The sequence below is a fragment of the Phaseolus vulgaris genome, chromosome 2, assembly GCF_051622355.1.
Source record: "Phaseolus vulgaris cultivar YP4 chromosome 2, ASM5162235v1, whole genome shotgun sequence".
NCBI classification, from domain to species: Eukaryota; Viridiplantae; Streptophyta; class Magnoliopsida; order Fabales; family Fabaceae; genus Phaseolus; species Phaseolus vulgaris.
In genome coordinates this window covers 45,855,076-45,916,023 of record NC_143499.1, presented here as the reverse complement: position 1 = coordinate 45,916,023, position 60,948 = coordinate 45,855,076, and the positions used below count along the sequence as shown (strand labels likewise).

Genomic DNA, 60,948 nt, shown 5'->3' with positions numbered 1-60,948 from the left:
ATTAACAATGATTTATTTAACCAAATCTATTTTGTTATATCTAAAAAACATATATCTAATTATCATTTTGAGATTATATATATTTTGTCATATCTAATAATTATGTGTCTAGTATTTAATTGGACTAAATTTATTTTATAATGTCTAACTAATACGTGTTCAATAATTTATGATATTATATTTATTTTTTTACATTTAACTAACATGTATTCACGTTCACATAATCATGTATATCGTGCTACCTCTAATTAATATGTATTCAATATCATTTGACTATATTTATATTTTGTCGTATCTAAGTAATATGTATGTAGCTTCATGAGATTATATCAATTATGATACATCTAACTAATGTTTATATATCGTTCTCAAATCATATCTATCTTGTCAGGTCCAACTAACACACACTCACGAGACTATACTTGCTTTGACAAGTCTAAGTATTATGCGTGAATGAGATCATACCTATTTTGTCATGTCTAACTACCACGTGTTCATGAGATCATACATATTTTGACACATCTAATTATCACATGTTCACGAGACCATACATCTTTTGACACATTTAACTAACACTATTTAGTGTGATAAAATCATACTTAATTGTCATGTCTAACTAATGCGTATACATCATTTATGAGACCATTTTGTATTTTTTCAAATCTAACTAACATGTGTGCATGAGACCATACTTATTTTGTCACGTGTAACTATCACGCGTTCATGAGATCATATCTATTTTTTGACACATCTAACTACCACGTGTTTGTGAGACCATACATGTTTTAACACATTTAACTAACATGTATTTAGTGTGATAAAATCATACTTAATTGTCATGTCTAACTGGCGTGTATACATCATTTATGAGATCATATGTATTTTTCCAATTCGAACTAACACGTGTGCATGAGACCATACATATTTTGTCACATCTAACTATCATCACATGTTCATGAGATCATACCTATTTTGACAAATCTAACTACCACGTGGAATACAATACTTGTTTTTACACATCTAACTAACACGTATTTAGTGTGATAAAATCATACTTAATTGTCATATCTAAGTAACATGTATACATCATTTATGAGACCATATGTATTTTTTCAAATCAAACTAACACGTGTGCATGAGATCAAACATATTTTATCACATCTAGCTATTCCCAGAAATTCATGATATCGTACCTATTTTAACAATCTAACTACCATATACTCGTGATACCATATATATTTTAACATATTTAACTAACACGTATTTAGTATGATAAGATCATAACTGACCTGTTTAATTAACGCGTATACATATTTTTGAAATCGAACTAACAAGTGTGTAAGGAACCATATTAGTTTGTCACATCTGGTATCTAGTTCGTCACATCTGACTTTTACGCGTTCACCGAGAGTATACCTATTTTGATACGTCTAACGAACACATATCCCCGTAATGAAAGGGCAAAAGTGCTACGTGTTGCTTATCCTCCATCAAAAATTAAATGCCAACGTTAAAGAGCTCAAAATAAAGACTGAGTTTCAGTCACACTTTCATCTGTCTTGTCTCGTCTCTTCTTTTCTTCGACCGAAGCAATGGCTTTCATTCATGCAATGTTGAACATTCTGGTTCCCCCTCTAAGCCTTGCTATTTTGCTGCTCATTTTACCACCATATCTGCTATTCAAGATTCTCCGCTTCATCGTAAGATCAATTTTTAGAGAGAACGTAGCAGGAAAAGTGATACTTATCACTGGAGCATCGTCGGGCATAGGCGAGGTACCTTGCATGTTTCAAACCATTTACTTTCCAACTACCGATTACTTTTTTTTGTAATTTTCTGAGTGGAATTGGTTTTTGTTTCTGCGTTTTTCTGATTTGTTTCTGAAAGCACCTAGCATATGAGTATGCTAAAAGAGGGGCGCGTCTAGCACTTGTTGCCAGAAGAGAAAATCGAATCAAGGAGGTTGCTGGCAATGCCAAATTGCTTGGATCCCCTGATGTCATCACCATCCCTGCTGATGTTTCAAGACCCCAAGATTGCCAACGATTCGTTGAATCAACAATCAACCACTTTGGACGATGTAAGTTTTCTACACTCTCAACTTCCTCTTCAAGTGGAGCATTCACCAGTGCTCACTTCACATCCATTTCAAACAATGGCTGCAATCACCAACCGGATTGTTTGCCTTCTTGATAATCAACCTTAAACCCAAAACCTTAAACCTTAATATAATCACCAATTTTTTTTATGGAAGACAATACACTCTTGTTTAGAAATCTAACTTTCTTTTTCACAGTTGAATCAAAGTCAATTAACCAATCTTTGTGGCCAGCCATGTGCTATGAGCATCCGTAACAATTTACCAAGATTCTGCGTGATTTGTATCAAAACTGTTTGTCACCATCAGCTCTACTTTATCAGAATCTGTCCCATCGTCTTGAGCAATGTAGGCTTCATCGTGATATCTTGCTCCACCGTCTCTGTTGTTCCTGCACTCGTCAGCAAAATGTTCCCACTTTTTACCTTTGCACCACTGAATCTTGCTTCTTTCCTTCTTTACGGTCAATTTGATCCACCCGATTCTTTATGTCAGACACTTCCACCCACACTCTTGCATATGATTAACACTCTTCTAAAATATTTTGATACCTTTTCAAAGTTTTTACATGCAACAGCTCAAATTGTCTTGTCAAAGTCTGAAGTCTCACTTCTTGAGCTTGCCATAAAAATTCTACAATTTTCACATGCCTTTCACAGATGCAGCAGAGGAAATCCTTTCAAAATTGTTCGGGTCCACACGCTGGTGCACGAAGAACAAGGCTTTCTAATCCCTTTGTCTGCGCTCACTGTAAGCAGATCTCTGGACCACAGTGGGATTGTCACCAAGTTCTTGAATCCCGACTCTTGACTATTTCCATAATTTCTTGAAAGACCACCATTACTCTCCTCTGAATACACCATTTTGTCTTAATTATCGTCATCAAGAATTTGAAAGCTTCCGAGAAATTGATCATTCGAAATTTTTTAACGTTGATAACAACCCACAACAGAATTAACTAGAGTGATGAGAAGAGTTAGTATTTTTGTATACAAGTATGTCTTAAGCTTTGTTTTGGATGTATGACATGGTTAATCAATCGTTAAATATGACCCTCTTTGCAGTGGATCATTTGGTGAACAATGCCGGAATAGTTGCTCTCAGCTTGTTTGAGGACACCACTGATATCACTAAATTTGCACCCGCAATGGTAATGAATTTATCTATATTATTATTAACTCTTCTCTGCAGCTGGTTAAGAGGAATAGATCGTGAACATTTCGAATTCATGACTTTTAGATGATAAATGTTTTATTTAACAGGACATTAACTTCTGGGGTTCTGCATATGGCACTTACTTTTCAATCCCCCACTTAAGACAAAGCAAAGGCAAGATCGTAGCAGTAGCTTCTTGTAATGGATGGTTGCCTGTTCCGAGGATGAGTATCTACAATGTAACAGACGAGACCCTATCAACAAGCCAATTAACTAAGCTTCCGTTATGATATTTTAAGCCAGAATTGACAATTTATAGCTTTCTAAATTCTTTAGGCCAGCAAAGCAGCAGTGATCAGCTTATATGAGACTCTGAGAACTGAATTGGGAAGAGACATAGGAATAACTATAGTCACTCCAGGGCTGATCGACTCAGAAATGTCGCAAGGGAAGATCCTATCCAAGGATGGCAGGATGGTTTTTGATCAACAAATAAGAGATGTAAGCTATATTTACTTTTATGACAAATCCTAGATGCAATTTTTAACATGCTTTTCGTGTTATTTCCTAATGTCCTAATCAGAATTTCAACTTTGCATAATTGAAAATGGATTCAAGATTTGTCCTTGCTTTTCATTGTATATATTTGGTTCTCTTAACGCATTGCTTTTCTTAATTTATTCATTTGGTTTCTTGGCAACAGATGGAAGGTAGTGGGATGCCCATAAAATCAGTGACAGAAGCTGCCAAAGCAATTGTGAATAGCGTTTGCCGGGGGGACTCGTACTTGACCGAACCAGCTTGGTTTACGACAACGTTCTATTGGCAGATATTTTGCCCTGAAGTGTTAGAGTTTCTTAACCGCTGGTCACTAACTTCGGAGTCTTCCGAGGAAGAACCAGCTAGCAAGAAGGTCCTTGATCTTGCATTCTTAAAGAAATATATGCATCCCAAGTCAGTGAGAAGTCCCAATATCAAACCCAACTAAACATCATTTTTATATTACAATCTGGCCATGCCATATTAATGTGGAAATGATATCTATTGTTATAAGCTACTTCACCTTATGAAAAAATAAAAATCATTTGTGGCGTGGCATCAACTGTTTCTGCTGATTCAAATGCATAAATTGGTAAAGAAATAGTAGGCAACATTCCCTCCGGTTCTGACTGTTCTCGAAGGAAATCAACTGTCACTCTTATCGCTAAGTTCTTATCGCTAAGTTCATCAGTGACACAAGAAAATATTTTTTCTATTTTTATTTTAATTATAAAAAACTATTTTCAAACTGAATGAGTATTTCACACAATACAGGAGAGGCGAAACAATTTTCATTAATCTTCAGAACATTACTCCCCAAAAAATACTTCAGAGTTGTTTCCAGATATGTACATTTGTGACTATTTTAATCATTATAATATCTGAGGTATATTGATAATGGAAATGACAGAGCAAACTTTACAAAACTCGTGTAGCAAAGCTAAAATCTATTACAGAAGTTATATTTCAAATTACAAGAATCAATCATATATCCACTCAGGAATTGCAATACATCCTTAGGTGTAGAAGTAGACAATCTCATCCAACAAATAAACCTCCAATGGGAACTCCTTTACACCAAGAACAATGAAAATATACAAACCCAATTCATGCTTCACCAGTGGTGTATATATCAGGCACTTTCATAACACGTTGTAATCCTGATCCTTTCCTCCTTCCGCAAAGAGGTAATTCGTCATTTTTTCAATTGAGGAAACTAATGTCATGTTAGATCCACCTACCTCGATTTTTCTTCTTCTGTTGTACTCGGATCAAAGGGAGGACTATTCGTTTGTTTTGACGAAAATGAACACCAACATTTTATCGACTTTCCCCTGGCAAGTACCACATAATTCATTTCTTACACCTAAAATGTATGGATCAAAATTGAAACATCCACTCACATAATAGCAGAATACATGTTGGTTCAGCACCATATGCTCTCTCATATCGCCATTCTTCTATGTCCATCTTAGTTATGCCTTGGAACTTGAGTAATCATTTCGAGCACAACTTTGTCCAGGCCAAATTACGAAATGCTAGTCATTCAGATAATTACGGGGATAATTCAATTGGATCCATAGGGTTTTGAACTTGTGGAGAGTGAAGAGACTTCAGCCTTCTCAGAAGTAACCATGCATCAGACTGAGGACAGCCTTGACTCATTTCTAGGGCAAGTGGAAGGGGAGATTTTTTATTGAATTCCACAAGAATTATTCCCTAGACAAAAAACATAAAGATGTTAATTAACAGAATAAAAAACGATTATTAATTTGTAGTCAATCCAGCTAACTGCGTAAAACTTGCAGGAATCTGTCAGATTCCCTTGTGTCTACAGCTAGAGAATTTATATTTACCTCAAAGTTTGCTAAAAAAGCTTGAAATTTACGCATTGTATCCTTCATTTGGTGGACAATTTTCGTGTCAGGAGAAGAAAGAGCCGCAGTTACTTCTTTAGGAGAATAACCAATTCCTTTCTCTACAACCTAAATTATTTCTATCAATGATCAACTTCTTACAGTTAAAAATACAGACCATGTGATAAAAACTTGAATTCTAGAGCAAACTCACATTATGATCGACGAGGATTTCAGAAATAAGGCTACCATCGTCTACATATGCCTGAAGCTCGTATGTTGTCCTTTTCTTATACTGGAATCCTTTTACACCTGTCAAAAAGCACTACAAAAAAAACGCATTTATACTTAGAAAAAATTAAGATTGCAAAAACTCTGACCTAAGCATCAGTTAGTAGAATTAAGACATGCTCCGAAGAAAATTCCACCCAAGAGCCCATGTCACTACAGAACAGCAACAAATGGCTCGTATTCAAATCTCAAACTAAACGATATGACACATAATATGAAGAGGATAGAATACAAACACAAGGATTCGGACCACAGAAATTATTATTGTAGTAAAACATGTTGGTAACTAGTCATTCCAAGTTTCCAGCTACTCATACTCAAAAACCAAATGCACAAGGTAAAAATCACAGAAAAAGCAGGAAACAGTAGATATAGTTTATCATCTTACCTTGATTTTACCCTGAACAGAAGGAGCTTCCTCCTTCATTTTAGCCCACTTGGCTGACAAACTAGCTATATATGTGAAAGGAACCTCTTGGTCTCCAGACAGTATGAGTGGATGGTCACTGGCATCAACCATCCGGACATCGCTAGTGTTTAAAGCAGTGGATGAGGTTCTTTGCAGATGAGTAGTATCTGTAACAACAGGAGTTCTATCCGTATCTGTCTCAACATTTTCAACCACAGGAGAGTACTCAATAGTTATAGAACTTTCTCGTGTTATATTAACCGTGTCAATATGTGACGCTGCAACATCTGAATCCATGTTAGAAGACTGATGGTCAATAGAATATTCCCTGGTATTAGCGGCATCTATGTGCATCTCCTTGGCCTTTGAGATTACAGAAGAGAGCTGGTTAGCCATAGGACTAACACGGGAAACAGGATTGGTATCCCTAGGAGTATCCACATTCATGGCATCGGAATTTGAAGACGTGTAGGGTATTGAATTAGAAGCAGCACTTTGTGCACCCATGGACAAAGTATCTTCAGTTGTTAAGCTGTTAACAGTGCCAGGTATGCTCGGGCCAGCACCTGTAATTAAATGCACTCATGAAGAACAGCCAAGGACAAAATTGGGAAATTGTCTACATCATAGACGTGCATTACCATCCACACATATAAATACTTTTATCCGCAACACAAAGTGTACCTTGGTTGTTTTCTTGGGAAGAAACAGTACTGTGCAGCGTGGATCCATTGCATGCACGATTATCAACTCCACCTGAAGGCCATGCAGCAAGTGTTGCTCTAGTTGCTAAAGGAGGGAGCTCTCCATTTTTGTTTCTGCATAAGAACAATGAAGACCACCAAATCAATGTTTACCTATATGCAGTAAAATTACATATAGTAATAGTATAAGCCAGCAAGAAAGTTTGCACCAATGTAGCTTCCACATCAACATATGAAGATATCATACAACTTTCAATTGCACAGTTTGGTCCAAATAATCAAATTGCAATAATTGGTACCTTTTCCCCCTAGGTGGCTTGTTTATTTCTTCTACCAGTCGTTTTCGAGCAGCATCCAGCTCCTCAACCAATCCCCCCAAAATTTCAATGGTTTCAGGGACCAGCATTAGAAGTCCACGACGCACATGTACATTAGAAATAGCAACCTACAAGTATCAAATAAACCCCTCTACATCACCATCAGTGAGAAGAAACTTAACCAAATCACTTATGCTAGTCAGACATATGGAAATGATAAACCAATAGATTGCATAGGGAAGTGATAAACCCAGAGAAAACCACACAAAACAAGAAAATTAAGAATGGACCGAATAGGAGTTTCACTTCGATAATCCGCTAAATAAAACCATGCATTAATAGATCACATAGATTACCAAAGTTAAACTCCAATTCTAATCGAAAGTAGCACCAGTCAACTTAAAGTACTATATTTAAGGTTTATCCCATCCAAATTAAAGGAAGGGATGGCACAGCAGAGAAAGAAACCTTTAAACCAGAAGAGGCACAGACTTCAAGAGCTTTGATAGGCCTATACTCCATTCCAAAGACTCTCTGAACACCATCAGTCATTGACAACTTGAGGCACCTCTTAGGTCCAGGAGGTGCTTGTTCATATCTTCCTCGCAGAGGACAAGTGATATTAACTATTTCATCAACCTACAACCATGAATTGAACATCGCGGTGAAAATTCACAAGTCTACAAATTCTACAAATAAAAATTGACAGCACTTACGTATCAATCAGCGGAAAATACATATCAACAAACCATCTAAATTCATTATCATAAGTTAGAGCCTAACAAAGCAACCTATGATGCCATGGATACTCAGACAATTGTAGCAACAAGAAGCGAGGCCGTACCTGCAAAACGTAGGGACCAGGGAGAACGCGAAGGTGCATGGAATCGACGTTGGGAGGGAGAATTCCGGCGCCGCATGAATTCATGTCGGCGAAGAGGCACTGCTCGAAACAACTTTTGGCTTTGGTGGCAACGTCGAGGTGTTCGAAGGACGTAACGGAGGCTTGGAGTTGGCGGAGACAGGAGGCGAGCCAGTCTCTCTTGAGGGAAAGTCCTAGGCGTTGGAGGAAGTCGGTGACTGGACATGAAGGGGAGGGCGGAGAGAAGCTTTCGGCGACGTCGATGAAGTCGTCGTCGTCGGAGATTTCCACAGGAACCGCCGGAAAATGTGGCTGTGGCTGTGGCTGTGGTCGTGGTAGGGATTGGGGTTGGAGTTGGTCTTGTTCTTCTTCGTCGGTGTCGGAATCGAGTCTGAGACGGCGTACGGGCATTTCTGCAGGAGAGGACAATGGGAATTTTTGAAAATGTGGAGTGCCTCTCTCTCCTCTTTTCAGAATGACGAGGGAATTGGGTCTCTACTCCACTCTCCAGCGCGCGGAATAGCGAGGGATTGAAAACTCTGGTTTTTCGTTTTTGCTCCTCAAGTTGGGCCTAACTCCTTCTTATTCCACCCTCATAATTTTTCTATGCACCTCCTAATTTTTTAAGAAGACCTTTTTTACTATTGTTACTCTATTAGATTATAACTCTAAGGATAAAATTAGATAAGTAGTAAGATTGTCCAAGAATTTATAAGTTAATCTAAATCAATATAAGTTTAAAGGTTGAAATTTTTTCTTCTCTCATATAATGTCAAATTCAATTTGTAAACTTCATTACGAAAAAAAAAACGCGTGTCTTTGTTTTGTTGCATAATCAATCAAAATAAAAAGGAATTTTTTGTTTGATACTAAAGTGTCAAATTTCACTACACAATATATTTTGAGTTTTTTTTTAGTTTCATTAATTTAATGGGGTCAGAAAACTCGAACAACAAAGTGTTTAGAAACTAATCTATAAAAACTGATTTAAAAAACTAGTAAGTGATTAAAATTGTTTTTCATCGATTTTATTTTATTTTTTCAAAATTTAGCGGTTCATTTCAATTTGCGATTTGATAATCTGAAACCAATCTAAGTCGAATCGAAATTAATTATGTAAATATTATTATTTTATCTGTATAGGAGATATGGGTGTGGGAGAAAAATCGTAAATTTCATGTATATAAAATAAGTTTAACCCTATGAATGATATGAAAGAAAGGTTTTTCTAATAGTTTTAACACTATATTATCATCCTCGAGAAAAAAAAAATTGAATCACGATATACTTACAGAGTCTCTACATTAACACACATTTGATGCTTGGTAGACATGTGATATGGCAAGTTCAAAATATGACACTAATGCGAATTAGTAGTGAGGTGCGAACTTCAAAATAGGATAAAAAAAAATACATTATGTCGGTTCTTAGTAACAACTGGTGTAATATATTATTTTTTTACTCAAACTGACCCATATTACACTGGTTAAACCATTTAATCAGTGTAATATATGACTCATATTAAAAAAAATGAATTTTTTTATAAAGAGTGGGTGGTCATAAACGTCACAAAAATGTCCATTTAGATACACACAGATAACCATTTTTGCATATGCCAATATATGTTGAGGAACTTGTGACTAGATAACCAGTTTTGGTAGGGTGTAATATATGACCCATATACTTACAGACACACGGGTAACAAGTTTTGCGTGTGCCAGTAATGTGGATGAACTTGCGGCTGGGTAATCAGTTTTGATAGGGTGGGTGTCCAATTCTGCTATGACCCATATTACACTGGTTAAGTCATCTCACCGGTGTAATATGTGGTCCAATGACATTGAACACTTAAACAACAAACAAAAAAGCAATGGCGTTTCTTTTTATGACCGCACAAGAAAGATGTTTATGGTTTATACTCCGCTTGTTCTACTGCTTGGTCCATGCTTCTTGTTGCTTCTTTCTCCCTCCCTCCAACAAGGTTGCTACTTTTTTTTCCCTTTCATTCAACTTTCTATTTCATTCGAAACTCTTCCGCTTCCACGCCCGCACTCAAACACTAAACCCTTACACTCTTACAAAACCGTCCTCAGTGCCACATCGCTCCCATAAGAATTACAAAAAACTCCACTGTCACATCCTTACTCAATGTCACGCCTCTGACATATAGTATGTGTTAAAGGACAAAGAGTGTTAACAAAACATTTTTGAAAAAAAGATATGACAAGTGTTTACGATAGATCTATTTAGGATAAACTCTAAATGACTTTGATATCATACTAATAAGGAGACTTTAAAAGATGAGTTTGTGCCACTTATATACTATGAAATGTTTTTATCTTTTTAGTCGATGTGTGATATCCAACATAAATTACAATATTATGTAAATTTGTTGGAGTTAATTGAATGACACGTAAATATGGTAAATGAGAACATAAGAAAACAAAATATATTTTTGCATTATAAAAAAGTTTTTTTTTACAAATGATTACATGTTATTTTCGAGAACGAAACACATATTTTCATGTTTAATTGGAATGTATTTTTAACTAAAAAAATCAAAGCAAATACTACTAGGAAACACCTTTACAATGTATCTTTTTAGTTTCATTCTTTCACATCTCACCAACTTAAAGAAAGCTATATTTATATATATATATATATATATATTTACATTAAACATGAAAAAATAATAATTTTTATTTTATATACAAAAATAAAAAAAAACTTGTTTATACTGTATTAAATATTTTCAACAATTTAAATACAGAAGTGGAAATGTGGAAGAAAAGGTTAATGGAGATTCTTAAAAGTGGGAAAGAATGGTGTGAAGAGACAAAGGGAGTTGAACAGTATTATCCTCTGATCCTCGTCCCATCGTTTCCTATTTAGTTTTGTTTTATTTGAATTAATTGTGAAATAGGGAAAGTGGAAAAGATAAAATACAAATAAGAAATTAAATAAAAGCAAGCAAGGTGAGTTATTATTTTTTTTTTTCTTCTGAAATATTTTTTTTAGGGTTATTTTATTGAAGGGTTTTGTTTTGGCGGGGAATGAGGAAAAGAAGGTGAAAAAGCTTTTCACCGCTCAGAAAATTGGCATAAAATTTGAAAAAGGAGTGAAGAGCGCGCTTCATCTTGTTTCGTTTCCCTCCAATTTTATTTCACCATTTCCCTCTCTATCCGTCTATCTTCCATTCACAATCACTCTCATTCTTCCGATCTAATCATAATTCTCTCTCCTCTCTTCACTGCTCAGGGATTCACTCTCTTTGCAAATTTCATCTTCTCTCAGCTATGTCTTCTGAAACCCTAGAAAACGAGAAGCTTCAAGGGGAAGAAGAAGTCCAAGCCGAAGAGAATCACACGAAACAAGAGGATAATTCGGTGGAGAACGATGTGAGCGAGAAAGGCGAAGAAAAAGAGAAGGATCGGGTTGAAGAAGAGAAGAATGAAGAGGAAGAAGAAGAGACTGAGGAGCGTGGCGAAGCGAAGTCGAGCAAGTCAACGAAAGAAAGCGGTTACGCTACGCCAGCTAGCGAGAGACCGACCAGGGAGAGGAAAACGGTGGATAGGTACACTGTCTCTTCGCCCGATAAGTTTCACAAATATTCCTCTTTCAAAGCTTTGTCAATTGAGAAGGTACATATAGTGACATATGGTTTGTTAATTTTGTATGTTTTACTTCAAGAGTTTTTTTTAAGGTTTCATGTTGTGTTTCTCCGTTGTGTCGAATTAATACAAGAAGTGTTGGATTTGATCGTGTGAATCTTTGGGTTTCAGGGCAACGGTACGCAACTCAAGGACATTCCAAATGGTAAGGCCTTTTGTTGTTACATGGATTTGTGAATTGATGGTGTCCGTAATGTGAGACATCGCGTGGTCTTTTGATCTATTGTTCTTTCTCCGTATTTGTTTTTGCCATTGTATACCGTTCTGAGTTAGTGGATAGAGAAGTGTGTGAATGTTGTCGACTGCGTCTGCGGGATTGGGTTTGGGGTTTTAGCTCCTGCGTGTTTAATTGGTCACGTGGAGATTTTATGGTTGAAGAGAAAGATGTCCACGAGGGATGCGAAGTATTGAAGTCTTAAGGGACGGGGGACAAGAAATGGGTTAATATCATGGATAATAGACTATTTAAAAGGCTAAAATCCTGATTTTTTCCCACCAATTTTCAACTTAATGACCCACTTAAGCATGATATTCACTTTAATCCTTACCTGTCACTTGTGCGTTCTCCTCCATTAGATTAATATCTGCAAAGTAGTTAGGTGTCTCATCTAATAAAAAACAACATATATTTCTTCAGGATCAAGATTCAAGAAACGACATTATGCTTTCTTATGCTAACTTTGCTTGCATTAGTCTTTTGGCTTACAGCAATGGCTTCCCTTGTGACCAACACCATGTCGATAATTAATAATGGTTACCATAGAGTAGTTTATTTTCACTGTGTTAAGGATTCATCAACAATTGTTCAACTCTCATCCTCTGTGGATCTCTATGATCTCCACAAAACTACTTCCTTTCTTAAACTAGTTTGTTTGCGATTCCCCTAGGGCCTAAGCTAAGCTACTGCTACGAGTCCAAAATGCCTCCCATGCACGGGTTCCTTTTTATGTTTGGTCTGGGCATTTGGCTCTAGGGGAAGGATACATTTTCAGCTATATATTGTAATGGATATTCAGTTTTGGGAGTTAAATTCATGCTTTTCTGAACTCTGGTGAAGTTTGTAAGGTGTAAATGTATTCCATTACAACAGGGACATTTCCTTGTTTGTTGAAGCTGGTTTAGATGAAAAACTAAACCCAAGGTAGCAAAATTATAATGGCCATTTTAACACAATTTGCTTAATGGATATCACCTCAAATTACTAGATGGTAATGAAAATACTCCTATGGAAAAGTATGTGTTTTCAAGTTTTCTTAAGGCTGCATTCCTAGTAGTTAATGAAATGTGGTTCAGCTGTTTGATGCAATGCAACATTGGATTTCTGTGCTGTCTGTTTTTTCTTTAAATTATGCATTTTAACATTTGAATAATGGACTGAGGAATTGCAAATGGCTATCCTGCTATGCATTCACTCTCTCGGTGGTTGAGATTAAGTTTTGCAGATTTCCAAATTGGTAGTTTGCTTTCTATTTTAACGTTATGCTTCTCTAAGCAGCGTTTTTATTTATGTTATTTACATCTATACTCTTTCAGTGGCTTTCAAGTTATCAAAGAGAAAAGCTGATGACAACCTGCATGCGCTTCATAGAATACTCTTTGGGATAAAAGGAAAGGTGACAGACTAACTCAGCTCTTCAGATGTTTTGTCAATGTTTATTTGACATGTTTTTTCATGCCTTTGTTTTTTAAATGAAGAGTGGATGGGCAGTATAAGACTGGCTATTGGCTGTTCCTTGAATGATACTTACATATTTTTTTTTGTGTAGGCAAAAACAGTAAAGAGAAATATAGGACTGTTTTCTGGCTATGTGTGGACTGACAATGAGGTACGGTTGCATCATATACTGTAATGCTTTTTGTATTTCATTTCCAACTATGCAGATAAATCTTAATAGGTTGTGCTATTTTGTATTGAAAATTTTGTTAGTTTATTTATTTTGGTTTAGTGTGCATGTCGTTTTAAAATTGTGAATGCCTGAGTCTGTTATTAACCGGCTTACCCTATGGTTATATAATTCTTTTTTGGCAGGAAAAACACAGAGCAAAGACAAGGGAGAAGATTGATAGATGTGTGAAAGAAAAATTGGTGGACTTCTGTAATGTGCTTAATATTCCAATAAATAAGGCCACTATGAAGAAGGTAAAAGTCAATCTATAACGTTTTCCCATTTTTTGTATTGTTACAAATGCTCTATATGAAAAAAGTTATTATCAATGTGGTATTTCAGGAGGAACTTTCTTCAAAGTTGTTTGAATTTTTGGTGTCCCCGTATGCTACAACTGATGCACTTCTTGCTGATAATAAAATGGTAATTTTTTTTCCACATTATTGAATAAGGATAAGAATTAATTAATGTTATTGTAAGTCGTGATACAATTTATTCAGTTCACTTATAGATTCACGTCATTTTAAATTTTTATTCCAGTTAACTATTCTAAAATTAACAAATTGAAGACCCAAGTGCGAGACTTAAGAAATTCAACCATGTGATTAGAGGCTTGTTTTGTCTGAATTTTGTCATACTCAACTTGTTATATCTTTAACCATAATTTAAATTCAACAGTTAAATCAATCAAAATTAACTAGGTAATTACGTGTACCTTGTATTAGTGTAATTGAGTCTTAATTTGTTTTTTAAAACTTGATTTTATGTTACAGAAAGGTAAAAAGAGAGGAAGAAAGCAAACCCAAAACAAGTCTGAAAAACCTACCAAGGTGCGTTGTCATACTATTACTTGAAATTCATTCTTGCTTGCTGCATTAGTTATAGCATGCTTAAATGTTTGTTCTTCTGTTTTGATTTCCTAATATTTCTTCTGGCTTTAGAAGCAAAAGAAAACCGCCCTGGTTGAGAAAAAGCAAATAGAGTCTTCTGACACCGAGGACAGTGATGTGTCTGAACCTTCGGACGCAAAAGTTGATTCTAAGGAAGATGATGTGCAAAAAAGTGAAAGTGATCATGATGACGAAAGCATGTCAGAGAAAGAGGAAGAAGATAAAGAAAAGGCTCACGATCGGTCTTCAAAAAATACTCTGAACGAAGACCAAGCCACACCTGTAAAGAAGACCACTATGGTAAAGACTACCGAGAGCAATGAAAAACCTCCAAAAAAATCTACTTCAAAAACAGCTCTTAATGACAATACTTCGAAGTCCAAGCAGTCTGCTTCCAAGAAACAGAAAACAATAAGGGAAAATCAGAATTCGAAAGGGAAGGTTGCAAACAAAAAACGAACTGCAAATGAAGGTTGGGTCTTTGTCATTGCAGTTGATAATATCATCCGTTCTACTTAATCTAATGCCAGTTGCATAATTAGTTAGTTTGCCTGAAAGTTATTTTTGGAACCTATGGTCACGTTTGCTCGAGTTGTCCCTGGAAAACTTATCCTCTTGTATAACCGTGTTATGTCTGGACAAGTTTTATAAAATGTTATAATTTTATAATATATGCCTGTGTTGCCTTATTTTTTCTTCTTACCCGTTCCATTCTTATGTCATTGGCAGGCAAAGGTAAAAGCAGTGAGAAGGTTAAATCCGGACCTAGTAAGAAGGAAATGCATCGAGTGGTTGTTGATATTTTAAAGAAAGTAGATTTCAATACGGTAAGTACTTTTTTTTTTGTTTGCCATTTAATGTAGTTTTTTAATATTCTAATTTTTTAATTTTTTTTTTTTTATGCAGGCAACTTTATCTGATATCCTCAAACAACTTGGTATGATCTGTTTCCACCAAACTCTCTCCCACCCCCAATTAAAGGATGGGAAATGATTTTGTGAACTAAGCTCTTCTGTGATGAAATGTTGGCAGGTACTCACTTTGACGTGGATTTAATGAATAGAAAATCAGAGGTGAAGGATATAATTACTGATGTAATTAATAACATGTCTGATAACGATGAGAATGAAGCATCAAATGTTGGAGATGAAGATGATGCATGATTTAGAATTATAGTTAAATAAATAATCTGAAAATAGAGGTATGTGGTTCATTCCTCAGCTAAATTTCTTGCCGTGGTTCTCGTGGCATCCGTTTCTTTCCATAATAGGTTTTAGTGGATGTTTGGTTTGAGTTGGGACCTTTTTCCATGGTAGGTATTCTCAACTTGGTTGTATTTGCTAGATTTAACCCTTTCTGTGTATTATTAATGTGATCTTAATTTTACTTTTTATACTAAATAGTTTTTATTCACATGGCTGTAAACAATATTGCCTTTTAATTCACAACAGCATGCAAATTTTTAATAGCTCGAAACCAGATTACGAGTCTTTGAAACCTGAGACTCTTGTGAACTGTGACGACTTTCCTACCTCATTGCTGATAAATTATGCATTTGCGCCTTATATTTGTGGAAACTTATATTGATGAATGGTCATTTAGTGCTACGGATTATTTTAGTGTAGAAATTAAAGATTAATATCTTTAAGGACTTTAAAATTTGTTTAAAAGTTTATTTTATTAAAAAATGAATGTCTATTCAACTTAATGCTTTATTATATATTTATTAGTAACTAGTTTTTAATATTATTTATATGTATATTTATATATATATATATTAATTATGTGTATATAATATAATAAATTACTGATTCTAATTATAAAGGAATACATACAAATAAGGAAAAAACTGGCACTTTAGTCATTGATAAGATTGTTGGTGTCATCGTGTTTGCTTCTATTGAAGATTGAGGGTGAGTGAAGGGAAAGTAGAAAGTGTTTTGTCATTCTCAAGAGTGAAGAGAAAGTGGTGAAGATTAAGAAGAAAACCAGGTAGGGTAGTGTCATTTACATAGTTATCCTTACTTTTTGCTACTTTTCATGTGAGCCTACATGCCATGTACAACACCAAAGTAGTAGGGAAGTGAGTTTTGTAATGGTTGTTTGGTCTTAGGTTAGCATTGTTTTGGTTTTGTATAACACATAATTGATTATTACTGAAAAAAAAAGAGTACATAATTAATTATGTTATTAAAAAACAGTGGATAATCAATTATGTTATTGAGATAATCGATTATTTGTTTTTATTTTTACTATAATCGATTATGAACTTTTTTTAAAAGTGAGGGTAATTGGTTATGTATTTGAATAATTGATTATGTTAGTTTTTTAACTATAGAAATAATTGATTATGTTAGTTATTTTCATATTTGTGAATTTTTGTGTTGTTTGATTTTTTTTTTTTATAATAATTTGTATAGTTTTGAAAATATTATTAGTAATAAAAATAATATAATTATTTTCATGAAAATTAATTATATTAATTAATTTAAAATAGAAATATTAAGATAATAATGAAATTTATATTATATTATTTAAAATTAAATAAATAAATTACATATTTTTGCTATTGAGAATCCATTTGAATGAATTTGTCTTAATTAAAATTCATTTTAAATCTAGACTAAATTAATATAATTATATTATTGTTTTTTATTGATTAAAAGGAGTTTTTTTTTCATATTAGTCATAAAACATTGAATTTTCTTTTCTGTATTTAGAATATTAAGGTTTTCATGTTAGTTTTAATGGTATTTATTAGAAAATGATATTGTTTTAAATGTAACTTTTTTTAACATTTAGTTTATATTATGAATAAATCAAATTTAGACTTCATTATTAGAGAATTACTTTATATATATATATATAATTTAGAGAATCATAAATAATATTATTTATAATTGAATAAAATGTGAACAAAATTAATTATTATTTTTTTCTTTTTCATACACAAGGATAAATTTGTAATCTTATCATTTACATAATTAAAAATAATTTAAAATATAATTATAATCATCGTATCATTAATATATTTTAATAAACTTTTTTCGTACATCCATTTTAACATATCTTAATCTAAACACTTTCAATTTTTTTTATACTTTCTTCTTAAATCTTCACATTTCTACTTCTTACACCCTCAACTTTCTACTTCTAACACCTTTGATCCAAACAAAGCCTTACTTTATGGTTCAGAATAATAGTTGTTTAAACTCTAACCGTTCCTTGTGTCCACTAAAGTATTGAAGGTGATTTTATTTGTGAAAGAAGAAATTGCTGTAGTCTTGTTTTTCGTAATTTGAATTTTTATATTTTCAAAAACATAAAATTTTGATTTAATTATTGAAGGTTACATAGTTTAAAGAAACTAAAATGTCATTTTAGGGCATGGTGTGTTGTGAAATTTGAAACTAGTGCAGTAAACCTGATTCTCGACAGACACATTGTTGTTGACACGATCTAGAAATAATGTCCCCCAAGATTCCAGTTATAAGGATTGCGCGGCACGTGCCTCAAATGTACCTCCGTCGCAGCTTTCGACAATCAACCGCATTATTCAGACAAATAAAAGATAGGCAAAATATATACTAAAAATATGTCGTTTCTTGGGAAAGTTCTTCAACCTAATGACTCCATATATTTTTGATAGCTGAAACTCTTAGATACACATCACGTGCATATGCACACCTAAAAAACACCTTTTTTTTATTTACATAACATATCGGCAGAAAGGCACCTTAATCTTATTTTCTATCAATTTAATCTTCTCTATAGTCTTGTAATAAGCATGTTTTTTTCTTCCTGCACCCTTTCACTACTAACTACACCCCATACTAACAAAAACAAAAATACCCTCTCTCACTGCACCATGCCACCCTGTCCGCCGCAACACTCTTTGAGAGAAAGAAGAGAGAATGTTCATTCTAGAAGAGAACTTGTTGTTCTGGAAAGCTCATTTCATAAGTTATCATATATATTATGAAAATTTTGTTATCGAAAACTTTGTTTTGAAATGTACTTTATGGGTTTCAAAAAGTATGTTCTCGAAATTGTGTTATGAAAATCTTATTTAAAAGATTCTGTTACAAATATCATAATCTAAAAATTCTACAAAACTTCAAAAAGATTTTTAAAACAAATAATTTGAAAGTCATTTTTATTAAGAGTAAAAAAATAGTTGTTTTAAAAGTCACCGAACAACTATAAATTATGGGGTTCTAGAAAGAAAAGGCCGATAACAATAATCAATTAATAAAAAAAGTGTTTATATTTTATGGCTATTTCTTTTTTCACCTTCTTCTTGCATTTTTGTAATATTTTCAATTCTAAAATTACCGAGCAAAAGGTGTAGAATTATTATTTTTTCTTTTATTTATAAATTGTATGATCTTTAGACATTTTGAACTCTAAATTTCAAAATATAACATTATTTTATATTTTAGGGTTTGAAATATATTTTTTAGTTTGAAAATATATTTTGAATTTTAAATTTTGGAATACAATTTGTATTTCAAATTTTAAAATTTAGAAGATAATTTTTATGTTCGAAAATGCAGATTTATGGATACATTGGTCAAAATATTGTGCTTGATATACTAATTTTTGGAATTTTAAATTCCCGACTTTTTTTACCAAAAGAAACTATTAACATTTGAGAATACGGATTTACCGAATTTGAATTGTGTTTATTTTTTAAAATATTTTGTTTGTATAAAACAATTTAATTTTTTTTATCTGAATATATAGAATAATTCAATTATCACTAAGTATAAAAAGTTATCTTATTGTTTTTTTAACATAATTGATCAAGGTTTTTTTGTCCAATTTTAAAGAACGAGGACTAAAAAATCTTTTTAGTTGAAATTGCAAAACCAATTCTAAATAAGATTGAGTGAAGTTTGGCAAATTCTTCCTCCACATATGTATCTTTTTTCTCCACCTTCATATTAATTATTAATACTTAGTTTTAATCTTTTAAAAAAAAAATCCCAAATAATAACTTTAGTTCATCTATGCTTCCCTTCTAGACTTATACATCATTTTCAGTAGCAACACTTCAATTCTTCGTAACATTTGTGAAAGTAATTTCATCATTTGATTGTGTGATATGATTAACAAGAAGATTCGTTGTATTCAACATTCTCCATTGTGAAAATATTTTCCTTTTGGAGTTTTGTACTATATTTTTGGCTAGTTTATTTATAGGTTTTGTGGCTTCCAAACAAATAAAAAAATCAAGCGAACGAAAACACACCACCACTAAGAAAAATATCAAAAAACTTATTTCAAATACCAATACTCACCACTTAAAAATTAAGTAGATACCACACTCTTCAACATACTTGTAAGAGTATTGTTGAAATTAAAAAACAATATAAAAGTGCAAAGAGAAAACATGAGAGTGCAGGAAAAAAATTCTAACTAACTCTAGAAAAAAAAACCATATTAGTAAAGTTAGATAAAAAATTTCACATGTATAGGCTAAAAAATAACCATGAAAGACATAAAAAAAATGGTCAACATTTAAAAAAAAATAATCTTATTGATATTAATTGAGAAAACCCTAACAAATATTGATATGAAAAAAAAGCTTGGCCAACTTCAAAGAAAAAATTATTCAAAAAATGTCAACTAAACCAAAACATACATTAATCAAAGTCGTTGAAAAAAAACATAATCAATGTCGACCACAAAATAATATCAATTGTCATAATCGAAAAATAACTTTAATTTTAAAAAAATTATCACTAACATCAATTGAAAAATTGATATAAAGACGAAAATGTTTCAACTTAAACTGAGTCAATAACATCTCAGATTCAACAAGTCAACCATATCTTAATCAAAATCAAGCTCACAATACATAGTTGAATTAAAGAAAAATATGAAAATAAATAGATGTGAGAAAGAAGTAAATATAAAGAGAGAGTATAAAGAAATAAAAAATAGATGTATGAAAGAAGAAATTACCAAAAATTCAAATTCCTACTTTATAAATATAACTTAAAATTATGTAATTTTAACTAATCAAATTACTTTATAATTGCAATTTACTTTGAAATTTCCCATCCTAACATATTTGATCGAAAAACATTTTAAACTTTTATGAAGAAAATATTTTCTAAAAATCATTCCTCAAAACATACTAAGAATTAAGAATGATGTAGCCCTGTTCTTATAATAAAAAAGATATTATTATACAACAAATTATTATAAAAGAAAAAGATGGTAGAAGAAGTCAACTAAGAGAAACGGTGGTAATTAACCAAACCCAAACAAGTCAGAGTGGTGTATATCGTCCCTGTTGACCATCTCTTTCCCGTGTATTTGGTCTAATGTAATTTAAAACAGTTTATTTAATTCTAAATATATATAATTATAATACATTCTTGGAATCTTCTCAAGCAAACTTAAAACGTCACTTCGTTCAATAATTTAAGATTTGGAAATCATTTTTATACGGCTTTGGAACAATCCAACCCTAGATCCTTGTCTATAATTGATAACAAAAGCTATTGGAGATCTATATATAAAGAAATTTCACATTATAATTTTATAATTAGATTAAGTGATGACTATTTTATGATAAGTGCATAATAATTTATTTTTAAAAATAAATATCAAACTTACAAATAAGAATTTGTTATGATTGTAATAATTAAAAAGAAAGTAAGTTAAAAGAAATTTTTGGTTCAATTGGAAAAATTGTCGGAATTTATCTTTCTTATTTTTTATTTTATTTTATTTTGAATAACATGATAATATATTCTATCATTTGATTAATGTGGATGTCTTTATAAAAATTATTTATATTTATATGAAATTCTCACTATATATAAAATTATTTAGAGAATCTCTTAAATATGTTGATAACAATTAACATTTTAAATATATTATCAGAATTCAATTATGTTAGGCATTATCAAATTTAAAAAAATGAACAAATATCCTTTTTATTCATACTAGTGGGAACACACGAGCTCTATCCGCATTTCTTATTTTTTCATTTATATATATATTTATGTTTAATATTAAAATTTGAATAAATAATATTATTATTTGCATATTTATCTTAACAATATAAATTTATAGTATTATAAAAAAAAATGACATTATCATTATTATGTAAAATTATTATACTTTGTGTGAATTGGCTTAACCAATGCGAGTAATTGATCATCATTCTAAGTGTTTTATTCTTTAAAAAATTTATTTCCTAAGAATGTCACACACATTAACCATTTTTGCAATTCAAAACCGTTCATCTTCTCTAGTATTTCCACTAATATTTTTTTTTCTCAAATTTGAAGAGACATTCTTCTTTCTATGCAATTGTTTGAAAAGTAACCACTTTTTCAATTCAAAACCGTCTCCAACCTCTATTTCAATTTAAAATTGTTCCTCCACATATATTACATATTTTAGAGAAAATAAGAAATGACAACAATGTCCATAATATAATCAAATATTTATATAAGGATAAAATAGGGAAAAAATTAAGAGCGGTTAAAGAGGAGAATCCCCTTTATATATAGGTATAAATATATATATTTTTAATTAAATATGTTTAAAATAATTATATTTTTTTATCACAAAAAATCAAATGTAATATTATTTTAATAATGTGATTCTTAATGAGTAAAGAAATTGAAGTTATTAATTTATAAAATAAACTAAACATCTCTATTGGAAAAAATAAAATAAAATGTATAAAAATAGGAAAAGCAAAATAAGATAAATAAAAGAGATGAAATATGAAGAAAATTAGCAATACACTTTCAGAATCTAAAAATTAGAGTTTTTGAAGAATTGAGGAGATAGAATACATGGTGAAGTGGCTGTGATGAAATGTGAAGAGGAACAGTAATACACTGTTTCAGAATCTCAAAATTATAATTTTGAAGAGGCGGGAGGCATAGTGGCAGCCAAGGAAGACTGTGTGCGCTTGCATTTAGATGTTGGAAGGGTCAACAATGAAGGCGTTTGCTCACGCTAAGCATCACAACTTGGAACTTCTCAATTTTTTCTTCTCTATCTCCTTCTTCCTCTTGTGCTTGAGAAATATGAAAGAAAACGCACCAAAAATGAATTTGTTGAAAGAATACTAAAATTGAATTTGCGCGCACTTGGGACTCTGTAGAAAAAATATCAAATAGCATCAGACAATAGTTTTTAAGATGTTTCTATATTCTTCCTCTCTCATAGTTTTCTTATATATAATTTTTTTTGCCTAAAAAAAGTAACCGTGCATAAACCCACAATTCACCCCTCTCTCTCCACTCTTCTCTAATAAAAGGTTTTTTGACCATGATGGGGTTATATTTTTTGGTTTTTACCAAAATGGAGTCCGTTTAAAAAAAATACAAATTTAGGCAAGTCGAGCCAATTCGGTATGACTTCATATGCAGAAGTCGTCTCAATTAGGCACGACTTCTGCCATGTCATACTAAAGTCGTGTCAACTTGGCACGACTTCTGCCTTGTCATACTGAAGTCGTGTCAACTTGACACGACTTCTGTCCCGTCATACAGAAGTCGTGCCAACTTGGCACGACTTCTGCCACGTCATAATTGTTCGCACAGACAAGCGTAATAATAAAATTCAATTCAAGTTTGATTATTAATTTCCTCATTTTCTTTATCTATGTATTTATTCATTCATAGCACTCTCAGAACATTCATTTTCTTTATCTATGTATTTATTCATTCAATTCAAACATGATCCATACACAATTATCCAATTTTTTGTTCCTTAAAACTAACACTCTTAGAAAATTATGTATCAAATTAATTTTTAACATTACATAACTTACTACCCAATATATAAACAATAAAATAATAAAAAAAAAAATTATGACGTGACAAAAGTCGTGTCAAGTTGACACAACTTCAGTATGATAGGGCAGAAGTCGTGCCAAGTTGGTACGACTTCAATATGACAGGGCAGAAATCGTGCCAAGTTGGCACAACTTCAGTATGACAGGGCAGAAGTCGTGCCAAGTTGACACGACATGGCAGAAGTCGTGCCTAATCGGGACGACTTCTGCATATGAAGTCGTGCCGAATTGACATGACTTACCTAAATTTGTAATTTTTTTTAAATGGACCCCATTTTGGTAAAAAAAATATAAAAAATAACCCGTCTAAAAACCCTCAATCTCTCCACTCTCCTGCCATTAAGTGAGAACAAATAAAATAAAATTTTAAAATTAAAAAATGCTTATTTAATAAAAAAGAATATTAGTTTTAAAACAGAAAAGTAACCAATTTCTCCACTCACCTGCCCATGAGAACAAATAAAATAAAATATTAAAATGAAAAAACGCTTATTTAATAAAGAAGAATATTAGTTTAAAACAGAAAAGTAACCTATTTCTCTCCACTTTCCTGTCAGTTAAGTAGTGAGAACAAATAAATAAAATTAAAAAATTAAAAAACTGTTTTATTAACTTCTAAAATTATAAAATGTCCAAATAACCAAAATAAATTGATAAAACAAAATATTAAGTAAGGATAAAATATGAAAACAATTTAGAGCAGTTAAACTGGAGAATCTAAAATGTCTAAATAACCAAAATAAATTGATAAAACAAAATATTAAACAAAGATAAAGTAAGAAAACAATTTAGAGCAGTTAAAGTGGAGAATCCCTTTATATAGATATAGATTATAAACACACAATTTTAAAAAAATATAAATTCATAAAGTTAAAAGTTATATTTATAATTATTTTATCAATTAATATTTATAAATATTTTTATTTTAATATAAAATATTACTAAAATATAACACTTATAATTATATTAGATTTAAAGTTGCTTAATATAGTATCGAGTTACTAATTATTAGAACATCCATTATATCCTCTTATTAATAAAAAGATAAACACTGATGAACTCACCAAAAAAAATTAAACAAGGGTTTCATATCCTTCTAATCTATTATATCCTTGTATCTATTCCAATAATCTCAATTCACATGGGTTTCATAATAACGATAAGAGGAAGACCCTGTCGCATATCTACAACTGAGATCACAAACTGAAGAAGACGAGTTGTGGCTGTAACTATGGCCCACGCAACCTACAGAACACCCACCCATTACATCTTCTTCGGTGGTGCTGATCTCCATCTCCGTCAGTGCCTCACAGAAGAAGTCAACGTGACAAGGGAGCCACAAGGGACCATCGTTTCTATACCCATATTCTCTCTCAGCACCGTCCAAAAGCTCTTTGAACAAAGGGTGATTCGCTATCTTTATCTTTACAATGAATCTCTCTCTCTCTGCTCCAACGTACACGCAGAGACAACCATGTGGAGCCACACAAGGCTTCTTCCTCTGTTGCCGTTCTTTCTTTTTCAACCTTCCATACCTTCCACTTGAACTGTTCTCCGCATGCAATCTCTTCCCACTTTCCAACACCCTCTTACACTTCTTCACAAACTCCATTTTCTTACTCTTAAACTCTTTCTATACAGAAACACAGTAAATTTACTGTGGAGGTACGAGAAAAGTGGTGAACTTGTGTTTTATAGAAAGAGTAAGAAGAACATGGTAGATATGGAATATTGGGGTGGGAAGAGATTGATTGATGAATTTGTGGAAGTTAAGGTTGGTGTTGTTATATATAGAAAGATGTTGGTTCATTGAATGGTTCTTTAACACGGTGGTGGATATATCACTTGGGTCTTACTCCTTGTAATTCTTGTCAGTTTTCGCATGCTGTGGATTTTGTTTTCTGTTTTTAAGACTATGTGGCGGAAAGCGATGGATAGCCTCTTTAGTGGACTAATCAAAACATGTGTGAGACCTATTTGCGTGGAAAGAGTCAAATGTTTGATAAGCAAACAACTTCATTTCAGACTCAATTCTTTTACACTCTATTTTATTACTATATTTCAATAAAATATTTATTCCGCACTATCGCTAATAGTTCCACATCGTTACAGAGTAGTTTATATATTTATTCATCTTTTAATTTTTTATTAAAATGTATTTTAATGACAAAATATACATTGAAAGGAAGATAAAGCAATCCCTACAAGTTCTCTTTGTTGGATTTTATTTTATTTACTTTCTTATGTAAATTAATTTTTATAAAGTGACTCACATGATTTAGAGTTTGGACTTTGAACCCAAATATGATTTAATAATAATAATAAAATAAATGGCCTATTGGTTAACATGAGAAATATATATCTGATGATATACCTAATGAAAACCTACATCTGATGGAGATTGGGAACTAAAAGCTATAGGATTCTGTCTCTGCAAATAATAGTTGTCCCACTGATAACCATCACGAAAGTGTGTGACAAGAACGGAATTGCTAAGAGATAGATTGGGACAAAGGAGACAAAAGGAGACAAAGTAACTGTTCAATTAGGATCATTCTTGGATCAAGGTAAGTGTCTATTCCTTCTTGATTATATGATTGTGTGAGAATCAATAAATGATAAGATCTACATTATTGTATGTGTTCAATTTACGTTTATTCATGTTTTAATTTACATCTTATACCGTCAAATTTACTTTGATTTAAATTAACTAATAATGTTAAAATAATATACACTGTGTATAATTGGATAGATGTATATGTTTTTATATTATTTAAGTTTAAAATTTTATTATCGAGTATCTTTATCTGATGATCTATTTAATCTATAGTCTGAGTAGTCTGAACACGATGAGAATTAGCTCTTAAAAAATATATTTTACAGGTTACTTTATTTAGTTTGATAGTTAAACAAGTTTGACTAACAAATTTACATAACTCAAGTAAACAAAACAACTTAATTGTTTATTTTAGTTCAAATTTAATACAGTTTGGTGCTGTAATTGTTATTATTTTAATTCTTTTATGATTTTTTAGATTTTTTTATTTTTTTTATTTTTATATTTTACATATTAACTTGCATGCTAGTGCGAACCAACCGTTTTGTTCCATTCTTTGTAGATAAGCTCGATCATTCTTTTTTTAAAAACTTGTATAAATGAAGTTGATTTATATATACAACTATAAAATTTCTTTAAAAAGTCTTTATTTTAGTAAAAAAATTAAGAAATAATATTTTTATTATTATTTTTAATATCATGTATAATAATATTAAACATGAGTAGTTATTAAATGTAATTGTGGATTGGATTTTTAAAAATTTAATATAAATTTAATTCAAATCCGAAATTGTTTAACTTGAATGTGTCTTTGATCTAATCTATCTTGACATGTGCTAGTCTTGACCCAAGTTATAATATGAGTTTGAATTGATCCAATCCAAACTATTTTGAGTTTGATCTTATTCAATACTAGCTTGACCTGAATCAAATCCAACCTGACCTACATGCAACCCAACCTAGTTGAATATGGGCAAGGCTCAACTCTACTTGCCTCGACTAGACTCAACTTGACCTTTTTTGACGTCGATCCAACCTGACCTAGGTTTAACCCAAAAGTTTGGCGCGAGTTTAATTAGACTTGACTTAACATATGTCCGACCTAGCTTGAATTAGGTTCAACTTGATCATACTTCATTTAACTTGGATCTGATCTTTGTTGGTTGGTCGTTGGCTTAACTCATCTTAAGTCTTCATGGGTATGATTTGACTTGTCCTAATATGGGTCTAGCCACATATGAACTTAACTCAACCCAACAAGTTTAATACGATCATGAATTGACCTAACTTAACTTGAACCTAACCCGATCTTGTCCAAATTTAATTTTAATTTAGCTCATCTCACCTAGATTTGTCACATCTCGACTTGACTTATCATCGACTTAACTTATCATCACTCCACCTTACCTAACCTATATTGAGTTTGCACTAGTCTAACTTAATTTGGTTGTAATCCAAAATTTGATTGTCCTAGGTCCAACCATTCAACATTGTACTACCTGTACGGACTTGAACCTCTATCAATTTAGCATAACCTAATTTTATTTTGTATTATGTATATCAACCTAACATAATTTTATATAACTTAAATCGACAAATCTCGTTTTAATTTTAAATTTTTAAAATGGAAAAAGTTATCTAAGTTATATCTAATTTAAATCTAATTAGTTAGATTAAATTTAAAAAAAATAGATTTAAAATAAATTTATTAAACTATAGATTTAGAAAAATATAAATTAATAAAGATTTGAATTTTTTAACGCTAATAGTTATGAAAGTAACAGGGAATAAGAACATGGTATATTTTATATTGTTGAATGGGTCTACATGTCTCCTGTGTGGAAAGCTAAAACTAACAAAATTCTTGTTTGCGGCGGCTATCTTTTTTCTATAATCTTTTCATCCTCTTTATGTTATACAATCATGTTAAAAAAACGTGTCTCTAAATCATTACACGTCCCCATTTACTTCGAATACGTGGGAGAATAGTTGTATGCAAAAATTAGCAAATAATATTTTAATAAATAAAATAATATATAAATAAATTAATTTGAATAAAGTTCTATATAAAATTAATCCCAAATAATTTTTACTCTAAATATATGAAATTTCTTTTTAAAAGTGGTCAACTCATTCTATCCGCGGTACACTACTTGGAGAAATTTGAAAAAAAATTACACTACTTTAAGTAAAAAAAACAACCATCTCAATATATCATTACTCTTCCATGTAATTTAACTTTACTATTTTCTACATATAAAGTCTTTAATTATAATTTATTTATTTTTCAAAGGAATTTATCGTCTTTTATATTTATTTATGACCTTATTACCATTTCCAATTTTAAAAATGGAGAGCTGGTCCCACTTTTAATCCAGATTTTCAATTCATTAGTGATTACTGAATAGTCCTAGCTGCTAACTCTGACCCCAAAAAGGAAAAAAAAGACATCTAGAAGCTTTTCATAATAAATTATTTAAAAGGAAAATAAGTGGTTCTTTCATGGCATGGTAAAATCCCACAAATGGTTATTTTTTTCTTTAGTGGGAAAAATTAATGGTACAAGAGGCTGAATTTGAAGGGGTTAGGTGGATTAGTTAAAAGTTTGCGTTACTAATTTTCATACATAATATAGGGTGTTTGAAGGGATTAGGTATGATGTTATTAAAAATTGTGAAATATGTTTTTTTTTTCACGTAATTTTGCACACATTGATTTTGTTTTTAATCTAAACTTTAAATATTTTAGATGAATGTAAGAAAAAACTATTAAAATAAGTTTAATTATTAGCTTTTTTTTTATAATATAAATTAAGATTTCATACTAAATTATTATTAAAATATATTTTATAATATTATAATACAATTTAGAATCAAAATTTGTTTGTTATATAAAAAATATTAATAATAATTTATTTTAATAATTTTTTTACTATAATGATGTCAAAATTTGAACTAAAAATAATAATAATTTCATGTTATATTAACATAGTTATGCTGCCTGCTACGTGACAGGTAGTACCGACTACCTGGTAGGTAGTCCGTTTACCTGACAGGTAGTACCGGCTACTTGACAGGTAGTACCTGCTATCTGTTGGTATCTAGTACCTGGTACCTGTGGTACTACCTGCTACTATATGTTACCTGCTAGTACTTGCTACTACTTGTTACTATATGTTACCTGCTACCTGCTACATGCTACATGCTACCTGCTACATGCTACATGCTACATGCTACCTGCTACATGCTACATGCTACATGCTACCTGCTACCTGCTACCTGCTACCTGCTACCTGCTACCTGCTACCTGCTACCTGCTACCTGCTACCTGCTACATGCTACCTGCTACCTGCTACATGCTACCTGCTACCTGATAGGAAGTACCTGCTACCTGACAGACAATACCTGCTACCTGACAGACCTGTTACTATATGTTACCTGCTAGTATCTGCTACCTGGCAGGTAGTACCTGCTATCTGTTACCTCTTACCTACTACTTGCTACATGCTACCTGTTACTTGCTATATGCTATCTGCTACCTACTACTTGATATCTGACAGGTAGTACCTGCTACTATATGTTACTTGCTAGTACCTGCTACCTGGCAGATAGTACCTGTTACCTGCTGTCTGCTACCTGCTACATGCTACATGCTACCTGTTACCTGTTACCTGCTACATGCTACCTGCTACCTAACAGATAGTACCTGCTATATGTTACCTGTTACCTGCTACCTGCTATCTGTTACATGTTACCTGCTACATGCTACCTGTTACCTGCTACCTGTTACCTGTTACCTGCTACCTGTTACCTGCTACCTGCTACCTGACAGGTAGTACCTGCTACTACCTGCTACTATATGTTACCTACTAGTACCTGCTACCTAGCAGGTAGTGCCTGTTATCTGTTACCTTTTACCTGCTACCTACTACTTGCTACCTGACAGGTAGTACATGCTACTACCTGCTATCTGCTACCTGCTACCTGCTACCTGTTACTTGTTACCTGTTACCTATTACCTGCTACCTGCTACCTGACAGGTAGTACCTGCTACTACCTGTTATTATATGTTACATGTTATCTGTTACCTGACAGGATGTACCTGCTACTACCTCCTACTATATGTTACCTGTTAGTACCTGCTACCTGACAGGTAGTACCTTCTATATGTTACCTGTTACCGGCTATCTGTTACATGTTACCTGCTACATGCTACCTGCTACCTGCTACCTGTTATCTGCTACCTGCTACCTGACAGGTAGTACCTGCAACTACTTGCTATTATATGTTACCTGCTAGTACCTGCTACCTGGCAGGTAGTACCTGCTATCTTTTACCTGTTACCTGCTATCTTTTACTTGTTACCTGCTACCTGCTACCTACTACCTGCTACCTACTACATGCTACATGCTACCTGCTACTTGCTACCTGACAGGTAGTACATGCTACTACCTGCTACCTGTTACCTGTTACCTGGTACCTGGTACCTGCTACCTGACAGGTAGTATCTGCTATTTGTTACCTGTTACCTGCTACATGTTACCTGCTACATGTTATTTGCTATTTGCTATCTGCTATCTGCTACCTGACAGGTAGTACCTGTTACTACCTGCTACTATATGTTACCTGCTAGTACCTGCTACCTGGCAGGTAGTACCTGCTACCTGCTACCTACTACCTAACAGGTAGTACCTGCTACCTGACAAGTAGTACCTGCTACTATATGTTACTTGCTAGTACCTGCTACCTGACAGGTAGTACCTGCTACTTGACAGGTAGTACCTGCTATATGTTACCTTTTATCTACTACCTGCTATTTGTTACATGTTACCTGCTACATGCTACATGCTACCTATTCCCTGCTACTTACTACCTGGTACCTGGTACCTGGTACGTGGTACCTAGTACCTGGTACCTGCTATCTGCTACTTGCTACCTGCTACTTGCTACTACCTGCTAGTACCTGCTACCTGACAGGTAGTACCTGCTATCTGTTACCTGTTACCTGCTACCTACTACTTGCTACCTGCTACCTGCTACCTGCTACCTACTACCTGACAGGTAGTATATGCTACTACCTGCTACTTGCTACCTACTACCTTTTACTTGCTACCTGACAGGTAGTACCTTTTACTACCTGCTACTATATGTTACATGTTACTACCTGCTAGTACCTGCTATCTATTACCTGCTACCTGCTATCTACTATCTGCTCTCTGATACCTGCTACCTGCTACCTGTTATCTGCTATCTGCTACCTGCTACCTGTTACCTGACAGGTAGTACCTGCTACCTACTACCTGTTACCTGATAGGTAGTACCTGCTACCTGACAGGTAGTACTTGCTACTATATGTTACCTGTTACCTGTTACTACCTGCTATCTGCTATCTGCTATCTGATATATGATATATGATATATGATATATGATATATGCTACCATATGTTACATTCTACTACTTGCCACTATCTGTTACCTGCTATTTGTTTCCTACTATCTGTTACCTACTATCTCTGTTACCTACTATCTATTACCTGCTATCTGTTACCTGCTATCTGATACCTGATACATGATACCTGTTATCTGTTACCTGCTACCGGTTACCTGCTATCTGATACCTGCTATCTGATACCTGATACCTTATACTTTCTACTTTCTACGTGTTACATGTTACTATATGTTACTTGCCTCCGAGGTGATCCTTCATAATTACAACTTTGGGATGCTTTAAGATCACCCTGAGATAAGGGGAACTGCACCTGTTAGACAATAATCCGACGATCAAGTTAGTGACAACATAAACTATCATGTATTGCATAGAATAATACTTTTCACGAGAATAATATCACAACAAATTTAAATAATAACAACCATATCTTTTATTTTTAAAACAATATCACAACAGATATAAATAATAATAATAATAATAATAATAATAATAATAATAATAATATCATTTATCTTTAAAATAATATCACAACATATTTAAATAATAACAATCATATCTTTTATCTTTATGCATATAAGAAATAAAAACAACCTGAATAAAAAAATTTTATTAATCAAAATATCTCATTAGTTTTTCCTTATCTCTCTGTAACTAAAAGATGAAGATAAACTATCATTTTTTCCAATTATCTCACATTGAATTTATATACAATTAAGATATCACATTACTATATAATTTAGACAGTACAAAAAGTATTACAAATTAATTTATACATAAACTATTTTTAGTTTACCAAAAAATTCATTTCATTTTTTTTCTATAAGTATTTAGGAAAAAAACCCCTATCCAAACAATCATCTAATAAAAAATATAATTAGATATCCTAGACACATAAGTTAACTCGGAAGTGATGGATAAAATATCTGAGAATGAAGAAAAATGATGTAAAAATACTGAGAAAATAATTACACAAGAGGTAATATGTTAGAAAACTTACAATTGTGAACAATACAATCTTTAATCAAAATAGCTGATTTAATTCTTAATAATATATAATTGATGTAACTTAAAAAAAATAATTCATAATTTAATTTTATTGGATAATCAATCTCTTAAATCAATGTGATTTTGGAACCTTAATTACGATATGTTTGATGGTGATGATGATTAATGTTATTCTCCTCACTCTTTACAACCTAATATATATGTATTCATTCACACCAAATATTAAATAAAATTAAATTTTTTCTAACTTTGTATTTTATCATATCCTTCTATCTCAGACAAATTCAGTATCAAATGAAATCCAAAATAATTTGTTTGGTTATGAATTCATATGTATTAATTAAAATATTGATTTTTTAAAGATATTTTATGGTCTTTTACTAATAAAAAACTTAACAAATTTAGATAAAAGTGAAAGTTTTGATTAGTAATTGATAAAATGAGACTAAATAATTATAGATTTCGAACACACTTTTCAGGCTTATATCTTCATTCCTCTTTCTTGTGCACATTAATATACTCAAATTAATGAATCAAAAAAATGTCAATGTACTTTTCTTCACATAAATAGTACTTTTTTTTTAATCAAACAAACCCTTTATGTTATATTAACTTATTTCTTAAAAAATATTCATATAATTCATATCAAATATTCATATAAGTCATCAATTCCTTTCTTAACTAATTTATTCTCCTAGAACCAGATTGTGTAATTTTTAAGTTAAAAATATTTATCATGTATTCTGTTATAATATATACTCTCTATACTTAAAAAAAAATATAATTATTTACATTATTGATTTGTGTATATTGTTTTGTTTAACTACTAATTTTAACTTTGGCTCTTCAATGTACAATTGTGATATATCCTCAATAAATTTTACCATTACAATTTTTTTTGCCTAAGTATTATTATATCATACATAAATTTGTGTCTTCTTTTGAAGAGTGAACTTGTTGTATAAGTAAACAGTGCGATTTTTTTTATTAATTATTATTACGAGAGGTTGGGAACTAAATATCATTTAATAAGCAAAAAGTGGTGATTTAGAGTGAGAGAGATGATGTGACAAGAAAGAGTAAATCAAATAAATAATTCGTTGTTATAAACTGCATGTAGATTATGAATCTTAGAACTTGTGAGGAGAGAGAAGAGAGAGTGAGTTTTTCCAGTAAGGGAGTGTTGTTTTTCGACGAGGACGATGGCGTCGTTTTTTTTCACAAACTTTTCAGATATTTTTTTGAAAAGGATCTATGGAAGGTCTTTCAGCAGTGGGGAAGGGTTTTGGATGTGTTCATTTTCAGTAAACTTAACTCTAGGAATCGTAGGTTTGGTTTTGTCAGGTTTCACAGTGTTAGACGTTTATTCCCTAAAAAGGAAGTTGGATGCTATTTGGATTGGGACGTGGAAACTTCAGGTGAACTTACCTAAATTTAGTAGGAACGAAGAGTCAAAGAGAGGGCGAATTTTAAAGAAGGTTGAGGATCCTCACAATACTTGAAGATCGAAGGTGAAGGAGCAACATAAGCTCTCCTTTGCACAAGTGGTGACGTTTGCACAAGTGGTGACGAATGGGAAAGGGAGTAGTTCTTTTACGAATGAGGATGCTTCTTGGTTTAACGTCAAGGTGGAGCTGTCTTCCTGGTTAGATATATGCTTCGTGGGTCGTCTTTTAGAGGTACCCAACATGCAGTTGGTTAAAGAAAGTTTTATTTTGGGCGGTTTTAGTGTCGTTAGGTTAAGATACCTCGGGGAGAAGCAGGTTCTTTTGTCCTGTGATGAAGATGGTCTCATTGGTAAGATTATTGTCGACAATAAGGAATGGTTCGCAAGTATGTTTGATTCTATCCTCCCCTAGAACGATTCCTTAGCAGTTAACGAGAGGTATGCATGGGTATGGTGTAGAGGAATTCCTCTGCAACTTTGGAGTAGACAGTACTTTGAATGTATTGGGGCTTTGGTTTGGAAGATGGTTAAAGTGGACCAAGCAACTTTAGCAAGAGAAGTGTTGGAGTATGCTCGGTTCCGAGTCTGTGTTCTGGTGGGCGGTTCGGTAAAGGTGACGAAGGAGGTGAACATTAATAGGATACCTTGTTTGGTGTCTCTTGAAGAGGAGGTTTACTTCCCGTTAAGAAGCTTTTTTTAGTAAGTGGGGAGCTTGCTTAGTATCGGTGTCTGACGTCATTTAAGAGGAAGGAGATAGAAGGAAGTTTTGGGACTCTGTGGGTTTAGATTAAGAGGTCGACAATGGTGTTAGAGAAGGAAAGGAGGCGTCAGTTCAGTATCTGGTGGTGCAAGAGGAAAATCCCCTAGGCGCGAGATGGCTTCAGTGGGGCATTAATTATGTTGTGAATTCAATTATGGTTAATTGGGAGGTGAACAAGGTGTTAGAATGTATGACTTTAAACTAGAGGGGGTGAATGGTTTAAAAAGGGTTTTCGCAAACTTTTAAGTCAAGAATGAAATTACTTCGAGAAACACTTGAATCAGAATTCAGTTTGCAAAAACACAAAGCAAATAAGCACAACACCAGAAAAACAATCGGTTGTTTATACCAGCTCACAAATATAAAAACTGAATTTAAAGAGATTAAGGATAGAGAGAATGCACATAAAGGTTTATACTGGTTCACTCTAAACCCAGAGCTACATCCAGTCTTCCCAGAAACCACTGGGGAATCCACTAAGCAATCAACCCTAGATTACTTACAACACAACCAAAGAAGTGACATTGATCTCCTCAAGACACACACTTCCTTTGGTCCAGCACAACACCACTAAGAATGTTGATCTTGATCCCCTCAAGAATACACAACACTTCTCAGTAATACACACAAAGTTTCTTTCAAAGTACAAAGGATTACACTTGTTATAGAACAAATCTGAAATCAATACAAGATGAAAATCCTATCTCACACTCTTTGATCAATGCAATCTCTAAGCCATTCTCAACTTTTCAAAATCTCAAATCAGTTAAAAACTCAAATATGTTTTTCTATATTTAAAACAAAGTTGTTTGTTGCATAATCTTAACAAACTATTAATTGCATTTAAAGATTGATCAAAACATTAAAAACTGGAGCGTAAATAGTTAGAAAATCATTCAATGCTCAGTCAAAGCACAAAACAGTTTTTTGTTATGGTCCCAGAACAAACAATCGGTTGTTTCTACGAATCAATCAGTTTTTTTGGTTTGATAACAAGTCAACCATTTAAAAATAGTTTTCAACCTTTCTAAAAACACCTAAGTATAAGTGATGAGCATATATTTATTCACACACAATAGCCTTAATCATAGATTATTGGACTATAATAATAAATAAATCCATTGTTTTAAACCCTAAACTCTAAACACCTAAGTATAAGACAATCGGTTGTTTCGACAAAACAACAGGTTATTTTTCACTTAGTTTGAAAAACACTTTTCTTTTAAAAGGTTTGAGAATGCTTATACTTTGGATTCAATCAAGAATGGATATATACAATTCAATCAGATCCTATATAAAGACAACTCAGCAACAACAAGCACATCCAGCCTTTCATCATCCTTCAAAGAATTTGGATTCTTCAAAGCTTGAACACACTTAGTTCAACACAAGGTAGGCGTGGTAAATGTTGTGCATGGAGGTGTAAGCAATGAGTAGTGCATTTACTATGGGGGAGAACAAGCGGACCCTGACATTAATGAGATGCGCCTTACCAACCCTATTAATGAGGTGTCTGGCCTTAATGAGTCACACGATCATTGCCTTACCAACCCTATTAATGTGGTGTCTAGCATTAATGAGGCAACACTCATTGCCTTACCAACCCTATTAATAAGGTGCTCCCTGACATTAATGAGGTGCTCCCTGACATTAATGAGGTTCTTGCTCCTTATCTCACCAACCCTATTAATGAGGCGTTCCCTGACATTAATGAGGTGTTTGCTCCTTGCCTCACCAAATTTTATAATAGGAAAAATACAATTGATATAGATGATTGGCACGTTGGTTTTTCTAGAGCACAAAGAACCAGAGTTTTTGTGGGGACTGGAACAACTCTCGTAGAAGTAGAGCAATCTAGTGCGTTGGCGTTGGGAGTTCAAGGGACCGTGAGCCTAGTGGGTGACGGTGCAGGGACCATGTGCTCAGTGAGCGGAGTCGGTTGCGTGAGCCCTATGGGCGGCGATGGACGTGTCATCCCGGTGGGAGGAGTTGGTCGTATGAGCCAAGGTGCGGTGGTGCTAAATGGTTTTTTAGGGATAATATTGATGCAAGGCTTGGAAAAGGAGCAGAGTGGTTTTAACACACAATTTGGGGTGTCTTTGGTGGAAGAGGTAGTCCTGGAGACGTTAGAGGAGGTAGCAGGGGTGGATGTTAGTTGGAAAGTGTCGATGACGAAAGGGAAGGGAAGGGTTGTTAGCCCAATGTTGAAGGAAAATGATTGTGCTTGTTCGAGTGAGAGACTGGCGAAGGTTAATGATTTGGATGGTGTCCTAGTGACAAACGGGGATGGTCGTTCTTTGCGATTAGACTCTAGTAAGGTAACGAGTTTAAGTGAGGAAGGGTCAGTTTTAGCGAATTTTCAGTACGAGGAAAGTAACTTGGTCGACGTGAGGGTGGTTCAGGTAGATTATCTTTTTCAGCAATCGGGTCCGAGAGCAGTTTCTAATTTTAGGTCGGACAGTGCAATTGAAAACTGCAACAAAATTTACAAGTTGAAAAATGAAGTTTTCGAGGCAGCTAAAATTTGGAAAAGTGGTACGAAAATGAGCTATACATTCTCTGGACAGGAAGACGTGGTTATCCGTAGCCTCCAATCGGTGGAAAATTGGGACAATTCTAAGTGGAGGAATGTTAAGGGAGAGATCACTATTTCTGATGATGAAAGTAGTTAGTATGAATATAAGAGGGTTAGGAGGTAATATTAAAAGAAATTACCTCAAAAACTTGATCAGTAAGGAGCAAGCGGATATGGTCTGTATACAAGAGACAAAGTGCTCAAAGCTTAGCAAGGAAAGTGTTTGTCTTCTGTGGGGTCTAATGAAGTTGATTGGGTTGAAAATGGAGCAAGTAATAGTGCTGGTGGGATTATTACGATTTGGAAAAAGAATTGTTTCCAAATGTCCAAATTTTTTAATGATAGGAATTTCTCTATCATTGAAGGGTTCTGAAAGGTAGGGACGGGGGTTCAGGTTACAATTGTGAATGTTTATTGCTTTGGTTTGTTACAGGAGAAGAAGTTGGTTTGGGAGGAGATTGGTGCTTACAGGTCGACTCAGTTATTGAAGGCATGGTGTGTTATCGGGGACTTTAATTTTATGAGAAGTAGGGAGGAAAGGAGGAGTTTGATTTCTATGGCCGACTTTAGTAGATAAATTTTGGGTTTTAATGCCTTTATTGAAAAATCAGAATTGGTTGATATTTCGTTGATTGGCAAAAAGTTTACTTGGAATAAACCAAATAGGTTAGTGAAGAGCAGGATTGACAGAATACTTGTGTCAAAGGAATGGATCGAAGCTTGGTCGCATTGTAAACAATTCGTTTTGAGTGGCTTAAGGGTAGTCCGATTAAAGAATTCATTCATAAGAAGGGGCTTCGGCAGGGTGATCCGTTAACCCCGTTTTTGTTCTTGTTAGTGGCTGAAGGCTTGGCGGGAATCTCCATGATGGTTGTTGAGAAGAATCTGATCGACAGTTTGGAAATCAAAAGGAATAAGGTGAAAGTAAATATGTTACAATATGCTGATGATGCTTTATTCTTTTGTGAAGCTAATTGTAAAAGCGTCTTCAATACAAAGGTAGCTTTGAATTGCTTTGAACTCTCTTTTGGGCTTCAGGTGAACTTTATGAAGAGTAGGCTTGGTGGCCTGGGGGTTGATCAATTAACAATCCAGCGATTTGCGACGATCCTCAATTGTGAAGTGATGGTGACTCCTTTCGTTTATTTGGGTATGACGGTAGGGGGAGTCATAAGAGAAAGGCGTTATAGGGAGGAGTGGTTGATAGACTAAAGAGTAGATTGAGTAGGTGGAAAGGTAAGTTCTTGTCAATGGTCGGGAGGATCTGTCTGATTAAGTCGGTACTTTCCTCTATATCGTTGTTCTATCTCTCCTTATTCAAAATGTCGATTGCGGTGGCAAACAAGCTAGTAAGTATTCAAAGAAATTTCTTATGGGGGTGGGGGTTTGAAGGAATAAAGGTCGTCTGAGCTTCTTGCAAAAAGGTTTGTGAGCCACGTGAGGTCGGTGGTCTTGGTATCATTGATTTGAGGACCTTTAACTTAGCATTACTCGGTAAATGGATTTGGCGATTGGGGTCGAATAAGGGCGGTTTGTGGAAGGAGGTTATTGTTTCTAAGTATGGGGGTTGGAGAAGTTTGTGAGAGGTTGGGAAGAATATAAAGGATTCCCTTGGTGGAAATATTTGAAGAAGGTTTGGGGTTTGGAGGGTTAGGGCCAGAATTTTGAAGATGCTTTTAAGTGAAAGATAGGATCCGGGAAGGAATTCTCTTTCTGGGAGGATAACTGGCAGGGTTGTGGTGCTTTGAAGAATGTTTTCCTGAGGTTGTATTCCTTGAGTCTGTCAAAAGCTTATAAGGTGGCAGAATTGGGGGTTTGGAATAACGATGTATGAGTTTGGAATTTTGTCTGGAAAAGGAATTTATTCGGTGTGCCAAATTTTCTAAGTAATCCAAGGGTTGAGTTTTGACTTGGATAAGGAGGAAAGTTGGGTTTGGAAGGATGGGGAGGCGGTATCTTATACAGTTCGACATTTGTTTTTTGAGTGTAGATTTGCTTGACTAGTTTGGAGTCACTGCTTTGAATGGATTGGAGTGCAGTTTGTGACTCACAATGTTCCTTTGCTGAATTTTTTCAATTCAGACTCATAAATGCTTCCGGCGATGTATGGGGAGCGGTTTGAATTACAGTGGTAAGCGAGTTGTGGAAGCACAGGAACAATGCAATCTTTAATAGGGGCGTGACTGACGTTTCAGAAGTTTTTGTCTTGGTTCAATTAAAGGCTTGATCGTGGGTCACTGTCAAGTCTCATGCTATGCTTTTCTCCTTTTTTGACTGGTGTCTTGACCCTATAGTCTGTATGAGGATGATTTGTTGATGTTTTTTCCAGGAGTTTGTTCTTTTAGGTTGGATCTCAAAGTCCAGTTAGGTGAGTTGACTTGAATTTTTTTGTATACGGATTGAACTACCCTTAAAGTGATTCACATTTATTGATTTTTTATTATCGATAAAAAAAAAGTTACATATAGATTATGGATATAAATAAGCGATTATAGTAATTTCAAATATTAAATAAATAAAAAGTTTATTATAATTTTATCTATCTTTTTATCCAACTTTTATATTAAAAAGAGCATTACGGTAATAATATATATATATATATATATCATAAATATATTTTATAAATTTTTTAATTGTTGAAATTTAATAATATATATTCTATTTTATTGTTTTATTTTCGCTAACAACATATGACATAATTCAATATCATATATAATAATAAATTTTGTAAAAAAATATCAATATTTATAAGATTTTTATTATTTATTAAATCTTTTATTATAAATTATATGTAAATATATGACATTAGTTTTCTTAATGTAATTTTATAAAACTCAAACAATTATGGATGACATTAGAATTAAGAAAGTCTTTTGATAGGTAAATTATATTTCATAATTAAATAATATAAATATATTTGATTGTTATTATAATTTAATAAATAATTTTGTTAATAAAAAGTTTATTAATAGAAACACTCATTTTTGTTTGATTCTCTCTTATTAAGTAAGAGGAGTTTATTGTTACAAAATAATAAAAATGTAAATTAATGTTTTTTAACATGGAAATATATATTTAAATTTATATTTATAAATTATTTTGACATATTAATTTAATAAATTATAATTATTATAAATTTATAATATAATATTTATAAAAAATAAAACACAACAAATTTTTAAATATTTAAAAAAATACTAATACAGAAGCAAACTTAGTGATTTTGGTACTGTGTATGTCAACAAAATGTATCCTCTTACCATGTAGTTTTTATTACATTAAATATTTTTAACTAAATTATTTTTCATATCTATAATTATATAATTTATTAATTTTATATGAAAAAATTATAAGTAAACTCCTTAATCTTCAAAACCGTGTCAATGTTAGACTTAATAATTATTTTCTACATAGAAATTATAAAATTTATACTAATCAATTACTTAATTAGCAATTTATGAATATATATAAAATGAGAAAATAAATTTGAATTTTCATGTACAAATTACTACATCATTTGTAGTTATTAAACCGCAACACAAACCCTAGTCACTTAGGTATTCCGGAGGAAGAATGATGAATGTTATATTGTATATTTGCACACTGAAATACTATAATTTAGTATTTTTTTTTAATTTAGATAAAGAATTTTGATTACTGAATTTTTTTTTTAAATAACAAGTAACTATTAATAATTTAAAGATATTAATATTGTTTATATTTTTTTCACTAATCTTGATATTATTTTTTAGTCAAAGTTTGTTAAGATTTTTATATTTGAAGCAGAAACTGGTTTTAGTTTAGTGGACAGTAATTTAAACTGATGTTTGTTATTTTTACATTATTGATGTTTGAACTTAATGTTGATTATCTCAAATTGACATTGTTAAACAATTTTAATTAATGTTGATTGATTTTTTTTTCATTTAACATTAAAAAAAACACAAAAAAATTATTTACATATGATAGAAAAAATAACAATGATAGACATCAACAAAAAAAACTTTCTGATGATTAAGAAAGCACTAGTGAAAATTAAGAAAATAATAATAATAATAATAATATAAAAAATAATTTTAACAAATTAAATAACAAAATAACTCTTATCAACATCTACAAATAAACTTTAGTCGATATTAATAAAAAATAATTTTAAATATAACAAAGAAAAACACAAATCTCATCAAATAAATAATTTTAAATTCTAATCCAATACTCTACTAAAATCCTTTAATTTATTTGTCTTTATCAAAATAATATATTTTATTATAAAGTATTTTAAATATATCATTAAATTTTTGTATTTATATAATTTATTCATCATAATTGCTAGTAGAAGGAAGGCTTAGGCTTTACTAATAATTTTTGTACAGATCTAATTTAATCCATTTTAAAATAAAATAAGATAAAATAAAATTTATGAGGTGTGACTTTGTAACAGGTATTTTAAAAAAAGAAACTGGAGAGTGGGTGCACCAGATTTTCCTCGATTCCGAGGGATCAAGCGCGTAGTTCCGTATTTCCTCCCTCCTTGTCTTCTCGACTCCATACGAGAGAGAAACAAATCACCTTTTGCCTCATCGATTCTCGTCAACCCTTTCTGCACCATATTCTTCTTCAATTTTCAACTTCCCACGATAATCTTTAATTCATTATTCTTTCTTGTTATATACTTCATATTTTGCTTATAACTAAATCTATCCAATTCCCATTTTTTCGTCGTCCGTTAAAGCCTTATGGATGTTTGCGTAAAAGAGGAAGTGTTGGAGACTCCAATTGTGACCGAGAGGAAGTCGCGAAACGGTGCCGTTTTGGTTTCTCCTCCTGGTCCGGTCATCGAACTTAGCAGTAGCAGCAGCGGCAGCGACAGCGATTCCGAGAACGATCTTGATTTGGACAGTGTAGTCGCCAGTACCCTGTGGGATGGAGGAAGGTCTTCAAAGAAGCGAAAGACCAGCGACGCTGGAGTGGTTTTGCCTGCTGGTTTCCTCAGTCCTCTCCCTCCGGCGCCGGAGTCTCCACCGGAACCTCTGCTGGCCTTGCCGGCGCCGGAGTGGGCTTCTAATTCGGCATCGGGGTCCAATGCGTATATGAGACCGGGAGTGAATAGCAGCAAGCAGTTCTGGAAGGCCGGGGATTACGATGGTGCTCCTTCCGGTGGCTCTGCTTCTTCAACAGGTGCGTTTTGTTTTTGTCTATCTTATATGAGATGACAAACGTTACTTGTTGTGAGAGTATTTGTGTTCTGGATTTTTGTTTATGTTTTGTTTTCTTGATTTTTGGTCTTTAAAAAGTGAATGTTCTTACTTGATTTTCAATTTTTTATTCTTTAACTGTCGTTGCGAACCATTACATTGATAGTCTATTTCAACGTCTCCTGACAGTTGTTGAATAGAAAATCACACCAATTATGTAAGGATATACAATGCGGATACACAATGCCTGTTTCTCCACTAGTTTCTAATTATGTTTATTCTAAACTGAAAGCATCTGACCACGAACAATGATTAAAGATCCTTGGAATGCCTTTTGTATGTTTGCTGAGGTAGTATAACATTTCCTAAATTTCCCCATCATTTGTAGTGTCGAACCCAAATATATAAATTTAGAAACCTGTGGTGTAACACTGACTCCTATTTAACTTATTGTTTTTGCCTACTTTTACTCTAGTTATGAAAACCTCTTGGTTCCAAAGTATGTGTCCAAAGTTCCAAGTATAGAGTTAACCTCTTCCCTTGATAATCAAAACTATACCGTCCACAGAAAAATGCAATTGTTTTTTTTCTAATGTCCCGGTATCCAATACTAAATTAAATAGGTAAGGGCTAAAAATGGATCCTGAGGTAACTGTATATCTTATAAAGTGAACTTTAAGTCTAATGTAATCTTACAAAACCGATTTATAAAATGATACTTGCATCCATTTATATTTTATAATTTGGTTTTATATTTAGTCGATGCGAGATCTCCAATGAGTCTCCTTACACGGAGGACTAAACATCTCGAGCTTGGGAACAAAGAAGGGTTTTATAGTGGGTGACATGACAAATCTTGTTAGGACGAACTCTGATATCATCTTATGAAGTGAATTTTAAATCTAACTCAACCTCACAAAACGACTTGTGAGATTTACACCTATTTATATATTATAATTTGGTCATATCTGTAGTCAGTGTAGTATCTCAACAATATCCTTATAGGAAAATCCTTAGCCTTGCCTGTTGGAGTTCTTGGTATTGCAGTTACTCCATCACACGGCTTATGTAACACAGTCCATTATTTTATAATGTCTTTTGTAAAACTTGTGATGAAAAACCCACTCATCTTCGGAAGGATCTTACAACATCAATCAGTTCAAGCCTCAACAAAACATCTGTGGAGAAATAAGGAGAACTCCATGATTCAGCCTAGAATTCAAAGAAATCAAAACATGGAGGAGAATAAGAGAGGTAGAACACATCACCTTCATTGAGAATGATAAGTGCAAGTGAAGATTACTCATTTGAATTAAGCAATTAAAAAAGATAAGAATCTAAGAGCAAGTTTCAAACACAAGAAGAGAAAATCTTTCTAAAAAATAACAAAGCTATCTAAAATTTAATTGAACAAAAGTTGTCTACAAATGGTGTAGAAAGAAAAACTTATTGAAGAAGCTTTGACTAACTAAACCATTCCTATCTACTAACTAGAGTTTTCTAACAAAGGGTCGAGGAAACTTCCTAAGCACACCATACCAAATAGGCTTCAACCATCACAAGGGGCTAGCTTCCTTTGCAAGTTTTGGTTCAAAAAGTGGATCCCCAGATGCTATCAGTGAGTTGAGTCCCACCTCATTATTGAGCATCATTGATGAACATTAATGGTGTTTACATTAATGAGTCCTACTTGCATTGATAAGCAATTGTGTTCACACTTGCAAGATTTGTGTTCGCTCCTTGGGCCTCACCTATAAGACTTCTACTAAACTGGACATGATAATTTGTCTAATCTAAGTTGTAACTACTAACTATACTAATGTTTACAAGCTCCATTATTATCCTCTACTTTTTCAAGAGAAGTTTGATGGTCTTGATGATCTGCCCTTCTTTTCTTTTAGCTATTGACCTTGTTACAGCCACTTGTACTCCTTGACTAGTAGTCCTTGTGCCTCTAGGTCTTCATCAACTTGTCTTTACACTTGATACATTTTTTCCAAATAAAGAGTAAAAAATAAATGACATCTGTTGTTGACTTTTATCTTCTTTTTTTGCACGAGAGGGTTTTGAGAGTTAGAATCCATTCATCTGCAAGAAAACGCAGCCAGCCCCATCTTATCCTCACAGCTTAGTATTTATTCAGCATGTTTTTGAACGACCTTACCTTGTTAGTATCGTGTCATCTGTTTAAAAAACTCAGCATCCCATCCTATCCTCTCAGCCTAGTATTCTTTCAACATGTTTCAGGACTACCTAACCTCTCAGGGGCCCAAGCATTTAGTGGGCAAAACCCATTCCTTTTCTGTCAGTCCTAGCTTCTCATCTCTGGTGTTAGCTGACTTCTGTTCCACACGTATGATTGTTCCCAGTTTCTTCCTAGTTTGCATAGGTCTGTACTTTTTAAATTATAATGCATATGGACTTTTTTCTTTTTTCTTTTTTCATGTCCTTTATGCTTGTTGATGTTGTTATTGAGTTGTTAATTATGACTAAGATTGATGATGATTGTGTATCTAGACTTGGTCTTTATTTTTTTGTTATTTTTATTTTTTGAGCATTTTGCACTTGTATTTCAAATATTTATTTTGTACGCATAATCTTGGTATAGTGGTCATCATGCTATCCACTTCTACATGCTTATGAGGTTGACAATATCTATAGCTATTCAGTATTTAATATCCTATTCTTGATTAATATGTTGGGACTTGATTGATCAAGGATCATTCTAGCGAGCTAGTCATTCGTTCATTGATCAAGGTTCAACAAAACCTTTTTGAACCTTCTTTGTTATGCAATAAATAAATTCATTGTTATAGATATTTTTATGCCCTTTTTTGGGTTTTTTTGTGTGTCTAGCTGTCACAAACCTGAGGTTCTCTGAGGCAGCCTGTGTTGTTGACAATGTAACATGATATTTCTTCTAAAATCTGCAGTTGGTATGGATCATGTCAGAGTTCACCCCAAGTTTTTACACTCTAATGCCACAAGCCATAAATGGGCTCTTGGAGGTAAAGTGGGAAATGAGCAAATTTGTACCGTTGATTAATAATTATTTGTGATATCAAATGGATTTTTGTTTTCCTTCCCCTTATCCTTGGAGGTTTATTATTATTTAGCATTACTTAGATTGGTTATCTTACGTTTCTGTAGCTTTTGCTGAGCTTCTGGACAATTCATTGGATGAGGTATGCGTTGCTTCCCATCCTTTTAATAAAGCACCACTTGTGATTATTGCCCTGCCTTACTTCTTGAATTTGACTTCAGGTTTGTAATGGGGCGACATATGTTAATGTAGATATGCTTATAAATAAGAAAGATGGCTCCAGGATGTTGCTGATTGAAGGTATTTCATTCATAAAATGTTTACTTAAAATATATATGGAAGGAAAAAATGGAGCATATTCTTAGCTATGATGATTGATTTTGGTAGTAAAACAGAAGGATGTAGAGTGTGCAAGAATATCCTGTAGGATTTCGTAGAATATGTGGCTTTTTTTCCTCCATGAAGTGAAGAAAGCAAGTCTTAATTTATATTTCTGTTCTGTTCAGAAATTCTTGCATATAACTTTACCCAACTTGTCTTAAACAAGTGCATGATAGAATTGAATTGGTTATTTAGAAAATACATTCGTATTCCCTGAAATATTTAAGCCCACCACTATTTCATCAATAGTCTGTTTATTTCCTTAAGTTGATATCCAAGCTAACAAATAGCACTGCACCTTTTTACATTTCGACAAAATAAGTTCAACCCATTTTCAAAAACTTCCAGCAACCCTAGGTAAGTTTAGGTTGGGTTTAATTGACTATAACTTAAAAAAAAGGTTATAAAAGGGTGACCCAAAGGTTGACCTACCAAATAAATAAAAAAATAGAAAAAAAAGCCTTTTAAAATGTAACCATAACCATAATTAATAACCATTGATTAGTCTATAAAATATATCACCGATACCTTGAAAGTCCAAAACTAGAAACATTAATACTTTAGGGCCCATTTAGGGTGGTTGCAAGTTTTTGATTTTCAAAACAAAATGATTTGGCTAAAATGGAGATGAAATGATTATCTAGTTTCAAAACACTTTTATTTTCATTTTCAAAATCAAGAACAAAATATTTGTGAATTTGGTTTATGGTTTTAAGCCAACACACTCATTACATTTGATACTGGTCCTTCCCATCATTGACATTGACATCACCCCTGCTATCTTTGCCACTACCATTGTCACCAACATGGTTGTCAAACTTGAAGTCTACTTGAACTCAAGAAATTTTGTATGCTCGATTAATAGACTTGTAAGAGTTTACTAATATAAAAAATAATAGTAAAATTTTTATTATGACACAAATAGATAACATAATATGTTTAGCACAACAATAGTTCAACTTCATAATAAAGAGAAGTAGCAAACCTTATTTTACAAGCGGGGTTTGTAGTGTTGAATTAGGTTTTACTCCACTTTTTAAGAGGGTTTAAGAACCTATCGTAGTAAAGTTTGTTAGTCCTATTTTGCCACCTGCTGGACCACCAATAAATATTTAGTTCCATATTCAAGATGTTCAATTCCTTAGTGTAAAAATGGTGTGTTGGAGATCCCATATTGTCTATAAATATAGCAAAAATAAGGTAAATAAGTGAGTGCTAATCTTATCTTATATATAAGTTTTGTATGATTAAGTTAAATTTTAATCCACTTTTTAAGACATTGATTTAAAAATGTTGACTCGCTTCTTGGCTAGGAAGTTTACACGAGTTTAAAGAGTTGGATAGAGATTTAAGTCGTTTCCACTGCCTAGGATAGTGAACTGTTAGAGTTTAAAGAGTTAACTTGAGTTTGACAACCTTGACCACCACCACACACAAAACACCTTTAAACTAATTTGACATGATAGGTAGTTTTCAAATGGAGTTTATTTCAAAATTTGAAATTAAAAATATTTAAAAATTAAAATATTGTAGTTCTTTTAAATTTTCAAACTTTCAACCAAAAACCACTCCAAATTGGTCCTTAGTGCATTGATATCAAGAAGTTCACAAAAAAAAAAAAGTTCTGATGGGTTACTGTAAATACAAGAGAAAATGAAAATAAGTTAATTTGATGCTACCAAATGTGTTAAACTGTCAAGAGATAACATAAACCCATTTTCCCATCTCCACTGAAAAGTAAAATTTATTATTTGACATGAGAAGAATACGTGAAAAAGGTTTAGAAATTTTATTTTGTCCTATTAATAGAATCACAATAGAAGTGCTATATGCTTTCTCTTCTTTTTACCATTCTTGTTTTCTTTTTGATGTCAAAAATCTAAATGTTTGATCTTGAATTTTATTCCAGATAATGGTGGTGGGATGGATCCTGATAAAATGCGTCAATGCATGTCACTGGGGTATTCTGTGAAAAGCAAATTGGCAAACACAATTGGACAATGTAAACCTTTACTCTAGGGTAGAATATAAGTCTTACAGAATATTCTAGTAAAAAATGTATGCTTACTTATCTTTTGTGTTCATGTGATAGATGGAAATGGCTTTAAAACAAGTACCATGAGGCTAGGGGCTGATGTAATTGTATTCTCCCGTTATCCAGAGAAAGATGGGACAAGGTTTGTTTGACTCTCTTCTTGCTTCACTCAAATTTCTTTCCTAGTTTGAAACATCTTCTGCATATAGGGGGAACTTACTGTGAGGCAATCTAGTTATGATTTAGTATTTGTTGGATTTATAATGCTTGTTTTCTTATGCATAGGGATGGCAATGGGGCGAGTGTGGGTTTGACTATTCCATCCCCATTTCCAAAGTAAAAATTCATTCTCATCTCCATATTCAACGAGTATGGATTTTTTATCTTTGGGAACGGGACTCGTACCCGCTCCTGTATCCGCCCCCTCACTGTTCCAAATATTAATTAAACAATTTTCTTATAGAAGTAAATATGACAACAAAGGAAATATGATATTATCAAGTATTTAATGTCAAAAGGATAATAACCTTTTCTTTTCTCTTATATCAAATATAAAAAAAGAAATTATAATTGTATAAATATCAAATGAGAGTATCAAATAACAATTAGATAAATGTCAAATAGTTATAGAAAAGAAAAATTAATATAATTTTTTTAGTTTACCTAATAATTTGAAAGTGTTTTAGTAATTTAAAACAAGGATAAGTATAAGGATAAGGATGAGTATTGAGACGGGGATGGGGGCGAGGACAAGGTGAATATGTACATACCCATTCCCGTCCCCATACCAATTTAAAAATCGGGTATTACCCATACTTATACCTATATCTATACCCCGTATCCAGTCAATGCGGAGATTCTTGTCCAAATTGGGACAGGCTCATACAATACCCGCAGGAACGAGTTCATTTGGTGTATTATTACCTTTTACCTAATTTACTAATAGCCGTGGAATGTAGTGAGCTCAATTTGGCACTAGAAAAAAATACACTTCATTTGTTTGTTTCTGGGTCACAGTTTATGTACTATGCATCTAGGTGACAATTTCATGGTTCACTGGTTCTCTCTTGTAAGCTTCTCTCTGTTTTGGGTGTTGACATTGTGCTCTCCTATTGCATGAAAATATCCTTGTTGGTGTTTTCTCAGCTCTGTTGTGCAGCGATGTTATCCTTTGTTTTGTCCTGGACAGCCTCTGCGACCTCAACTACTCTCTCATTTCCTTTCTATTGTCCATTTCATATATTGTGGATCAGGTCATATTAGGATTTTAGTTTTTTTTCCTCCTCTCGTAATTTTGGATTGTTGTGCCTCATTTTAAGTCCAACAACTTTTTTTTGTTTATGCAAGACATACATAACATATAATAGAATCAACTAAATGATAATAATAAAACTATTATAATTATTGTTCATATAACTTTATTGTTTTTCATGACATGCTTATATATCTAATTGGATGATTTGAATTTTTTATTAGCTCTAGTCAAAGCATAGGTTTGCTGTCTTATACATTTTTGAGGAGTACGGGAAAGGAAGACATTGTAGTACCCATGGTAATTTCTTTTCCTTGTTGATTTTAGTTTTTCTGAGTATATATTATTATTAGGAGTGAAACTAAAATATTTATATTGATTTTTGTTCAACATATTCTTGTATGAGCCACAAAAGCCTCTTTCGTGGTGTTATATAATAGGAGTTTATACTATATATTGGAATTCTCTGATAGAGTGTAATTTGACTGCTTGAACATGGCTGCGTTCCCATAGTCTCAATAAACATTGCATCTTAAACCTCTATCATTATTGGCTCAATCTTGCAATAGTTATCTGAATTTTCTGCTGTGAGGACTACTGGGTTTTGAAAACATTATTCATGGATTGCAATTGCAAAGCATGGGATGCGTCAGTATGTTTGTGGACTGAAATTAGACATTTAGGGATGAGTTGGGGTTTTGAAAACATAATTCATGGATTGCAAGGCATGGGATAGGGTCGGGGTGTTGTGGACTGGATGGATTATTTAATTTGATTATTTGAATATGTTCTCTTAATTATGCATCTAACTGTTGATTACTGCAACTAAAGTTGGACTATGAAAGAAGAGGACAGAAATGGGATAAGATAATACGAACTTCTCTGGATGATTGGAACAAAAATGTTGAAACAATGGTACAGTGGTCACCATTTTCTGATGAGGCTGATCTTCTTCGTCAGGTACTCCCTTATTGTTTGAAGAGAGTAATTAATCTGATATTTTTCTTTTCTTACGTAGCATGTGCTCTTCTTGGGGCTAATATTCTAATTCCATGAGTATGGTTATATATCTGTATTGTTGATAAGCTGTTATTGTCTTAATTTTTAGTTCAACTTGGTGAAAGATCATGGTACACGAGTAATTATATACAATCTCTGGGAGGATGACCAAGGTCAACTGGAACTTGATTTCGATGCTGATCCACATGTATGCTTGATAACTGAAAATCATCATCCTCCCTCAAGAAAAATTCTTTCTATAGCAAATTTCATACAAATTTTGATACGTTTATGGTTTTGTGTCAGGATATCCAAATAAGAGGTGTTAATCGAGATGAGAAAAACATACAGATGGCTAAAGAGTTTCCCAATTCTCGACATTTTTTGACCTATCGGCATTCACTAAGGGTAAATCAAGATGATTATTATTACTACTAATATTTGTGTAGAAAGAAAGAATATTTAGCTGCTTTCTGCATGGTATTCCTGTTCCACTGTGTGTAATATTTATAGGTAATTTAGGGTGTATTTGGTAGAATAGAAGGAAAGAAATTAGTGAGAAATAGTGTTGATGGAAATAAGGAAGACAGAAATAGTGAATGAGAATAATTGAGAAATAAAGTGGAAATAAAGTGTCTGGTTTAGGAGTAAAAGGAAAGAGAGAAATAAGAAATAAAATAAAAGATTGCCAGATAATAAACTTTTTCATATAAAAATTGTTCATTTATATTCTGTAAGGCCACTTGCTCAGCCAATTATATTGCATTTGGCCTCTGTTTATGCCTTCATACAAAATTGATTATAAGTTGCAGTAACCGAATATGAGCTAGGTTAATAAGGAACAAAATGTAAACTGCTGTGCATTTCTGCTCCATTTCTCACAATTTTTGCATGGAAATGAATTTGAGTGGGACCACTGCTTTTTATTTCTTTCCTGCGTATTTCATGTATACAAACGAAATCACTTTTGCTGTTCCCTCCTATTTCCACATCCCCTCCTTTTTTCTGCCATCTATTAGCCTCTGAAGACCTTAGTTCTGTTCTATATTTAGTATAGACATGCATCTGATTTATGATTTGTATTTATCATCATACTTTTTATGTTGTTTCGTATCCAGAGTTATGCTTCAATTTTATATCTGAGACTTCCTTCTGGCTTCCGAATTATTCTTCGCGGGGAAGATATTTTACATCACAACATTGTGAATGATATGATGATGTCTCAGGAGGTGACCTACAGGCCTCAAGCTGGAGTTGATGGGCTTCTTCCAAAGGACTCATATGTAATGATTGTCTTTGTGTTTGATATTCCCAACTTCTGCAGAAATGTGATTTCATCTAGATCTTGTGACAGATGGTTGCTGTTGTTACTATTGGATTTGTCAAGGATGCAGTTCACCATGTTGATGTTTCGGGTTTTAATGTTTATCATAAGAATCGACTCATTAAGGTAGGGTTTGTTATGATTAACAAGTGATATAAGCATCCGAATGTCATATGTGATGCTCATCCCTCTTTCTCCCTTTTAAAGTTTCCATGGGCATAGTGATTTTGAGATAATGAAGAATATCTTTCAGTTGTTAACCTGGGTTTGTTGATTTCAATCTGCAAGATTTTTAAGTTGGTCATTTGAAGTATACTTTCTGTTTTTTGCGTGCTAGTTAAAAACACAATCAGTAGAACCTTTATAATTGCTATTATTTATTTGCCTAATGTCACCCTTTTGTTTTCCTTATTTAATTCTTAGAAATTATTAGAGAATTTCAGAGAAATTAGAATGTGTTGTTGATTCTGATATTAACATACAAAACGTGTTCGGTTACATGTGCTATGCATAGCTTCAGAAGCTGCGCAAGCTAAAAGGAGCCATTTATAACTGCCTGCTAATTTAGTAGCCAGTAATGAGAATAGCCAACACTAAGCTATAATAGCAATAGTAGCCAAGAAATATTATAGTCTTGAAGAAAGCAGAAAGTTTGCAATTTATCCCCAGGCCGTTAGGTTTAATAATTTGATGCGTCTGTTGGGTATTATTCTGAAAACAGTCTTGTTTGTTTTGAATTAAATTAAATGAAGTTATTGTCTGTGGAACTTGCATATCAAGTGAAGAACTTTAGATATCCTTTCTAACAGTCATAAATGGTTCCATGATAAAACAATAAATATGGACTTTGCCACTTGGTGGAGTTTTCTATTTGTTTTTAGGATCCAAAAGCATTGTCTCAATTCTTACAGATTGTTTTCTTGATTGTCAGCCTTTCTGGAGGATCTGGAATCCAGCTGGAAGTGGAGGACGTGGGGTCATTGGTGGAGCCCTTTCTATGCTCATTGAGTTCTGAGGTCCCTTTATCAAGTCTAGTGTATTCATTTAACATAAGGTTCTTTTCTATTTGCAGGTGTCTTGGAAGCCAATTTTGTTGAACCTGCTCATGATAAACAAGGCTTTGAGCGTACATTAGTTTTATCAAGACTGGAGTCTAAATTGATACAAATGCAGAAAAAATACTGGTAATTGTTTATTCTTCATTGGACTATTCATGATAATGGCTTGTGAAGTGAATAATAAGAATTATTTATATTTTAATTATTTGTTATTTTCTATTTTATTTAGGAGCACTAACTGCCATAAAATTGGTTATGCTTCCAATCGAAATAAAATACAAATCAGAGATTCTGGTGATAAAGGTATGATTAGAGGCCTTGCTGTTGTTGTTTCATACTATGCTGCTTGCTCAGTGATTGAAATTATATTGTGGATGACCATATGGTATTCTACAAATGGATCTTGTTTTGTAGACACATCTCCTGAATATGTTCCAGAACCATCACAATCAAAAAGGAAACATTCTACCATGGACAGCATGGTGACACCATTGACATCAGACAAATTGCATTCACAATCGAATCAGAAACGTATGCAAATACAAACAGAAAAAGATAGTGGATTTATTAACGGCCAATCTCCTGTCTCTCCTCCTAAATATATAATACAAAGTTCATCTGAACAATCATCCTCTGACAATGATGTCAGTGATGAAGTCTTGCCTAAGAGAACAATTAAGAAGACATCTACTGCTGCTGAGAAGTCATTTGAGAATGGAGACACTACATCAAATAGAAAAACCTCACACTACACACGGGCATCCGCTTCCAAGCTAAAGGTAGTGCATATCATCGCCTTTATTTCTCTTTGTTTTCATTCTCCTTTTTTCAGCTAGTATATATCCGGGCATTAGAACTTGAATTGTTAACATCTAAGGCTTAGAAAGGATGGAATTAAAAATTTATTGCTTTTACACTGAATGGGCTGTACAACCTTTTATCAGTAGCTAGGAATGAAGAATGAAGAAAGATAGAAAAATTTAGAATATGTAAATGTCCAAAGCAAACAAAGCTTGTCTTATTTTTGAGGGAGTATCGGAGGTCATAGGTACCATGCCAACTGTCTAGTAAAAGCCACGGTGTTTAATAATTTTTAGTAGATTAAAAATATTGTATGACATGCCTCTAACTGGTGCCAATTAGCCAGGTTATTATGGTGCCAAATTGCCAATAAGTTGAAATTTTATTATTGTGTTGCAAGAATTCATTAAACAATAATCATGGCATATAATTCAATCTGCCGAATTTAGTTATTTGTTTACTATCGATGTTCCAAAATGAGTTTTTTGTAAAATTTAATCGAGAAAAAGTTTATCTGTAACGGAGTTATGGTGAAGATGACTAGGAGTCTAAAATGCTTTTTAACTAAAAGTTCTTTTGTCTGAAAATGTCTCTTAAAGAAGAGTTGATGTTTGAGTGCAGGGAAAAGATGTGAATGATGGCGAGCAACCACTATCTGACAATGGTTTACTGACACTCGAGCAATTGAAAAAAGAGAACCGTGAGTTGAAGGAAAGGTATATTGTAATTTTAGAACATTCACATCATATATTGCTTTCTTTAGTGAACTTAATTCATTGGGCCTTATCCTTGTTTTTGTTATAGTTCACAGCGGAAGGAAGAGGAAATTTTGAAAGTGTCTCAAGCTTTGCAGTGTGAGAAAGACAAGTGTAAATCTCTCGAAACTCAGGTTTGGACCATGATCTACTTTACAGCTTAATATTTGGTGTAATTTAATGATGTAGATTGGTTTGCTAGTTTCTATTATTTGTTTAGGATTTTTACTTTATATCAAGGATTATTTGTGTTAACCTTTTTTCTGTTGGAAATATCTCATTTGCACATGTCATGCTGAAACGAAATAAAAAAGAAAAGTCGTGGATTCAATTGATTGATCCAAATTTGAGGACATAAAATATGATACTTGATGAATTTGTACAACCCGTAAAACTACTTTTGTCCTTGTTTGAACTCAGTTGCAAATATCTTATTTCATTTCTCCGTCAGCTAAATGAGGCAGAAAAAAAGATTGAAGAGTTGAACAACGATCAAGAAACTCTCATTGATGTATTCTCTGAAGAGAGGGATAGACGTGATCTGGAAGAGAAAAATCTAAGAAAGAAGCTTCAGGTTTTATTCTTACCTAATGCTCTGCTAGTCCCCCTCCCTCTCTTCCCTGAATATATATAAAAATGAAAGAAAGGGTGTTATGCTCTTTTTCTTTTATTTTAATCCAAAGCAAGTTGCAATTACATTAACTGTTTTTTGGTCCTGTAGGACGCATCAAATACTATCCAAGAGCTGCTTGACAAGATACGGATACTTGAAAGGAAGTCTACAAGTGGCAGACTATAACGATAATGATGGCCTTGCTATTGCTTTTTCTGTGGTATTGAGTGTTGTATCTACTTGGCGCTGGGAGCCAATGTGTTTTTGCTATGCATTTTTTATCATTTATAGGAAGCTTCTAACTTAGGATGTTAGGATGATTCTGTTAATTGTTTGTATAGTTTCACGTAGCACTTCATTCATATTCAAATTTCTGTCCAGTACGGAGGAATGAATTGGAGACTAATTGAACAATGTTCTTTACCATGGCATTTGAAGCAGTTTTATGTACCTATTCAAATGTCTTTTTAAGCATCGTTGTTCTCAAATACCGGTTGGATTTTTAATTGAGGCACTTGCTAGTTGCAACACTTTTGCTAAATTGACCATGCCTACATCATTCAAATCTGTTCCCTTCAATTCTGAACTGTTGTTTAAATCCAACCCTAACCGTTCACAGCACTAAAGGACTCGTGCGTAATGGAATTTCTTTTCCCTAGGCGGGTAGGCGGGTAGAGGAAGTTGATTATTGTACGAAGATTGTTGTTAAACATTGTTGTATGATGTGGAACAGTTGGGTCTGCTTGTATTAAAATCGAGTAAAAATTATTTTAACATAACTAATTCTGAAAACTGTAGAACATAGTTTAGTTGTTTTATATTAATTTCATTCCTAGCTTTTACATTGAAATGTGTTACGGTAAAGAAAAATTAAGGATTAAATACATTTTGGGTGCAGAAGTAATCAATGGAAGCTCAGATGCATTTTTAAACATGAACTAGGGATGAAATATAGTTTCTTTACACTGCTCAATGTGAAACTCCACAAGTAATTCAGAGAGGGGGCGTGTAAGAATAAAGGTGTCTATCAATCATATACAATACACTCAAAAATATGTAATACGCTCAAGCATGCCAACTTCCTTCAAAACCAATTACAAAAATACTAGGTGTAAAAACTACCGGATCAATACATCAAATTTAGTTGTGAAGATTAAATCAAGTAGAAATACATCATATGAACGTGGTTGGTTTCTACACAAGAAGTGAACACAAAAAAAACTTTTCCTATTGAATTTTGCTGATTCAACTCGTACAAGAACTTTAACTTTTTGATAAAATTCAAAAAATATAAACTAGAAGATAACTTTAATTTCTTTTCAAGTATTTGTTAAGTTAATAATTACCTTAGATTTTGAAAATATCTTTATATTTTTCGGGAAACAAAGTTAATAGTTATTAATTATGATAATAAATTATAATCTACTTATATAATAACCAGTTATCAATATAGAAATAAACAAGATAATCCAACGTTAGCTATTTATCTACTCAAGAATATATAGAAATAAGGAACTCCACCCAACCAGAACATCACAATAATTTTAATATTTATGGAAAAATAAAAATTAATAAGGAACAACATATAAATAGGAACAATATTATATTGATTAATAAATTTTGTTGACAAAAATCATATTTATTGTAGTTTGTGGGAAAGAGAATTCTCCCTCCAAAAGAAGCACTCCACATTCTTTCTTGCAGTGGTATGCATGGCTTATTCCCATTGGTGTTGGTTCCCACTGTACATTGCAGCCTCAGTAGGTCTTGGAATCATCGCCATATCCTCAGCAATTCATTCATCTGATTCCAAGAACTCAACCCAAGAAGCCAAACCCATACCCCATGACCTCTCACTCAATGCTTCCAACGCTCTTCGAAGAGCAGGGTTCCTTCTCATGGCAGACCTTCTCCACCACTCCCCTTCATTCTTCAAACCGCCCCAAAACTCAACCATCTTCGCCATCAAAGACTCCGCCATCAGAAACACCTCACACCCTCTTTGGTTCCTCAAAACCCTCCTCCTCTATCACACCGCCGCCGCCACCTCCTCCAACCCCTTCTCCTTCCACGATCTCCTCAACATGTCCCAAGGAACCTGCCTCACCACCCTCCTTCGCCACAAAAACATTTCCCTCACCAAGGTCGACCGTGCACGAAACTCCCTCGAGATCAACAACGTGTTGATATCGAACCCTAACATTTTCCTCGGAGACCAACTCGCCGTGCATGGCGTTCTTGCACCCTTCTCTCCCTTGCACCCCCAAGACCTTCTTCAACGGGGTTTGGATTTCTTCATTCGCTCCCCCACTTGTTCTTCCAACGCCTCCCTTTCCAAGGACGGCGTTCAGTGGAACCGCATTCTTCACTTGCTCCGTTTAAAAGGGTACGCTTCATTCTCAGTTGCACTGCATTCAGTTCTTGAAGGGACAAAGAAAGATTATCGGGGTAGTTTGGGTTTTGCTACCATCTTTGCTCCTCCTGATTTCATGTTGCTTGGCCCCAACCCTTCGACTTTGCTTGATAGAGCTGTGAGGCTTCATATTCTTCCTCAGAGGCTTCGTTACGAAGAACTCACTTCTCTGCCGGTTAGGACTCTCTTGAAGACGCTCGTGCCTGATGAGCTTCTCGAAATTGACGGGGTACTGGATTTGGCGCCGTGCATGCTCGTTAACGGTGTTGAGATTGTGGCACCTGACATGATCACTTCGGAGAAGTTCGTGGTTCATGGGATTTCTAAAGCTTTTAAGATGGCTGAGCTTGCTGGAATACAAAGTTCGTTTGAACACTCATCCTCTGATGATGATGATGCCAGTGGTAATTTCTTACCCAAGAGAAAAACTCAAAACATATTGAGGGTTGAAAAGTCAACTAAAAATGATGAGAATGTATATTTTGAAGATACTGCATCGAGTGGAAAAGCCTCGCAGTATTACATACGAGGATCCAAGCTAAAGGTAGTCACATCATCGTCATCTTTATTTCAATTTGATCTAAATTCTCTATTTTTAGAATTGATTTTAATTGTATAATTGACTGAGAAAAACTGCCTCTAAAATCTTATGGTGAAGATGACTAAGAGTCTAATTAAAATGCTTTCTATATATAGAATTGTTTTCTTGCTGTTGTTTGAAAATATTCCCTAAAGAAAGAAAAATTAAGCTGCTGTTGTTTGATGTTTTGAGTTCCAGGGAAACTATACAGATGTGATTTGAAGTCTATATGACATTTTTCGATCCTTAATATATTATCTCATTAGCACATTTCATATCAAGATCATGGCCAAAGTGAATGAAAAATAAAGAAAATGTAGACTACTGAATTGATCAAAATTTGAGGACAGTGAATATGATAGTAGTTTCTGAATTTATGGAAGCAGTACAATTTGTTTTGTCCTACTTTAAACTCAGTTGCAAGTTTCTTATTTCTTTTCTTCACCACACCAGCTGGATGAAGCAGAAAAAGAGATTGAAGAGTTGAACAGAGACCAAGAAACTGTCATTGGAGCATTTTCTGAAGAGGGGTAGGCATCGTGATCAATATAAATGAAAGAAAGGGTTATGTTGTTTTTCTTTTAATCCAAAACCAGTGGTTGCAATGAAGACGTGTGTGCTTCTCCTGTAGGAGGCATAAAAAACTATCCAATTAGAGCTGCTTAACAAGACACGGATGCAAAGAAAACAAGTCTTCACTTTCATCATTTATACTGTTAATCGTTTCTATACTTTCACGTCTACCATTTTATTCATATTCAAATTTCTATGAATGTCTATGGAAATGAATAGGTCACCAATTTTATGTATATCTATGGAAATGTTTCCTTTTCAATTAGGAAATAACTTTAATCCATGTTAACCTAAAAAGATATCACTTTTTTTTACACGGGTTATTTTTCAGTTAGGACTAAGTTTTTTTCAGTTGTAACTTATAATTATTTTTTTTATCTACATTCAGAGATTTTTTTTTACAAGAGTTGACAATTTTTATTTTTTTTTATGAATCCCGTTTTTGTTGATTGATATATGTCTATATTTTTGTACCAAGATTTGTTGCATTATTTTTTGACGATGCAAATGTTTTTATTTTTAAGTTGATCAGAATCTTTTAGTTAATATCATTGAAAAAATTAACCGATTCCTACTTTATCTAAATCAATAAACTATTATAAAACTTGAAATAGTATCCTGTAACTTTTACTGTTAATTATATGGAGTTTGGAAATAACTAAGTTTAAAAAAACATAAATATATGAAATAAAGTTATTTGTTTTTAATACTTTAGAAAAAATGTAAGAGTAATAAGTGTGTTTGTTTTTAATAATTTAAGTACTACCAGAAAAAAACACTTTATTGAATAGGAATAAAGGAGAATTACGTGACTTTTGCTCCCCAAGACGCAGAGCTTCTTTTTCTCTCCGTGACCGTGAGAGCAAGATTTTTCGTTGAAGGAATTAAGAAGCTGCGTGAAAATCTTTTCACCGTGCGTTTTGCGAATGCCATTCGGTTATGCAAAACGACACTGCAGACAGTCGAAGGACAAGGTACGTGTTAGGGTTCCTTTAGGTCTTCGCCCTCTCTCCTCACAATCGCTTCCACTGCGTACCTTCTTCCGACCCTCACTCCGGAGGCGCTCCACCACCGCTGGAAAACCTATTAGGTTTGCCTCTGCGCACGTTCCGCACGCTCTCCTTCTAGCTTCCTGCAACTCCGACGGCACCCTCCACCATCGTCCTCTAACATCATTCTTCCACCGTTGTGCTCTGGCCACACCAAACGACGCTGCCACACTGCAGAGCGGGCCGCACCACTGTCAAACGAGCGCCGCCGCATAGACCCAACCACCGTGAAACCAGACGAACCCTAATAGCAGCAGGTCCAGGTTACGTAAACTAACGAAACTGAAACCCTAAATTGAAGATTTGGGGGTTTTAGGGTTTCCTACTATAGGTTCGGACTTGTTAGCCTTTTAACATGGCGGATGGCTCTGCGGGTTTCTTCATTCCATGGACTTGTTTGATCGATCGAAAAGTCTGTCCTGATAATAAAGTATATTCCATGTCCGGTCAAAGGAAGACTTTTGCTCAGGCTTTGGGAAATACATGTGATATTCCTTTGTCCCAACTACCTACCCCTTGTATTAAGGGTGACATGATTGCTGTCCAGATTGATGAGGCAGATTACTTGGCTGGTCTTGAGGATTGCAAAACCCATCTCCATGGTCGGGTTATTCTATCTAAGGGGGATAAACCTCTCACACACCTGGATTTAACTAAAAAGTTGCAGCCGGTGTGGAAAGCTCTTGGACCATGGAAAGCAATTCCTCTTGGAAAGGGTTTCTATGAGTTTGAGTTCGCTTCTATAGAAGACATGAGATGGGCCCTCGGAATGGGTTCCCTCAAGTTATCTCCTGGTTTATTGAGATTGTTTGCCTGGACAAAAGACTTTGTCCCAGCTACCATGAAGAATACCAAAACTCAGACATGGGTTAGAATCTACCATTTGCCTTTGGAGTATTGGAAACCAAATACAATATATTCCACGTTAGAGGCCTTGGTACTCCTTTGTCTTTGGATGAGCATACTATGAGAAAGAATAGGGGTATGTTTGCTAGAGTGTTGGTGGATATTGATCTTTTGTCCCCTCTCTCCGATCAACTTTTGGTTGAACGTCCAGACTTTGCTTTTGTAGCTGGTGTGGAATATGAATGGCTCCCTCCTTTTTGCTCTCATTGTAAGATGATTGGGCACGAGCTTGCTCAGTGTCGGGCGATCCATGACCAGGGTCGTGTTCTTGGGCCTCAACATAAACCTTCTCAGAAGGCATCTTCTGATGAACGGGACCAAGGGAGGACCGTGATTCCTAAACAACGTAAAGAATATAGGAAAAAAGATCCGGAGACAAAACTCGTGGAAGGCCTCATTGATAAGTTGAAAGTTGATGAAACAGGTGGAGGGGAGGATGTTTTTGCAGATATGCCTCCTCTGGAGGATGCTTCAGATCATGATAGGTCCTCACCCAAGCAGGGGTTGTCCACTCCCACTTTGGACTCACTTGCTGTTATGCAAGCTAAGGACTCAGAGTCAAATTCAACAACTTTTATTGATGATCATCATGTGGAGGTATCTGTTCCTGTGATTGTACCATCTCCGTTGCGTACTACCTCTCCTCAGAGGGTTAAATCACATG

At 33.5% G+C, this 60,948-nt stretch overlaps 6 protein-coding genes across 7 annotated transcripts; 4 read left to right on the top strand and 2 right to left on the bottom strand.

The window, feature by feature from the left end:
- Nucleotides 1–1,482: 1,482 nt before the first annotated feature.
- Nucleotides 1,483–4,351, top strand: LOC137812594 (11-beta-hydroxysteroid dehydrogenase A). Its single transcript, XM_068614683.2, has 6 exons — nucleotides 1,483–1,775; nucleotides 1,888–2,080; nucleotides 3,163–3,248; nucleotides 3,361–3,492; nucleotides 3,590–3,754; nucleotides 3,957–4,351. The coding sequence occupies exons 1-6, from the start codon at nucleotides 1,593–1,595 to the stop codon at nucleotides 4,239–4,241; spliced, it is 1,044 nt and encodes a 347-aa protein (XP_068470784.1). The 5' UTR covers nucleotides 1,483–1,592; the 3' UTR covers nucleotides 4,242–4,351.
- A 219-nt stretch (nucleotides 4,352–4,570) lies between these two features.
- RMI1 (recQ-mediated instability protein (DUF1767)) lies at nucleotides 4,571–8,787 on the bottom strand. 2 transcript variants are annotated; one of them, XR_016518850.1, is made up of 8 exons: nucleotides 8,215–8,768; nucleotides 7,839–8,009; nucleotides 7,353–7,498; nucleotides 7,034–7,167; nucleotides 6,329–6,915; nucleotides 5,864–6,093; nucleotides 5,650–5,778; nucleotides 4,571–5,512 (listed from the first exon to the last, which is right to left on the bottom strand). XR_016518850.1 is itself a non-coding variant. In XM_068614681.2 (8 exons), the coding sequence occupies exons 1-8, from the start codon at nucleotides 8,641–8,643 to the stop codon at nucleotides 5,348–5,350; spliced, it is 1,872 nt and encodes a 623-aa protein (XP_068470782.1). In that variant the 5' UTR covers nucleotides 8,644–8,787; the 3' UTR covers nucleotides 4,571–5,347. The 2 variants fall into 2 exon arrangements, 1 of the variants encoding a protein (XP_068470782.1); XM_068614681.2 differs by having other exon boundaries at nucleotides 5,864–5,974; nucleotides 8,215–8,787.
- Nucleotides 8,788–11,248: 2,461 nt separating this feature from the next.
- On the top strand, nucleotides 11,249–16,176 carry LOC137812593 (DEK domain-containing chromatin-associated protein 1). The gene is made up of 11 exons (XM_068614682.1): nucleotides 11,249–11,873; nucleotides 12,015–12,048; nucleotides 13,437–13,516; nucleotides 13,670–13,729; nucleotides 13,933–14,043; nucleotides 14,132–14,212; nucleotides 14,563–14,619; nucleotides 14,731–15,151; nucleotides 15,409–15,506; nucleotides 15,586–15,616; nucleotides 15,712–16,176. The coding sequence occupies exons 1-11, from the start codon at nucleotides 11,529–11,531 to the stop codon at nucleotides 15,840–15,842; spliced, it is 1,449 nt and encodes a 482-aa protein (XP_068470783.1). The 5' UTR covers nucleotides 11,249–11,528; the 3' UTR covers nucleotides 15,843–16,176.
- An 8,344-nt stretch (nucleotides 16,177–24,520) lies between these two features.
- On the bottom strand, nucleotides 24,521–25,366 carry LOC137809537 (auxin-responsive protein SAUR71). The gene has a single exon (XM_068610644.2). The coding sequence runs from the start codon at nucleotides 25,125–25,127 to the stop codon at nucleotides 24,648–24,650; it is 480 nt and encodes a 159-aa protein (XP_068466745.1). The 5' UTR covers nucleotides 25,128–25,366; the 3' UTR covers nucleotides 24,521–24,647.
- A 16,362-nt stretch (nucleotides 25,367–41,728) lies between these two features.
- Nucleotides 41,729–55,251, top strand: LOC137812589 (protein MICRORCHIDIA 7). Its single transcript, XM_068614676.2, has 20 exons — nucleotides 41,729–42,485; nucleotides 45,436–45,510; nucleotides 45,653–45,687; nucleotides 45,767–45,845; nucleotides 47,836–47,928; nucleotides 48,019–48,103; nucleotides 49,438–49,513; nucleotides 50,045–50,173; nucleotides 50,322–50,420; nucleotides 50,519–50,620; nucleotides 51,331–51,495; nucleotides 51,567–51,662; nucleotides 52,468–52,519; nucleotides 52,609–52,720; nucleotides 52,824–52,897; nucleotides 53,009–53,373; nucleotides 54,017–54,111; nucleotides 54,200–54,284; nucleotides 54,602–54,724; nucleotides 54,872–55,251. Exons 1-20 carry the CDS (start codon nucleotides 42,044–42,046, stop codon nucleotides 54,947–54,949), a joined length of 2,460 nt encoding a protein of 819 aa, XP_068470777.1. The 5' UTR covers nucleotides 41,729–42,043; the 3' UTR covers nucleotides 54,950–55,251.
- A 1,224-nt stretch (nucleotides 55,252–56,475) lies between these two features.
- Nucleotides 56,476–58,426, top strand: LOC137809536 (fasciclin-like arabinogalactan protein 21). Its single transcript, XM_068610643.2, has 2 exons — nucleotides 56,476–57,720; nucleotides 58,210–58,426. Exons 1-2 carry the CDS (start codon nucleotides 56,476–56,478, stop codon nucleotides 58,288–58,290), a joined length of 1,326 nt encoding a protein of 441 aa, XP_068466744.2. The 3' UTR covers nucleotides 58,291–58,426.
- Nucleotides 58,427–60,948: the final 2,522 nt, after the last annotated feature.

Excerpts from the sequence above, each read along its gene's own strand:
- LOC137812594 (XM_068614683.2), top strand. The coding sequence starts at position 1,593 with ATGGCTTTCATTCATGCAATGTTGAACATTCTGGTTCCCCCTCTAAGC. Across the intron at positions 1,776-1,887 it reads CATCGTCGGGCATAGGCGAG|CACCTAGCATATGAGTATGC; the intron begins GTACCTTGCATG and ends TGTTTCTGAAAG. Across the intron at positions 3,493-3,589 it reads CGAGGATGAGTATCTACAAT|GCCAGCAAAGCAGCAGTGAT; the intron begins GTAACAGACGAG and ends TAAATTCTTTAG.
- RMI1 (XM_068614681.2), bottom strand. The coding sequence starts at position 8,643 with ATGCCCGTACGCCGTCTCAGACTCGATTCCGACACCGACGAAGAAGAA. Across the intron at positions 6,916-7,033 it reads TTCCCAAGAAAACAACCAAG|GTGCTGGCCCGAGCATACCT; the intron begins GTACACTTTGTG and ends ATTTAATTACAG. Across the intron at positions 5,779-5,863 it reads AAATCCTCGTCGATCATAAT|GTTGTAGAGAAAGGAATTGG; the intron begins GTGAGTTTGCTC and ends GAAATAATTTAG.
- LOC137812593 (XM_068614682.1), top strand. The coding sequence starts at position 11,529 with ATGTCTTCTGAAACCCTAGAAAACGAGAAGCTTCAAGGGGAAGAAGAA. Across the intron at positions 14,213-14,562 it reads TTCTTGCTGATAATAAAATG|AAAGGTAAAAAGAGAGGAAG; the intron begins GTAATTTTTTTT and ends TTTATGTTACAG. Across the intron at positions 15,507-15,585 it reads AGAAAGTAGATTTCAATACG|GCAACTTTATCTGATATCCT; the intron begins GTAAGTACTTTT and ends TTTTTTATGCAG.
- LOC137809537 (XM_068610644.2), bottom strand. The coding sequence starts at position 25,127 with ATGGAGTTTGTGAAGAAGTGTAAGAGGGTGTTGGAAAGTGGGAAGAGA.
- LOC137812589 (XM_068614676.2), top strand. The coding sequence starts at position 42,044 with ATGGATGTTTGCGTAAAAGAGGAAGTGTTGGAGACTCCAATTGTGACC. Across the intron at positions 45,688-45,766 it reads TGGACAATTCATTGGATGAG|GTTTGTAATGGGGCGACATA; the intron begins GTATGCGTTGCT and ends ATTTGACTTCAG. Across the intron at positions 52,520-52,608 it reads TGGAGGACGTGGGGTCATTG|GTGTCTTGGAAGCCAATTTT; the intron begins GTGGAGCCCTTT and ends TTCTATTTGCAG.
- LOC137809536 (XM_068610643.2), top strand. The coding sequence starts at position 56,476 with ATGGCTTATTCCCATTGGTGTTGGTTCCCACTGTACATTGCAGCCTCA. Across the intron at positions 57,721-58,209 it reads TACGAGGATCCAAGCTAAAG|CTGGATGAAGCAGAAAAAGA; the intron begins GTAGTCACATCA and ends TCACCACACCAG.